This window comes from Tetrao urogallus, assembly GCF_951394365.1.
Source record: "Tetrao urogallus genome assembly, chromosome: 1".
NCBI lineage: Eukaryota > Metazoa > Chordata > Aves > Galliformes > Phasianidae > Tetrao > Tetrao urogallus.
In genome coordinates this window covers 5,883,265-5,944,293 of record NC_136813.1, presented here as the reverse complement: position 1 = coordinate 5,944,293, position 61,029 = coordinate 5,883,265, and the positions used below count along the sequence as shown (strand labels likewise).

The 61,029-nt window shown below is 41.7% G+C and overlaps 2 protein-coding genes across 4 annotated transcripts; one reads left to right on the top strand and one right to left on the bottom strand.

The window, feature by feature from the left end:
• Nucleotides 1-12,650: 12,650 nt before the first annotated feature.
• EED (embryonic ectoderm development) lies at nucleotides 12,651-28,541 on the top strand (the record flags this gene model as incomplete). Its single annotated transcript, XM_079547634.1, has 12 exons — nucleotides 12,651-12,773; nucleotides 15,656-15,808; nucleotides 20,228-20,320; nucleotides 21,147-21,212; nucleotides 21,957-22,082; nucleotides 22,199-22,280; nucleotides 23,754-23,845; nucleotides 24,731-24,864; nucleotides 25,970-26,075; nucleotides 26,932-27,090; nucleotides 27,464-27,537; nucleotides 28,415-28,541. The coding sequence occupies 12 exons, from the start codon at nucleotides 12,651-12,653 to the stop codon at nucleotides 28,539-28,541; spliced, it is 1,335 nt and encodes a 444-aa protein (XP_079403760.1).
• An 11,767-nt stretch (nucleotides 28,542-40,308) lies between these two features.
• Nucleotides 40,309-49,347, bottom strand: HIKESHI (heat shock protein nuclear import factor hikeshi; the record flags this gene model as incomplete). Of its 3 annotated transcripts, XM_079543045.1 has the most annotated exons (6): nucleotides 40,309-40,363; nucleotides 41,955-42,073; nucleotides 44,801-44,952; nucleotides 48,434-48,616; nucleotides 48,915-49,023; nucleotides 49,318-49,347. In XM_079543045.1, the coding sequence occupies 6 exons, from the start codon at nucleotides 49,345-49,347 to the stop codon at nucleotides 40,309-40,311; spliced, it is 648 nt and encodes a 215-aa protein (XP_079399171.1). The 3 variants fall into 3 exon arrangements, with proteins under 3 accessions (XP_079399171.1, XP_079399172.1, XP_079399173.1); XM_079543046.1 differs by lacking the exon at nucleotides 48,915-49,023 and having other exon boundaries at nucleotides 48,434-48,671; XM_079543047.1 differs by lacking the exon at nucleotides 48,915-49,023 and having other exon boundaries at nucleotides 41,955-42,013; nucleotides 48,434-48,671.
• Nucleotides 49,348-61,029: the final 11,682 nt, after the last annotated feature.

Below are 61,029 nucleotides of genomic sequence, written 5' to 3'. Positions count from 1 at the left end.
TCCACTATGGAAATGTTTAGGGTATGTTTTCATACTCTTTCCTTGTCAGCATCTTGTGGCAATGGTTTGGCTGGAATACTGCAGCTCCAGATGATCTGATGTCCACTGCTGCTGATCTCCCCCTTGAGGTCCACCTCTCTCTTTTCTTAACACGATGGCCTCCAATCCAGCATTCTTTGTGTCTAATTCAGATTGTACTACATAAGAAAAGAACTACAAATCAGGAGAAAGTATGCACTGGTACCAAGCGAAGGATAAATGTAAAGAAGCATTTAGTGAGATACAACAGATGCTAAATGTGAATGAAGGCTGAGTAACATGCTTTTAAAGTAGTCTTAGATCTGCAATTTTCTCAGCAAGTTATGTCAGAACCTTTCCAAGTCTCTAAAAATCTGAGCTTTTTCTTTTTTCTTTTTTCTTTTTTTCTTTTTCCTTTTTTCTTTTTTCTTTTTTCTTTTTTTTAAATTAAAATAATGAAGCAGCTCTTAAAAGACCTCTTTTCCTCAATAGAGTCCAAAGTTCATTAGTAAGGAAGTGAGCACTATTATTTCCTTCAGCTTTAAACATGGAAGTGAAAAAATGTGTTGTCCAAAGCTAGGCAGGAGCCTGTGACCGTGATCCTGCTGTCTCTATCTGAGATAAGTATCTCACAAGATCACACATATACATGTGCAGCAAAGTGCAGCACATTGACAAATAAATGATGTCAGGTGGGAGATGATAAGATAAGAAGTACTTCATGCTCAGCTTGAAATTCATCACGCAGCTGTGCAGCTGCTTTACATGCATAAACCTAGATACCTGTGTGCAATGTGAGTACAGGAATGAAACCATAATTTGGAACAGTTAGCATGTATGCCATTTATGCACTAGGCTATTCTTATAAGTTTTCTATATATAAATCAAATCTTCTTTGATTTTTTATGGGGCAAGAGCTAAAGCCTCTTGTCCCATAAATGCATATATATATATCTTCTTTTCATTGGTCTTTCATTTCTTTCATGCCCTATTATCACATCTCAGTTTTCTGTTGCTTAGGGTAAGAAGTTCTGATTCCTTCAGCTTCCCCATTGCAGGTCATGGTTTCAATCTTCTCGCTGTTCCTATTGGTTCTTCTCTGGGTACTCTCAAATTGAATCATACAGTTCTGAAACTGTAGTGCCCAAAACTGGACAAATAGTTGAGACCTTAGCTGCTATGGAAGACTTTAAATCTGCTGTAATCTCCTCAAGCTCTTCCAGACATCTGGTCCTTACTTGTGTCTTCCCTGTCCCACTCTCGTGCAGTTGAATATTTCTGCCTAAGCATGCTATCTTGAATTTGTCACCATTAAAAATCTATTTTCAGAACCTTTTAGAAATATGTAAGGAACTTTTGGAATTCTAATCCTATGTACCAGTGTGCTTTCAGTCTCTTCCCACCACTATCATTTCCATGTGGAATGGGCCCATTTTCCATTCTAGAAATAAGTTTAAATAGATTAATGGGGAGAGGCCAACTAGATTGTGCTGACATTCTAATAAATCACGGGAGCAGGGAATGGTACAAAGCAATTCTGACAGCATTACCTGAGTCTGGTACTATTCCAGCACAGAGACATACTGAATTCATCATCTCCATACCTTTGAAGTCTTTACATGGAAAAGTGGCACAAAGAAATATGGGCCATGGCTTAACACACTGTTCTTGAAAGCAACAGTACTTTAAGCAGTTTGTTCCATAGGATGCTTGTTCTATATGATCCTTGGAGGCACTCAAGGCCAGGCTGGATGTGACTCTGGGCAGCCTGTTCTGGTGGTTGGTGACCCTGCGATTAGCAGGGGGTTGAAACTCGATGATCATTGTGGCCCTTTTCAACCCAGGTCATTTTATGATTCTATGCTTGCTCATACCTCAGCACAGCCTCTTTTGTAAGGCCAACACCACCAACCATTTGTGTGGTGAAGTGATAAACCAGGTTGGAAGAAAACTAAAACAACAAAAACAGGGGCATAGTCCAAAGCTGGGTGCATGCTCTGCTAATTCACCATGTGAGCTTATGCCAACACAAGGCAGAGAGCAGAAGAGTATGTCTAGGAGTGTAAGCTCACAACAGGTTTCAGACAAACTAAGCCTGTGTTTTTGCTCACAGGACCTGTGCACTTCTATGCTCTAGTTTTCTCTCTGATGTTGGGTGTATACTTTAAAATACTGCATTCCTTTTGGCTTGGCTAGCTTTCCATCTGATGGGATCTGTGATCTGGCTGATCACATATCTAAGTGGTCTTTAATTTTGGCTCAAGACAAGTATTGGACACATGAAAAGGGTCCAAAAAAAATTAGTTTAATGACCAGCTTTCATTTACCTAGGATGAGGTTTTGGCCTCATTTATCACACCTTCCATCACCTTGGTGTGTTTCTTAGTGACACACCAGTGGTGTACTGGGGCTGTGGAATCAGTGCCTTTGCATTCTTAGCTGTCTGTACTGCTAAGGACATTCCACCTGCAATTCTGCTTTCCATCCCCAGCTCTATATCTTCTTGCCCAAGATACCCTGGCAATGTTTCCCAGAGCTTCTGAGGCAGTATATTTTTCTATGTTTTTCATGTTGTTCTCATGCTGCTACTCTCATGACCTTGCACCTGCAAACTTTGATAGTTTTCTTGGCAGATTCTGATGGGAAGTAATTGCCACCAGAGTGAGAATCACCCTTTTCCCCCACTTCCCTATCCCTTGTTTGTAGCTTCTAGTTTATATTAGAGGGGACACAAAGAGTAACAACCAACCAGTATGCACCAGCTGGATAAGTCACAGGGTTTGAGTAGGTTCTGATGAAAACTGTACAGTTACTATGAGAAAAGCACTACACTGGGTGGGGAGGAGTGTAAAAGGAGTCCAAGAGATGATATTTATCTCCCCACAATTTTTTTCCAAGCTGCCCACTTGAAAGATGTCTACATTTCTCTCTTACTCACTCTCTCTCCAGTTTATTTGCACTATTGAATTCAATCATATGTATGATGACATCAGCTACGAACATTGCTAATAAATCTCTGACCTGATAAATTCTGTGCATCCACATCCTATGCACAACAGGGGAATGGTATGCAAGGCAGCAATACCCCAGCAGCCTCTTTGCTTTAGCAGCAACACTGTCTTTTACTTGCTTTGTTCATTTTATAGGTAAGAGAGTGGGTCTTAAAGCAGTTTAATATATAATAAAAAGCAGTTTAAATGAATATAAATTAGGTTTGCCATCTCATGTAACAGACAGGAGGGAATACAGGCTAAATCAAGACCGTGGAATGATAACATATTTTTCTGTGGCAGCCTGCACCTACACTGAATTGGGGTAGGGTGAAACTGAGTGGGAAGAAAAGCCACTAATACTCAGACTCTCTTCTTGGTAAAGAGTTAACAAGAGTTTACATGAACTGGTGCAACCAGAGGAACTGTTCAGGAATAGAAAGTTTCCATGTAGATCCCTGGCTTGTGAAATGGGGCTCTTGGGAGAAGAGGGAGCCAAAGAAAAGTAATGAGTTGATAGAACATAGGTGCTGCTCCAGCAGCTGCTGCTTTGGGTTGTTGTCCGCTTAATACCGGTGGTAAATCTGTGCCTGCAGCCTGTTACAAGGTTTTGTGGTTACTTTGGAATTTTTCCAGTGTAACTACTGAAAAAATTAAATCAAAACAAGAGCTGAGAGAATAAACTATTTATTTAAATATAGATTAACCTTAGGAGTCAGACCATTTCTCCAAGCAAACAATTCCTGCACCATGCAGCTAAAGAAAGCCCGAAGTAGGAAGAATAATAAGTGCCTGTAAGGCGTTTCTAAATCGCCAGATTTTGTTGCAGCTGAGCCCTGCGCTGATATTTTAGTACCGCAGCTTCTGGAGTTGATGCCAACACAGTCATCACGGCTGAGTGTGTTTCAGTGGAAAACATTTTGGATTAAGTGTTGGGCGTGGCTATTTCAATAGAAAAATATTTAAGGGAAAGTGTATTGTCATGGTACAAATAAGGTGGGGCATGGGAAAAAAAGGCAGAAGTTACATATACTACTGGGAAAAGGCAAAAGTCACATTTTGTAAAATTTGATTCCATTGTATTTTTCACGTAAGGCACTCCTTTGTCAAGTGCTGCTTACACAGAACAGACAGCTTGGCTCAAAGCTGAGTCTGTACTGACTTCCCCAGAGACTGTCTGGGATGATAGTTAAGAGAATTCCCCAGCGTTTGTAATGGGGGTGCTTATTTAAGAGAATTCCCTGGCGTTGTGGAGTGAGCCAGGCCATAAGTACACTGCCCTAGAGGCACCAAGAGGTAATGGGGACATGGGGCTTCCACAGAGGATGGTCCTGACCTGCTGCATCAATCCCGAGCTGAGGGCAAATCTTCCAAAAAGCTCTGAAGTGTTTTTTAGAAAGATGTGGAGTAAATTCTAGGGAGGTAACTCTGCATTTTTCTGTTCTCAGTACAAGGAAAGTGAAATGCAGTTTATCAGAACATAAGTTTCTTATACTGGCCCTTCAGATTCTTTGTTGCTTTGGTGATAGATGTAGTACCACACACACTTATAGGAGCAAGTTCTTGGATGGTCAAAAGGATGGATATTAGTTCTTAGCATTCAGGATGTTTCTGATAGTTGCTGATAAAAAAATAACATGTTAAACCAGCAGCTGAATTCCTGTTGATGACAGAGGTATTATGGCTACTGGACTTTCACACAGCCAGTGTGAGGCTGCAGATCCCTCAAATTTCTTCCATAAACTGGGGTCTCAAATCGCTTTGTAAACAGGCTTCATACAGTGTAAAATGTGACTTCCTGGCTCAGTGAAAGCTTCTTCACATGCAGAACAAGTTATTCTGGAAGAAAGGTCACTATAAACTGGACAAAAGGCTCTGTTCACATAAGCTGTGCGTCCACAAGGATTTATTTGGTTACGATACTGGCTTAAGTAATCTTGGCTTTTTTCTTCCCATTTGCCTTTCTTCCCACTGATGGTTTAATGGAGTGCCACTCTCTGCACCGTGCCAGCAGAACTCTTTGTGCAGCCACATGGTGAACAAACAATCAAACTGACCAACTGCATCTAGGCAAAATGGAGAAATACTGTTTGTCTTCTTCACCCAGAATGCTTGTGATTCATTACACAACTACACAGATTGCTCAGCAGCACAGAACAGGAGGGCAGGTGGAAGTAGAAATTAGCTGGATGGGCAGAGATGGGACTGTCTGAGCACCACTGTTGCTGACTGTGGAACAACAGACTTGCATTTAGACTTTCTTGTTGGTGCTCAGTCATCATGGAAGCACAGCTGTTAAATCAGCACAAATAGTCATATACCTTGGGTCAAACTCCTTCACCTTTGAAGATGAAGCCACAAACTAGGGCTGGGATTTCAGAAGGTTGCTGATCTGTAGCTCATCACCAACACCAGGAGGTGATCTTGTGGCCATCAGAAAGTTTGCAGAAGTATGCATCCTCGTTAGCTAAGGAGAAAATACAAAGCTGCTTTGTGCTTGATCAATTTTCTTTTGGGTTAGTGAGCTGAACTGGATCATTGATAGCCTTTGAAAAGCAGAGCCCAGGAAAAAGGAGTGGTGGAAAACCAGAACTAGGAGAGAGATATCTTTCTTTTTCCAGTGTTGAGCTGTTAGATCAATCCAGCTGTCTCATCTCCTGATTCAGATGCACCTTCCACTTTCATGAAGGTTTTTAGCTTTAGCAGAGGAATGAAATATGTGACTTTTATCCATACCATCCTTAGCTTCTCCAGGAAGATTTAAATCTGTGAGCTGTTCCCTGCTTTCAGAGAATGAGTCAGCAAAACGTTTGACCCATTAATCTTTCAAAAGCAAAAGGGGGAAAAACACTGCAGCCTTTTCTGGCTGTTGTGTTTCCATTATGCAGAAGTGATGCTATGGGTTTCTGTGCCACTGGTTTTTCATTGGTTTCTAAATATGCTGTTTTCAGAAGTCAAAACCTATGGTATTAGACTTAAAAACTCAACTGGTGTTTGAAAATCCAGCTGTGTTTTCAGATTCTTAACAAAAACTAACAGTAAAACAGCCCCTGTAATTGGAGCTTAACTGATGGTGCTCTTGACAATACATGAAGTAGAACAGAATCCACCTCAGTTGCCATGGCTGTATTTTTCCATTGAGCTAACAGAATTAAAAATTTACCTTTGCCAGTTAATTCAGCAATTCTTACCAATATGCCCATGGAAAACAGTTAATATTAATAAGAAAGAACTCTTTTTATACAGCAGATGCTGTTATAGGGTAATTTAGAAGCAGAGCTCTCTCTTTCCATAAGTAAAGTATGTGCTAACTAAGACAGAGTAAAAACAGTGGCAGCACAAGGCCAGGACCCAATGTAAATACCAGAGCAATTCACATTACAGTGCAGCCCCTTCATCTTTGGGATAGCAAATTTCAGTACTAACTAGATAGCAGAGAAACTCTGAGATAACTCTGCTTAGAAGGTTAGTCTTCTTAACCCACCACAATTTCTTAGGTATTCTCTTAAGTATCTTGTACAGCCTTCTCTTGGAGAAAAAAACATATTGGGCAACCTGGACCAAATAATTGTCAAAATCACCATAAAAAGGATGCAAGAAGGTGGAGATCCTTCTGTTTTATGTAGAGGATCTGAAGCATATCAGGGAAGAAAGATGCCAGGGGAAATGTCTTGCTGGACCTGTTACAAACAAGAGCTGGTAAAAGATGTGAAGGCACAGTCTTGGCTGCAGCAAACACAAAACTGTAGAGCTGAAAATCTTGAGAGAAATGATCAAGGCAATGAGTAAAAACGCAGCCATGGACTTCATGAAAGCAGATACTGGGTTACTTGGAAATCTCCTTGGCAGGGTCCAGTGAGAGACTAATCTAGAAGAGAAGTGGCTCAGGGCAACTGGTTGATCTTCAAAGACAACCTCCTCTAAGAAAAAGAACTGTCCGCTCTGATGTGCACAGAATCAAGGAAGTATGAAAGAAGGCCAGCTTGGATGTATGAAAAAAATCCCAGCTGAGCTCCAAGATGAAAAAAAGTACGCAGAAAGTGGAAGCACAGATGGGCTGCCCAGGAGGAATACACAGACATTGCTTGAGCATTCAGGACTCATGTTAGCAAAGCCAAAACTCAGCTTAAAGTTGGAACCAGACAAGAGGTAAAGGTTAACAAGAAACGCTTCCGTAGGTATGCTGTTACCAAAGGAAAATATGGGCCAGTTTCTCAATGGAGACGATGATAAAGAATATGGAAAAGGCTGAAATGTTTTTCCACCATGGTTTTCAGATACATTCTGTGTGTAGGCATCCCAGTTCCCCAATCCAACTAGCAGAGTGTGTGGAGTGAAGCAGTATCCAGCAAAGGGAGCACCAAAGCCAACTGAACATAAGTAAGTCCACAACGGCTACTGGAGGAGCTGGCAAGTGTAATTGCAAGGCCACTCTCCATCATGTTTGAAAGGTTACCTTGATCTTGAGAGGTTCGTGATGAGTGAAGATGGTTAAAGATCACACCTTTGTGTAGGGCAAGAAAAAAAATCTGCAAAGCAAGAGGACAGTCTGCCTAACTTTAGTCCTTGGGGAGGTGATGAAGCAAAGCCTCCCAGAAGCCGTGTCCAAATGCATGAAGGAGAAGGTGGTGATTTTGAACAGCCAGCATGGATTTGCCAGGACAAAACGACTGCTTTCTACAATGAAACGACTGGCTGTGTAGACAAAGGGGGAAGCTACGGATGTTGTAGAATTTTTGCAAAGCTTTTTACATGTTTCTTTAGTATTGTTGCAGTCTAATTGGTGAAAAAATGGATGGATAAGTGGATTACAAGGTGGATGGAAAATTGGCTTGGCCACTGGCTCAATGAGTGACCAAGCAGTACAAAGTTCAACTGGCAGCAGGTTTCTAGTGGCAGCCCTCAGGCACAAATACTGGGAACAGTATCGTTCAGTGTCTTTTTATCGATGACCTGGATGATTCTTAGTTTCACCCCTGTGCTAGAGAAGATCATAGAGCAGATCCTCCTGGAGGCTATGCTAAGGCACATGAAAGAGAGTGAGGTAATATGGGATAATCAGCATGGCTTCACCAAGGTCAGGTTCTGCTTGACCAACTTTGTGGCTTTTTACAATGGCATAACTGTCAGTGGACAACAGAAGAGCCATTGGTGTTGTCTCTCTGGACTTCAGCAAGGCATTTGCCGTGGTCCCCCAGGACATCCTTCTCTCCAAATTGGGAAGATATGGATTTGATGGGTGGACTGTTCAATGGGTGAGGAAGTGGTTATGAGATCATACCCAGAAAGTGGTGGTCAATGCTTCAGTGTCCAGATGGAGATTGGTGACAAGCGTTTCCCTCAGGGATCAATACTGGGAGCAGTGCTCTTAGCATCTTCATCAATGACATCAACAACGGAATTGAGTGTACCCTCAACTGTTTGTAGATGACACTGAGCTGAACAGTGTGGTCAACATGCCTGAAGGACAGGATGCCATCCAGAGAGACCTACACAGTCTCCAGCAGTGGACCCAGGAGAACATCATGAGATTCAACAAATTCAAGTGTAAGGTCTGCACCTGGGTCATGGCAACCTCCACTATCAGTACAAGCTGGGAAATGTAAGGAGAGAGCACAGCTCTGCCGAAAAGGCCTTTGGTATACTGGTTGATGGCAAGATGAACATGAGCCAGCAATGTACCCTTGCAGTCCAGAAAGCCAACTGTATCCTGGGCTGCATCAAAAGAAACGTAGCCAGCAGTACGAGGGAGATGATCCTGCCCCTCTACTGTGTGCTCTGAGACCTCACCTGCAGTACTGCATCCAGATGCGGAGTCCTCAGTACAGGAGAGACACAGACCTGTTGGAGCGTGTTCAGAGGAGGTGAACAAAAATGATCCAAGGGATGGAACACCTCTCCTAGGAGGACAGGCTGAGAGAAATGGGCAGTTCAGTCTGGAGAAGAGAAGGCTCCAGGGAGACCTGAGAGTGGCCTTTCAGTGTTTAAAGGGGAGCTGTAAGAAAAAATGGGACAGGCTCTTTAGTAGAGTCTGCTGTGATAGGACAAAGGAAAATGGTTTCAAATTAAAAGAGAGGAGATTTAGACTGGACATAAGAAAGAAGTATTGAGGAACTGGCACAGGCTGCCCAGAGAGGCTGTGGATGCCCCTTTCCTGGAGATGTTTAAGGTTAGGCTGGATGGGGCTCCAAGCAACCTTACTGCAGATCTCCCTGTAACATTGCAGGAGTTGGACTGGATGACCTTTATGTGTCCCTTCCAACTCAAATAATTCTGTGATTCTATGGGATGGAGAGCAATCACAGCAAATTTGCAAACAATACTAAAATGTGGGTGAAAATTGATAAGCTCAAGAACAGGACTTCAATGAAGAGGATCCTAAACAAGTTGGAGAAACAGATTCACAGGATCTGTGAATATATACAAAGATATATGTGAATACATACAAAGATACACTGGTAAAATTCTCATCAGGGGAGAAATATCCTTATAGAATCATAGAATCATAGAATCACTAAGGTTGGAAAAGACCTAGAAGATCACCCAGTCCAACCGTTCACCTATTCCCAATAGCTCCTACTAAACCATGTCCCTCAACGCAACATCCAGTCTTTCCTTGAACACCCCCAGGGTCGGTGATTCCACCACCTCCCTGGGCAGTCCATTCCAGTGCCTGACCACCCTTTCTGAAAAGTAATACTTCCTCATGTCCAGCCTGAATTTCCCCTGGCGTAGCTTGAAACCATTCCCCCTGGTCCTATCACTAATGACACGAGAGAAGAGGCCGACCCCCAGCTCACTACAACCTCCCTTCAGGAAGTTATAGAGAGCAATAAGGTCTCCCCTGAGCCTCCTCTTCTCCAGGCTGAACATTCCCAGCTCCTTCAGCCTCTCCTCATATGGCCTGTGCTCCAGACCCTCACCAGCTTCGTTGCCCTTCTTTGAACACGCTCCAGGGCCTCAATATCTTTCTTGCAGTGAGGGGAACAGAAAAGGGTAAGAACCATCACAGGATCTTAGCAGGGAAAGACTTGGAGGTCCTGATGGACAGCAAGTGGCACATGAATCAGTACAGTGCTCTTAAAGATTAACCAAAAGTTGTTAATGACAGAAGTGTAGCCACCAAGTTGAGGGAAGAATTTCTTCCCCTCTTTGTGAGAAGACATCTCACATGTGTCCAGTTTTGAACTCCTCAGTACAAGAAAGATACTGATATATTAAACTGAGCCCTCTGGAGAGTCACCAAGCTGTTTAGAGCCAGGTGATCATGATGTATGAAGAGAACCTGAAATAACTGGGCCTGTTCAGTCTGTGAAGAAATGTACTTGAAAAGGATGAATGAAGGGAGTAAGTCTCACTTACTTTCACCCACATATAAAAACGTATTTCAGTGTCCCTGTATGATCCAGAAATATTTTGCAATGTTGAAAAAAAAAAAATAATCCTATCTGTTGAAGATTCAATGGATATATATATATATAAATATATATAATATTTACTTTTGGAATTCTATGAGAACTCACAATTGGCTAAATACTCCCATATATATCAAATCCAGTCCTTCAAAGCACATACTGTATGCTCATAAAATACCACCAAATCATCACTAATTGAAACAATGTAGATTTCTTACTGTTCTTCCATTTTCCTCTACATGCTGTTCCAAGGGCCCTATAACTTCTTAGTTAATCTATGCATATTCATATAATGGTACCATACTAATTAAACTAATGAATCAAAAACCATGATATTCATATTTTCTTAATCATCTCCCCTGCCAGGATGTAGGAGACACCACTTTCACAACATAGCTGAGAAACTGAGGGACAGAGAAGCTCGTAGGATTTCCAAATAGAACTTTGTCAGAGCACAAACCGAAGCTAAATCTCTGAGCTTTCAAGCCAGTACTTAACCACAAACTAATTCTTTAAATAGAAGCGGGATGAAGTGTACTATGACTGTTGGAAACTCATCTTCCCTGGTGTACTGGCCCCTCTTCTGAAATAGAAGGAAAAGCAAGTGGTTTGGACTAAGAACTAGACAGAGAGAGCAGGAAGACTGTCATGTTGTGAAAGAAGTCCTCAAGAACTCAGACAAAGGAAGGCAAAGACCAGTTTGGGCCCAGCAAGTTGATGGAGACCGAACGGTTTTACTGGCTGATTCTGGTGTGGGTGGGAAATCTTCCTGTGTGCAGGCCAAGAAGCACAGGCTGGCTGGGGCTTTCACTTTCCTTGTGTTTGGGATGAGCTAGTGAAACGTGGCAGAGCTGAGTACGTAGCTGGCCATCTGGAGGATGTCAGGTGACAGCTGCAAAATGAAGGGGAGCTGTCTTCTCTCCATTAGCTCAAGGTCACCCATGATGAGAAGTTAAAAACGCTCACTGCTGAAAACTCCATGCCTGCCCTTCATTTCTAAATCACAGTCATGATTTAGTCTTAATCAAGATGCCAATCTAAAAATATCCCGTCATATTTTAAGAACGAGCCAGTTCATTCTCCGTGTATGTCCTCACAAAGGTGTGAAATGCTTTTATCACAGCCTTGATCTTAGCGCACAAATCTGGGCAGCTGTGAGTTCCCAGAGCTTTTATTAATTGTGATCTACAGCCTTTTGGTCTATATTATACACTGCTCCAGCAGAGCCTACAGTTCTGCAGCAGAGAAGAGAGACTATTGCTAAAAATGCTACAGTACATGCACCAACTTAAGCACTTCTCCTCCTCCTTATCTCTGAAGTTCACGCCAGATTAAATTTTAGATACAGGGCAAGGTTCACCTCTGTCACTGCCCTCCAAGAAATCACTGTGCAAGACTGGAATGCCTCCTCCAGGGAGAAAAGCCTTGGTTCTGCCCCTCTGAGAGAAGCAGATAAGGCACTGTGCCTGCGGGCAGATTACTTCCTCCATTTAGCAGATTTATTTTTTATTTATTTATTTATTTTTTTCCACCGTTCATTATGATGATTCTGGGACTTGTGGTTTTAGAAAAAAAATGAAACTCATAATCTGGCAACTGCAGTATTTGATTTACAAGCGGCAATCTGCAAGTGGTAGAAACTTGCTAGGGGGCACAGGAAAACAGGTGATTTTTCTTCTCTGGCAACAGCATTTTTGAGACGAAAGGCCTTTTTTCCCTCATTCCAGCCCTGCCTGGGTGACAGGGCAGGGAACAGACACCTCACGTCCTTTGCAAATCTCTCTGCAGAGCAAGAGAACCAAAAAAGACTTCGTGGATGAGACAGAGCAGCATGAGGGTGCACAGAGGGACCTCATGGGTCACAGGCGCTGCGGTGACCACGGCCTACTTTCTGCCTCACGAACGTGCTCGACAGGGCTGGCACAAGGATACAAAGCCACTCTGTACCGTTATGCTTTATCGTTTTCATGTATCGCTAATTCAGTTACAACCAATAATTAATAAGACTTCTTAGTTCGATGGTTACGTGCAGCGCGAAGGGCGTTAGCGCACACACCCCCTCCCAGCCAGCCGCCCGCCGCTGAGGGACCGCGAGGCGCGGGAAGGCGGATTTTTCAGCAGTGTGGCAGCTGAGGCGCCGCAGGGCGCGGTGCTGCTTTACGGCAGAGCTTTGCGACGCCCCCGGTCGCGCTTTACGGCTGCGTGGCGGGGGCGGGGGGCGGGGAAGATGTCTGAGCGGGGAGAAGCGCCGGCGGCATCGGCGGGAGCGGGAGGCGAGATGCCGGCTAAGAAGCAAAAGCTGAGCAGCGATGAGAACAGCAACCCCGGGGACCTGTCTGGCGATGAGAACGTGAGGAGGAGTGGGGGTGAAGCGGGAAGGTGGGGGCGGCGGTGGCGAGGCGGGAGCGTGCGGCAGTTCTGTAGGCGAGGGGCCGCGCTTTCCCCGCGTGCGTGAGGGAGAATTGGAGGCCCTGAGATGTGAGCGCCCTTCTCTGTCACTTAAATACTCCTTTTTCTCACAGAGTAGCCAGAAAAAAAGCTACTTTTCGCGCAGCTCTGTGTCGTTTTTCATCACTGCCGCGTTGTAAAGCAGCATTCAGTATTAATTTGTGCACGCAGCACTTTGGGGAATGAAGGAATAGGGGATAATCGCAGCGTTGTAGGTGTTGGAAGGGTCCTCTGGGGATCATCCCGTCTGACCCCTCTGCTAAAGCAGCCGTAGGTTGCTGCTCATAAGCTGCTGTCAGCAGGAATTGGCTGCAAGGGTTGAGGGCTGTTTCCTCTCAACTGTGCTAAAATAGAGGCATTCAAAGCAAAGGTCATGCGATTGATTTCAAAGTAGCTTAAGAGTTGAAAGATAATCTGAGCAATCTGGTAGTCGGTTTGTGCAGTTGATGAAGTGGGGGAGTTACTGAAGTAGCAGTCAGTGAGTACTATTGGTGATAGGTAGATGGTTGGACTGGATGATCTTGAAGGTCTTTTGCAACCTTGGTGATTCTGTGATTCAGTTCCGCATGATGTCTTTCTTGGTTAGAGCATTCAGTTGAAAGTGAGGGAGCTGGATCACATTGCCCATAACCACGTCACCCATAGCCTGTGCAAGTGCTGCTGTTGATGGAACAGCTCTGAGGTGCTGTGTGCTACTGCTGCTGGGCCTTACCGAGCATTGGTGCCAGGCAGCTGGACGTGCAGACCACACGTTTGTCCTTCAACTTCTGAGAACAAGACTATGTTAGGAAATGCTGCTTCTCTGAAAGAGTGATCACGCACTGGAAAGGGCTGCCCAGGGAGGTGGTGGAGTCACCATTTCTGGAGGTGTTCAAGGAATGTTTGAACGTTGTGTTGAGGGACATGGCTTAGTGAGAACTACTGGTGACAGGTGGATGGTTGGACTGCGTGATCTTGTAGATCTTTTCCAACCCTGGTGATTTTGTGATTCTGTGACTATAGGTTCTTTAGAAGGGATAGACAAGGATGGAGTGGGCTGTGCAATAACTCTATGTTAGGGAGTGTTTAAGTGTTTGGCACAGGCTGCCGAGGGAGGTCATGGAGTCACTGTCCCTTGAAGTTTTCAAGAAGAGTAGACGTGGCACTGAGGGACACAGTTAGTGGGCATGGTGATGATGGTTGAACTAGATGATCTTAGATCATTTTTCTAACCTTAACAATTATATGATTTGTGAATCTGAGTGTAATGTGGTGACAGAAGCTCTCAGATTTGCTTTGGTGTTTGTTATAGGCCGTCTCAAAGGTGAAAAAACTCTATTTCCAAAATTTTGTTATGAACTTTGCTACTCCTAAAGGCCTAAATTGTCCTTAAAAGATGGCATAACAGTATTGATTTGCAGAAATTCTGCTTTTCATGGAATCATGGAATGGCTTAAGTAGGAAGGGGCATCAAAATCATCTTGTTCCAACCCTCCTGCCATGATCAGGGTTGCTAACCACTAAATCATGCTCTAGATCAGGCTGCCCAGGGCCCCATCCGACCTGGCCTTGTTCATCTCCAGGGATGAGTCAGCTACAGCTTCTGTGGGCAGCCTGTGCCAGCACCTCACCAGGTACTCCACAGGTATCTTGAAGGCATGTTTGTTGGCTGTGTTTTAGTTTTAGTTACCTGCTTGTATTATATTATACCAGGTACTTGGTGTTCTTGTATTGACTGCATCTGGTTAGTCCAGAGAAAGCTTCAGTTCTGTGGAGTATTATTATTCTTGACAGCGAGTGCTCTTAGGAGACCAGTGTTTGGCAGGCTCTGAAATTGCTTAGGGTAAAGGAAAAGAAATAGCTGAATGTAAAAATTGAAAAACCTGGTTATGCTTACTGGGAGAAAGGATGCAGTGTGAAGGAAATGACTGACCTTATTCCATATTCCTAGTGGAGCTTCGTGATGCAGCTTCCTGTTACACTTCATGTCTTGCAATGACAGGTTGTTTATTGTCTGTCTGCTTCTGTCTCCCCAAATTTGGATCTTGTCATCATGTGGCTGTGAAATGAGTTGTATTCCACCAGCTTTCTGCTGGAAAACGTACAGGCAAACTTGCCAGGGGGAAAATGAAGTTTGTTGATTTAACAAGCTGAACTTTCTCACATGGGTTTACTTGTTATGATGCAGGTGAAGTGTTCTTCCCCATAGCCCTCCTAATAGTTTTGTGTCCTTTTTATACTGTGGTGCCCAAAACTGGCTCGCAGTGCTGGCGATGAGAATCTGTTAGAAAGAGTAGGAGGGAGGGGTGAAACTTCCTCTTCCAGTGGCACTGCTGGCTTATTGCAAAACTGTGCCTGACACTGCTGAGGGCCTACAGAGCTATTCCAGAGATTCCTGACATGGGTAAACATGTTTTTAAACAAACATTGTCTTGATTCATTAGTTCACGAGTATTCATTTCATCTACGTCAAAATACTTTCTAGGAAGGCAATGCCTTTTATTCAGATATTTCTTAAGAGCGGCTTCCTGGATTCCAAAGAAATTTCACTGTATCGCAGTTCATGTATGACCCTTCTGGATTAGTCCTGGTGTGACTCATGTTCTGTTTCCAGAGAGAAATGCTGTTATGTTAGTAACAGATTTAAGTATGTGAATCTAAATAAAAACCAAGTCCTGAGGGATCTTTTGTTCTTATGGAGGAAGAAGGGGAAAGTGAAAAGGCTAAGTGCTGCAGTTAGCTGATGAATTTATACGTCGGTTAATTACATCTTTGTTCCATTCTGTGTAATTCAAATGTTTTCAGGATGATGCTGTTAGTATTGAAAGCGGTACTAACACCGAACGCCCCGATACCCCAACAAACACTCCTAATGCGCCGGGAAGAAAAAGCTGGGGAAAAGGAAAATGGAAGTCAAAGAAGTGCAAATATTCCTTCAAATGTGTAAATAGCCTAAAGGTAGGTATATGTAAACTTCAGCATGGGAATATGGGATACTGTTTGCTGTCAGTGATGCAAATACAGGCTGTGAGACAGTCAAGGCAATTATATACATATAATAGAATATTTAAAAATAGCTGTGTTTGGAGTTCATTTGAAGAAAGTACTTTTGTGATCTGGGACTGTCCAAGTTTTGAAGAAAAAGAATGCTAAGAAATAGGAATCAGGGTAGGCAATGCTGCAATTAGTCCAATTATTTTGCAAAGTTATGTTTGATATTTTATAATTATGAATTTTATCAAAGCTGTAGTTATTGATATGGTGGATTAACAGAATAAAAGTGGATGTGTGACAGCTTGCTGCAAAGCACAGATTCCATACAGATTCTTCTTCCTGATAAAATGTATTTAAAAAAACAATGTTGGGAATAGTTTTCTCCACACACTTTTCACATCAGTTTTTTTTGTTACCTGACCGTTGCCATTAATCAGTTGTCATGAATCACATCATGCAGTTTGATTAATTAGTCACGAGGGTTGTATTTGTACCTGATGGGGGTCATGTTCACCCAGAATACCTGCTGCTGTGAAGGGCTGTGGGTTTGTGATTTTTGACTCCCTGTTTTTGTGTTTAGGGTATTGTTTTCTTCTGTACTAAGCGCAGGACTGTGAGGAACTGAATGAGTTGTTTTCACTTTGATTCTTGCACAGCACCAGGATATTTTTTCATTCCCCACCCTCGTGTGGAATATTTATGTGTTAAAAGCTGTAAATATGCCAGTGGATTTGATTTTTGTAAGATTTCTTAAAAATGGAAAGCTTGAATCCTGAACACGATAGGAGTTGTATCAAACTTTTTGTCTGTCTAACAAGAGGTTATGTGCAGCTCCACAGAGGGTGATTTTTGCAGAATTTCTTTAACAGGTTTGTGTCATTCTCTCACACTTAACTGCTGGGTTTTGCTGATGTTGCTGTTTCTGAATTTAGGCTTCAGGCTGCCTCACTGAAATGTTAGGCTAGCTAAGTAGGAGGGGATGAGAGATTTGGATCATGAAAACCTCCTGAATGAGCTTTGCTGCAGAAGAAATTGTGATGTGAAGCTACTCTGACAAAAGTGTCTGGGGAAAGCAGTTGATCTTAATGTGTTTTCTGAGGTATAAGAGTGATCTCCGGATCTTTCAGAGCGGAGGAGTTCTTTCATTTTCACCCAGGTAGGCAGCAGTTGGTGTGGTTCACATGAATCACCCCCACAGATGGCGCTTTCTGTGGCTTCAAGTCCTGCTTAAACAGGGCTGTGGGCCTTTCAGCACCCAAACATTCAGCAGTATCTGAATTATGCTTAGCGTATTTGTTTTCTTTCCACAGACATCCCAAACTGGTTAGTGCTTTTCAAGGGTATTCTGGAATAACAGAACATCTCTCATACCTACTCTGGGGTGACCCAAAAGATCACCCTGTGTGGTTAATCCCCAACTTCAAGGACTTGGATGGGGGTTTGGGAACAGATTGCTGTGCAAGTGGAATCAAACACAGAGAGTAGATGTAGCATTTTAGCCAAGTGAGATATATTATTTCTAAGTCTTCCAGTTTCTTTTTGAATTGGTTTAAAGACAGGTTAGGTAATTCTTTTTACTTCATTTTTGAGGAAGCCTCTCTCCTTTTTTCTTATCCTTGATATTAATACTGTGAAGATAAACTGTAACAACTGAATATTGTGTGTTGGTTCAGAGAGACATTGCACTTGTTGGATATCACATTGTTCTGTCTTTGAACTGTGCTGTAAGATGGATGTACTGAAATTAATGAAAAGTCAACATGATTTAAAGACATAGAAATTTATTTTAATATCCTTTACGGATGTATAGATGTATATTTTTTTCAATTTCTTATTCTTAGTTTGCCATCTTTCATTTGCTTTAACTTCTTTCCTCCTGGAGACAATGAAATATAGCCATTGCTGACTGCTTTGAATGTCAGATGGTTATGATTCAGCCTGAAAAACACAGTGCTTGCTAAATATGCCTTTTAACCACTAGTGTGGAAGTTATTTTGGCTGAAATTTAAGCATCAGGCAAACAAATATGTAACTTGGAAAATGACAGGAAATCAAGAAGTGCTTTATTTCATTGCTTTTTACAGCACTACGTTACTGGAAGGTAGCTGAAAAAATCTTTGCTGTCCGTGGGCTGAGAGGTGACGTAGCTCATAAATGAGCAGATACAACTAACAGAAGTACATCCTCACTTCTGCATATAATTTTTTCTTCTAGATCTTCCAGCAAAGAGGAATTCTGCTTTGATGTGCTCCCTTCAGAACAATGCCACTGTTTGCCCTACCTTTCCCTCTTGTTTAGGGTGTGGTTGAGTAGTTGTTAGCTGTTGAATGTCCTATTTCAGCTTTTACTCACTGTCCCTGGACCTGGGAATTGGATTCTAGTTTGTTGTCGGGTAAGGGAGAAGTAACTAAAACCACAGCCAGTGGTGGTTTGCTTCCCTTTAGGAAACCAGGAATGCATGTGTGGTCAGTTTGTGCCTCGTTAGCAGCGTGGGTGATGGCATTTTAAAATGTGCTCATGCACTTGCAGGTGATTATTTTGCGTGTGCGTTGGCTTAGTGTTTATTTCTGCCTTCTGTCTAAAAACAGGTCTAACCTTATTTTGTCTGTCTGAAGCTGAGTTGCTATTTAGTGAGTGAGGGCAGAACCAACTGCTGATTATCTTTTTACTTTTGTAGTAACTGTAGGATCTGTTTCTTTGCCTTCTTTCTGGTGCACGAAGAACCCAAGTATTTTGAGCCTCTGCTCTTTATTTATACCAGAGTCAAGGTGGCTTTTCACCATTCTACTCTTGAACCAATATTTGAGTCAAACTGTCTATAAAACCAAGAGTCAGGTTGTTGTGACAGATTCAGCCTCTCAGGATAACTGTAACGTGCAGCACCTAACAGTGTAATGTTTTGAAAACCTGGTTAGCAGCAGGAACAAAGATTAAAACAGATAAGTGTTATCAAAATAGCATGTGCTCTTTCTGACCAGTGAGGATGATGGTAGTTTAAATGAGGTAAGTGTAACTTCAGACAGATACCTGGGTGTTTTCCCAATTCTACATCACTCAATTTAATTTTAATGCTTTACTGTTGCTGAATACCTCCTTTTTTTTCTTCTGTACTGGGGTTACTAATAACCTTGCTACTTTTCCCACGTTCCCCATCAAACAGCTACCCTGTTCTTTAATGTTACAGTGGCTAATGCTTAGAGTTCAACTTCAGACATGCTTTTCTTAATCTGTATTCAGTTTCGAAAATTGTACCTCTCCTTACAAGATGCAGGAGGGCCTTCACTCCAAGATTTTTTTTCGCCTAGCTCTTCTAGCTGTCCCTGTTGAGGTAATAACAGATTCTGCCTTTCCCAGTAAATATGGCCTACTTTAAATTCTTCCAGACTTTCTTTTTAGCAAGCTTTTTTTTTTTTTTTTTTTTTTTTGAGCAGAATTGAATTCCTCACCCATACCCCCTCCTCAAATTTGTTCTGTGGTTCCTGTATGGTTTAGATCTGCCAGGTCTAATATTTCTCATGTTGTCTCTGAAGCACTGCCATTTGAAGGCTGCTTAACAGCCATCATGAGACACTTCCTTCCTGCCTGTACTGTCCCAGACAGTCCCCTGTGGGGAGGCACTTTAATGAACATTATTCTTACTGAAAACATCCTGTCAGGACAGGCCAAAATACTGTTATCAATTAATAACAAGCACCACCATATTCATTGTGATTTATAAACATATCTGCTTCTTTTTTTTTTCCTCTTAAACTGATGTAAAATGTTTAAAAATAATACTTGACATTCTTCTGATAACTGTTTGTGAAGGAGATCTGAAAACACTTTGTAGACATGAACTTAGCAGCAGCTTTGTGACGTGTTGGAGTTAATTCATTGTGCCTGTGATGGAGTTGCAAGACTTAACTGTGCTTTAATAGTTAAATGTAACCCTTCTCCACCCTTACACCAGTATAATTCTTCTCAATCCTAACAGGTCTCCTTTGTGATGTTGTAAATCCTTGTGTGAAAGTAACTATAGCAATATAAAGTGCTTATAGACGTGACCTTAGGAGGTTTCCTTGTTGAAAGATGCAAAGCAAAGTAAGCAGCAGTTGGGACAACTTCAGGCCTCAGCTGTGAGACAGCAGTTCTTCCTTTTGAATTTAAAACTTTGTTGAAAGGAAAGAAATGTTTTATCCTCTGTGAAGACAGCCAAATTCAAGTGTGATGTTACAAAACTGTTCTTTTTAGCTGTTCGCTATCTGAAATTATATTGGGTGTGAATCTAGTAGTTCAGGGAGGAAAACATAACAATTTAACTGTTTTCCATTACAGCTAAATTTCACAGAAATAATGTTTTGTGGCCTTTTTTTTTTTCTTTCTGATCTTGCTTTACATCTGCAGGAGGACCATGGTCAGCCTTTGTTTGGAGTCCAGTTTAACTGGCACAGTAAAGAAGGTGATCCTCTTGTTTTTGCCACTGTAGGCAGCAACAGAGTGAGTAAGCTGTTTGTAACAATAAGCCCTCCTGGGTGGTTTTCTTTGCTTTTTTTTTTTTTTTTTTTTTTTTTTTTTTTTTTTTTTTTTTTCAATGAAACCCTTCACCTGCATGTAGTACTGACACATGGTAACTTCACACAGAAAGCTATATTCTGAGGCATGTACTGTCTGTTATCTTGGAGATGTACTGCCTCTGAGTAACTGCATGTTGTCATGCCATCCCTGCTTGGGAAATAGCCTCTGTAGTAAAGAAAATTTTTGCTAGTAACATGAAAGTAAAGAAGACAGGTGCATAGATGTATCTTCTCACTGAAATTACCCTTCTTAGACGTTATGGGTTCTAGAAGGCTAAATTAACGGCCTATGTGAGGTGACTTCATATGCTTCTTCTGAACAAGATTCTATGTTGTTTTATCTTGAAGTTCCTTCAATGGAAGTGTTGTAAATAAACAAGAAGCCTCTCATTGCCAGGTTTGTCCAGCCTGACAAAAGTGCTAAACTGAGATTGCCTCTGTATCAAATGCTCACCTAAAGACTGGGTCTGGTTAGAGGCGATTGAATTAACTAGTTATAAGTAGAGAATATTCAATAGTATCATTTAGTATTTGGGAAGGACTGCTAACCTTGGAATGCTGCTTTACTAAAACTCTGCTGTGCCTGTTGTTTTATCAAACCATTTTGATAGAAACAAACAGGTGAGATGAGAGCTAAACCGTAGAAGCATATTGCCACTCCATGAGAAGCTCAGTGCATAGGTGTATTTGATTTCCTCTTGAACTATCACAAGTAAGTCATGATCTTGCCCGCTTCTTTCTTTCCCCAGGTTACTTTATATGAATGCCACTCCCAAGGAGAAATACGTCTGTTACAGTCCTACGTAGATGCTGATGTATCCTTCTAAGTAAAAATACACTTGTTTGATTCCTCTTTATCGTAATTGTGGAGGCTTTGTAGGAAAAAAAAAACGCAGAGGCTTTTCTGTGATTTAATACCCTGCTCATATGGCACATTCCTCCTGTTAGGTCTTAGCCTTCTTTCTTCTTTCCCACATCCTCGAGTCTCTCATATTGAAATAATATTGGAAATGCAGACTCATGGAACATGCTGCATTAAAGTATTTGAAAACTGATTCTCTGTCAGTTTGGTCTTCCCAACACAAATATTTGTGCAGTATTTCACATTCAGTGTTTTACAGTGGTCTCAGCTCTTTGAACTGGAACTGAATTTCAAGGCTAAGAATTATGTTTCATACTCTGAAGTGGTAATAACTTCTGTTGATCCGTTGCAGTTCACAAGTTACTGACTTATGACTGGGTCTTGATTCATTCTCATTTTTATTCCCAGTCTTTGGATATTTTGGAGAAAGATTGAAAAGCAATGCCAAGAGAGAGGAGTTCTTAGTGTTTTATGAAACAGAAGTGAGGAAATCTGCAGAAAAGTCAGTGTTGATGATTATTTGCAGATGTCTGATCAAATACTCATCTTTTTATTGTTGGATCCAGCAGAGATTCATGGCCACGTGGACAACAAGTTTGCTTGAAAAAGCAATTTAAAAATATATATTTAAAGTTAAGTTTGCTTGAAACCAAAACAAAACTCCAGTCTCTTCTGTGTTCCTTAACATGAGATGTAGGCAGATGAAAACTTCTATACCTGTGCATGGACATACGATAGCAATACAAGCCATCCTCTTCTTGCCGTGGCAGGGTCCAGGGGTATTATTAGGATAATTAATCCTATTACAATGCAGTGCATAAAGGTAAGTGTTTAGAACTTTGAAATGAAGCTTATGTTTCAGTAATGCATGAAACATGTCTTCTAAGTACATGTAAACATGAGGGGAGATGATAACTTGGTCTCTGAATTCTATCCCAGCACTACGTGGGTCATGGAAATGCAATCAATGAACTGAAATTCCATCCAAGAGATCCAAATCTCCTTTTATCTGTAAGCAAAGGTGAGGAAAAAAAAAAAACCTCTTGTGTTGTTGAATAAATCAGGATACTTTGGATTGGATTTTTGATCTTGAAAATGGCCAAAATCTCTCAAGTCTTTGAAAATTTTATTAGTGGGACTGAACAAGTTTACCTTGGAAGTCTAGAGCAAATCTTGTTCTTCTTGGATATATATTAGATACATATTAAATCCATGGCCTACAATAAAAATACCTGTGGTGCAGAGGGATTGTGAACACCACTGCTTTTTCAGGAAAGAAGTGTGAGCACCTGAGTTGCTTTTTCCTATCTCAATTATTTGGTTTCAATTTCTTTCGATTGTTGAAGCGTGGTGCCATCTAGTGGGGGTATTTTAATGTTGCAGGTGGCATTCACCACTGCGAAGGGAAAACTGATTCTGTCTCTGAAGAGCAGCTCTGACTTTCTTAGGACTTCTGAGTGAAAAGGGTATCAGTGAAGGAAGAAGCAAGTTTATGCTATGGTGTCTCATGGACTTGTCCAGTCTAAACAGTCATAGCTTCCTAATCTGGACTGTTCTGTTAAGTAAGGGGGTACTTGATGTGCCTCAGGAGCAAACCTTCAGGAGTGCAGAGCTGGTAACATAAGAGGACTTCCGACTTACATGTAATCAGTGTCACTGATTAAACTACGTGAGAATTATGTTGGGAACTTCTCTGATTCTTCCCACTGTCACGTTTGTGCTGTGGGCCTACTTTTGAATTTCAAGACTTCTGTGTATTTTGTCTTTTTGATACCATCTTGACATCAGCCAATAGATTTATGAGGTTTAATCTGGATACTGCATATCATTGGGCATAAAGCAGGAGAGTACTGGATTCTCTCTGATTGACTGAGAGATTGAATAGAAAAAGTGGAAAATATTTGGGACTGAGTGGCCTCCAGTTGGTATCACCATAATTCAGTGTAGTGTGTGTTGTAGAATCCAAATGGGAAATTCATTAGAGGTTCCCATTTCTACATGGGAAATACAGTACAAGTCCTTAATTAGCAATTGTCAAAATTGTCTTTAAATGAGCAGGCTCATCTGACTGACTTGGGAATATATACTGTTTATTGAAACAGTTCCTCCCATCCCTACAGTCTGTGGCTCATAAAGAATAGCAGTTAAAAGAAAAAAAAATTAAAAAAAAAAAAAAAAAAAAAAAAAAAAAACAAGAAAACAAAAAAACAAAAAAACCTTATTGAATGCTGTTGGAAGAGTGGCTAAAAGGAATTTTAACACTTCAAGATCAGACTCTTACTCACTTTTCAGATGATCTAAAGACCTTAATATGTTTGGTTTAGTTGTAATGGCAATTTAGTTAATGCAGTTCCATTGTTTCTAACAACTGAAGAAGAATGAAGTGCCTTTTAAATGTTTACGTCAACACCTGTTATTGAAAGTGGTGAAGCTGAAATATATTATTCATATGTACATATAAAAAGCAGCATGTAATTTTATTTGTTCTTTATAGATCATGCATTGAGACTGTGGAACATCCAGACAGACACGCTGGTTGCAATATTTGGAGGAGTAGAAGGGCACAGGGATGAGGTGTTAAGTGCAGTAAGTGGAAGACTGTGGGGCAGTGATTTAGATTTACAAAGGGTAGTAAGCCTATAGCATGCAACTTTTTATCCTCCTGTGCACTGTTTTGATATTTTACCTGCTTTAAAAGAAAAGTGCATAAATAAAGTTTAGATGTAGTGGTTTCATTGATCTGGCCACCTCTCCATAGTCAGGACAGGTGTTCACTTTCTGTTTCTGTTTCAGTAGCTAGTTTTCTCACGATGCAGCCTAGAACAAAATAAAACACTGTTCAGTGGGGCTAGAAAAAGTAAAAAGTTCATTATAGTCCCACTTGTGAAGTTCTCATGGTCTTATCAAACCAAAGCAACAGATCTTTTAGAGGCATGGTAGTGAAGGAAAGAAGCTCTTTCAGGTAAGTTATGCTGCTTTTCAGTGGCTACAAACAGATGCTGGTACCCAGTAAATACTGACCAGAATAGCTGACTTTTGAATACACTCTTCATAACAGTTGTTTCTTTTTCTGTTGTGGGATTTGAAAGGTGAGATATATATCTATTCAAGACCTGATGCTGTATTCTCTTGTAGTCATATCCATGCAGAAGGCCTGGAGTTGTGTCAGGATTCCTCTATAAAATGAAACCTTAGGAACTGACTGAGAGGGAGCACTAGCAGTACATTTGTTGTTTGTCAGTGCTGCTGAGTGTGCCTCTTTCTTGACGGGGAGTAAAAGCGGTTATTAAGATACTGTGTTTCTTTGTAGTTAGTAAGATTAAGTTGTTAGTATTTTTCTCAGTGAAATATGCAGTTTTTATTACATTCTTTACACAGAAAAAGCTGTTTTGATGGAAATGTTTGAATAAAATCTGAGTTGATATAATGCAGCTTAGGCTGGGGGTGCTCAAAATTATTTTATATACATAGGATTATGATCTTCTTGGTGAAAAAATCATGTCTTGTGGAATGGATCACTCTCTCAAACTCTGGAGAATTAATTCCAAGAGAATGATAAATGCCATCAAAGAGTCTTATGAGTACAATCCAAATAAAACAAACAGGTATGCAGTCTTCATCTTCTTGTCTTTGTGGTTTTTTTTTTTTTTTTTTTTTTTTTTTTTTTTTTTTTTTTTTGTTTTCAAATGAAAACTCTCATCAATGGCCCAGATCAATCCCTTTGGAAGTTCTTGGAGACATTGGAAGTTCTTGGAGATAGTGACCTGGGAACTGTGCTGGAGATTGAATTCTTAACACTTTTATTTTTAAATATCTCAATTACTACTTAACTATTTATTTGACTAGGGAATGCCTGGGATTCTCATCTTTATCATTCTTAAAGCTTGTATTACATCATGGTTTAGTGGCTTTTCTTCCCCCCCACTTCCAAATTTCTAGGAGGAAATCAAATTGTTAAATGTAGTAAACAATTTAGTTTTATATTGTGTAGTTTTCTCCCATTATTGTATTTGTTATCTGTTCTGGGGCTGGAAAAAAACAACTGCTTATGTAGTAATAACTTTAATTTTGATCATTCTCTTATCTCACTCCAGATACATGTAAATTGTTGATTAAACATAGTGATTTGTTATATGATAGATAAATTTCTCCCTATGAAGTTCATCAACTCTTTAATCTTCCAGTTAAACCATTGAGAGAACTGAAGTCTAAACCACACTGAACATGTTCAGCAATGAGACTAGCTGTGAAAGTGCTCTCACTTTTTTTGGTAATGTTACCAAATATTAAATGATGCTTTAAAAAAGAGAAGTAAAAATATGTTTGTTTGGGGTTTTTTTTAGTGTGCTTTTCTATTTTACAGTCTAGGTGTTGCAGAATAAGCATCCGGAAAGTGGAGCTTAAATTAGTTCTTAAGGTACTTAGCAATGGGAGCTGTGTGGAGCTTCTGAAGGTGTGGTTTTGCTTTGTGCAGCCTTTTATAGTAAAGCATTTTGGGAAATAAGTTATTTTAGTAGGAATGAGATGAAAATGCACAATTCCCATTTTATTAAAAAAAAAAGTACAAAATCTACTTTGCAGCAGAACTGTTAAAAGAAGAAAAAAGACAGACCTGTCCTTTTAACATGGAGATACATGAAAACTGGCCATTGAAAATTGGGCTTGTATTTCAGTGTTTCTCTGAACCTCACACGGCTGTTTTTTCTGTAGGCCTTTTATTTCCCAGAAAATCCACTTTCCTGACTTTTCTACAAGAGACATACATAGAAACTATGTTGACTGCGTACGATGGTTGGGTGACCTAATTCTTTCCAAGGTATGGTGCAAGCTTTTTCATCCACCTTGCTTTTACTGGCTTTTTTAGGCTCTTAAACAGTAGTAGTTTCACTAGAATACGAATTGCAGGTTAACCTACTATGCTGCATGACATGATTTAATATTACCGATTTTGGCGACGTGTAGATAAGCAACTTTTACTTCAAAAGTAAAATGATTACAGCAGTCATAACTGTGCTAAAAGTAGCAGGATATCAACTACCCGTGTTCTCCACGAGAAGTGCAGAAAGAGAATGAATGCATAGTTACACGTGTGGGATCCTGCAGCTAAATGGAGAAACGAGGATTCGCACAGTGGAGTTCCTTGGATTTGTGTGATAACTTGCTTGTAGACATTAAACTACATTGGGCCAGAAATTGGTGCGTGTGTGTTCTCCTAATTGTTAAAAGGTCTAAAACATCCTTGAATCTAGGCTATTTCAAACCATGGTTGAGCACATGTGGTTGATTTCTTCTGAAGTGGGTGAGGGAGAGCTCCTGCAATCCTGTGAGCTGGCAGACCTGTGAGGGCAGCAGTACCCAGCAGGGGGTTGTGATGTTGGTGATGTGGCTGTGATCTGAGGACAGAGATGAGATTCTCAGTTTTACTTTTTTAACATAGGATGGTTTGGGTTGGAGGGGAGTTTTAAGATCATCTATTTCCAATCCCCTGCTATGGGTAAGTACACTTCCCATTAGACCAGGTTGCTCGCAGCCCCATCCAGCCTGGGAACACTGTTAATGAGATGAAATGTTAGCTTATAATTAAACAGAATGTTGTACAGTATAAACTGTAGTGCTTTTTTTGTGTGTGTGTGTGTGACTTTTTTTTGTTATTCACTGCTTTTTCCCCCTAGTCTTGTGAAAATGCCATTGTGTGCTGGAAACCTGGTAAAATGGAAGATGATATAGATAAAATCAAGCCAAGTGAGTCGAATGTGACCATACTTGGGAGATTCGATTACAGCCAATGTGACATATGGTACATGAGGTTTTCAATGGATTTCTGGCAAAAGGTATGTGTGAGCTTGGACCTTGCTGTACCTAGGGGTGCATAGCTCTTCATTCATTACATATTTCTGTGTATGGGAAGAGTTTTGGTACCTGTGATGTGGTGTCTGAGAAGCAGAATGGTCTGCTACAAGGGGCTTTATGTGAAACTGTTATATTTATTGGTATCTTCCTCCTCTATCTGCAGAGATAATAATAATATGGGAGAAAGGAAGCAAATTATTTAGAATTTCCAACCACTTCATCAAACTTGTTAAGCAATTAATGTTCAAACATTTAAGCACAACTGAACAGTCTTCATAAAAATTTGAGTTTTATGAGTTTCATATCTTTTGAATAATACAGTAAGACTTCTCTATCCTCTGCTTTCTTTTTAAGATGCTTGCTCTTGGCAATCAGGTTGGCAAACTTTACGTTTGGGATTTGGAAATAGAGGATCCTCATAAAGCCAAGTGAGTGCTTAATGCTCAATTTTCTTTTTGTTGAGACAGGAATCTGGGGAACTTTCCTCTTTCTTTTACTGACAACTACTGATATTCTTAAACAGTGGTAGCCACTCTAACTACTAAGTAAATACATGTTCTGAGCCCCTGGAGGTTATTTATTTATTTTGCTGTTCTATTATTTACATCAAATAATATTATTCTATTAATAGAATAAAAGTAGTGCCAAGAGGTACCAATCAAATTGTGTTGAGTGGTGTATGAAGATAAAGTGAAAGAAAGTATCCTCCTCCAATTGCTTGCAAACTGATTAGGTAGAAGATTTATGGAGCAATTAGGAGAAATAGATGGAAGGACTAGAGTAATGAGGGTACAGAGGTTAGCTCTGAGCACAACCTGAAGAAAACAATATGGCTTTTCAGTTTCATGCCTGTGTGGCCAGGTGATTTCATTGCATGTTTGAACACATGTACAATGTATTTGTGAATGTCCAGTAATGTGTATGTATGCCTGTGTAAAAATACAGGCGTGCATATACTAACTTGCTGAAAAATGCTGCAGTACTGAATTGCCCCATGGCCATATTTTATTCCTAACAACTGGAAAAGAACATTGATTACAAGGTCCTAAATAACGTGATTCAATAAGATTTTAATCAATGCTTCGGTGAAATTTGGGTGGATGAGAAATGGCAGTGGGTGAACCAGAAATCAGTGCTTTCCCAAGTCCAAATTTGGAATACAAAATACACTGTGATATAATCCTGCTACCTTCTGAATTCCTCCTAAGTCACATAAGTAAGAAAGTGGTGGAACAGCACTCCATAATGTAGTAGCAGCAAGTGCAGGTTGAACATTGCAGCTGAATGATTTTCTTTTGTTTATAGGTGTACGACTCTTACTCATCCTAAATGTGTTGCTGCCATTCGACAAACCAGTTTTAGCAGGGACAGTAGTATCCTTATAGCTGTGTGTGATGATGCCAGTATCTGGCGCTGGGACAGACTACGATAAGTAATTTTTTTCTTAATTCAAAGTAGAAAATATATTTTCAAATTATAATATAGTCTGTTAACCTGCTAGCACGGTAGATGCGTTTAGCTTAGACTTCCTCGAAGGTTCAGCAGGCTGGAGCTGAACTTAGTGATGTTTACATTCTGTGTATTGTTCTGCTTGAACTTTTGCTGCTTTTAATAAAAAGAAATATTTTTGTAAAGTTTTCTGAACTGTCCATTTTAATTATTTACCACAATAAGCTTTCAGTTATGACTCATGGAATTGCTTTATGTATAGCTAGTGCATAAATACATAGGAATTTACTTGATGCTGTATTCATCCTTTTTTATGCTGACTAGAAACATAATGAAGCTATTGAATATTATCCAGGGATAAAACATTTCTGTGTGTATAATTGAAATGTTAGTGCTTGTATTCTTTGTAAGTGTTCTAAGACATGGCAGAATAGCTGTGTGTACCTGTGTGAACAATGGAATTGTTAATAATATTTAGTAAAGATTAACCATTTAGGGCTCTTTTTTCCTACTGTTCTCTTATCCTTTACCCCAACTTGAATACGTTACGTATTATGTACATGCCAGCACAGTCTTTGCCAACATATCAGTGAATTTTTGTTACTGAATTAAGGAGATGGTCCTGTCTCCCACTGACTTTTCAAGTATACGCCTGGCTTTCATCTTCCATGATATTGCATTTGCCTCTTTGTTCCAGTTTGGGAAGCTCATAAATTCTCTGTTTAGGTGGCCTACCTGTTCAGCTTGAAATGGTATTGACTAAGCCAGTTCTATTAGTTTGTACTTAGAAATTTGCAAAACAATGAGATCTGGAGCTGGCAAGTAGTTTGCAAGTGTTAGTCTGTAACATACAATTACCCCCCTTTATAGAAAAAAAATACATATATTCTTATTCCTGGAGAACAGCCATAATACCTTTGTAGCAAAATAAGCTGAGAAGGGGAAAGATGAGAAGTGGGGCTGGAGGGTTTTAACCTCTAGTTCAACTGAACTGCCAGCACAGCATGAGCTAGCGTTTAGGTGGCAGCAGCAGTGGGCCTGTGTACTTCATGCATGTGGGGCTGGTAGAGTGAAAAAGCATGGGGATGGAACTGTGGAAGTAAGTTGGAGAGTACTCCAAAAAGCCTGTGGGAACGCTCAGGAGTTCTTCAGATGAGCTAAACCCTATTTAGAACGTAGAGGTTGGAGGCTGATAGCACTGAGTGTTTGCAAACATTGAAAGTGAAATAGGACACAGAAGCAGTTGTGACTTCCAGTCACAGTTGTCTGTTATATTGTAAGTTGTATGTTCTTACCACTAAGCTGTTTCTGAGAGGAAGGAAGGGTGGTACTTAAATAAAGGCCTAAATACAATTGGGGTGGCTTCAGCTTTTTCAACTCATAATGTTCTGACAACTGTTCTCTTAAAATGCAGGAAAATATTCCAAGAGGTTTCCTTTGAAATGCGATTTAGGGTTGGGTCCCATTTGGTGGGGACTCTCTGTTCTTTGAAGTGCAGTGTCAGTGCTGTTGTGTATTTACCATTTCTTCCCTGCAGTGGGACTGCTCACGGTTTACGGTTTCTTTCAGAGTCATAGAGCTCCTCACTCTTGGGACACAGCAAACAAATGTTGGAGCTAATAAAAACTTTGTAAACCTCACCTCTGAAGTACAGGTGATTATTGTATGCAGTGTCTGTCTCAGCTTTAGGCTTCTGCTATGAATGGCGTTGGTCAGATTTATCTGCTTGTCACACAAATACTAAAGACTTTCAATATGTCTTAGGACAGAGCTACCTGGAACAGAACATGAGTGAAGTAGGGAAAAAAAAAAACAGCAGTTACTGAAGCACTTAAGGTTAAATGTGCAAAAAATATTAAAGAACAGTTGCTCTCGTCCAGGGAGATGAGTTAAAATACAGAGTAGGAGACTGCTTACCCAACTGGAGATATGCACAGTATAGGGACAGTACATATCAGTCAGAATAGGAGGGGTACTTCTGAATGATGGTGAAACTAGTTCTTGGGCATGTCACACAACTCAGCAGTAGCAGCTTCTCTCTGTGTGTGCAGCTTGGGATGAATGAGGTGTAGATGCTTGCAGCATAAATGACTGCAGTTGGTCTCGAGCATCTTGACTGTCTTTTAAAGAGCTTGTCCAGCTGACTGTTCAGAGTTGGGTTACACAGGACTTTGAGCACCTAGAAACATCTTAAGTTAAATTTCCATAGATAAACTAAATGCCTGTTTCCCTAAGCATCTCGCAGTGATCACATTTCAAATCCTGCACAGCCAGTGAAATTCAGTAACCTACCAAAATCAGTATTCCTTACAGGAGAGCAAGAAAAAACACGCTTAAGCAGCACAGCAGTCCAAGTGAGTAATCCACAGTTGTTTTGAAAGATATTTATCTGATACAATGTGAAGGGAGATGGAGTCTTACTTCTGCAAGTTTCTGTTCTGCAAGCTCAGCCACAGTATGTTGGAAAGAAGAGGAAGGTAGTTTACAATGATGTTCTCAAGCACATGCCCTAATGACTAAGCTTAGAGAGACAGGATCTGGCTGTACCTACAAGGGCTAGTGCACTAGGAGACATTTTTAAGCACATTTCAGCACACTGCTGAATTAAAACACATATGATTACATATGTTCATTTACAGCCTTCAAGACTGGAGCCTAGGCACCAGGAGTGTACTTGAAAATAGCAGCCACAAAGCTTATGATGGGGAGACTTAACAATCCCACCCACTTGATGTAGTCTGGTTTTCTAAAACCCAAGCAATAAAAAGCTCAGGGTTATAGAATAACATGAAGGCAGTATTGACCTAGTCAGAACAGAAGCAGCTTGTTACTATAGCTGTAAAAGAGAAGGCAGAGCTGCAGAGCAACTTCCTCTGCTGGCACAAACTGCCAAAATGAGGCTGTTGCAGAAAACTGAAACTCAGTTTTCATCAAGCCATATAGGAAGACTACAGAAAAATGCAAGAAGGAACACATGGATTACAGCGTACAGGAAGGCTCCAGACAATCACTCAAGGAAACTCAAGATAATAACCCCCCTCCCCCCCCCCCCCCTTGTTTTTTCTTCTATTCTTTCATTTTTAATTAAAAATATCCTTGCTCCTTTATTAATTGTCTGACTCAAAGAGGCCATTAGGTTACGCTGACATGCAGCTCTTAATTAGTGAGGCCTCCAGAGGCCTACGAGGTATTAATTATTTTACTTCCACAGCAGGCAGGCATTTGCACAGTAGTGTGAAAACCTGAGAAATCGTGACCACACTGCTTTCAGTACTGTGTCACAACAACTTTTACTCCACTTTCCATTTGTCTCCTCCATCTTCTTCCAATACCACCCATGATGTCAGCTATATGTGGTATCTGCCATCTGCGTAACAAGATCTGCCAAATTCTGCAGGAGGATTTGATGGGTCACGCAGAATTGCTATGATCCATTCCAGCACTTCACTCTGGGCCTCACTGACTGCCTTCATTGCTGCTTCTCCACAAATGGACATCTTAGAGAAAAGCAAGTCTTCATCTGAGCTGGAGCCTGAGGGTTTGGGTCTCTCCCAAGGCTTCTGGAAAACAACTCAGGGCTGTGCTAGGTTACTTGGGATGTGCTACACGTTGATCCAAAAAGATACAATTGAATACAGCAGTGAAGACAGTTGAATTTGCTAAGGATCAACAGGATCTTATTGTTTGTACAATTAAAGTTGTCATTATAAACGCAGAACTCAATAGAGTTTACTGCTGTTGCTTTGATATAGTGGTCAGGACCGTGGAACTCAGTTCTGGGTTCTGCTTGAAGTGTTGTTTACCATCCAGTTCCTCACAGGATCTTCCCTCATCTTCATACAGCCTCTTAAAGATCCATACCAGGAGCATTTCGAGTACAGTTAAGACAAGTTTGCTTACAGCTGATGTTCACAGCAGAAAGCCTGCCTCAGGTACACACGGAGGATCTGCAGAACTAAGTGCTGTCTCTTGCCTCTCTCCAACAAAAAGCGAAGGCAGAAGACCTGAGCTGTGCAATGCTGGTTTCAAGCTCCGAGGTCAAGAGGCCTTATTGATATTGATGTTACCTCTCTAAAAGAAGCCAGTTGTGGTTCTGGGGAGCACAGACTGACTGGAATTATGTTTTACCCCTTAAGCAACACGTTTTCAACTAGAGCAAGATTGCTCTTTCATTAGTCACCTCTGAACTCTGCTGGTGTCTGGGAAGAGTCCAAAGTCTTGAACAAAGCTGAGACATGCTGATACCATCAGGAAGCGGTTCAGAGGGCAGTGAGACTATCCTACTTCTCATAAAGTATTGTTAGACTCTGAACATTACTCTCACAAGACAAAAGGAGCAGGCTCGTTCCCATAAAAGAGAATAGGAAAATAATCCTTTACTTCTGGAACAATTCTCCCCACTCAGTTACTAAACAGAATGGAAGACTGGAAGACAACTCAAGTAAAAGGAAGTGGATCCAAAAGGTCTAAGTAAGTTTGCTACTCACATCCTAGGCTATTCCTTGTGAGCCATAGTCTTTCAGATTTCACACATGCATCCAAAGGAAACATCCTGCTCACACATGTGCAAAGGCACAGTATTACCCTCCACCATTTCCTGCACAGACTCACCTAACAGGGAGTTCTTTTCTCTTGAATTTCTCCCTTGACTGTTCTTTCCACTCAACAGCCCTGACTTTCACAGGACCGCTGTGAGGAGGAGCTGAAAGAACCCCTTTGGGTGCAAAACAACATCACCATTGGAACAGGACCTTGGTGAGGTTTCACATGAGAATGACACACAGACGCTCTTAGGTCATAAATACCACTGACTGAGACTGTTAATTCCCCATCTCCCCTAGTTGTTGGGGGCTTTTGATCACTGGCACTTTGTCCAATGCTTTCCTTCAGTATGACTCATAGCAACATTTTTTTTTCCCCATTCCTTCATCGTTTCCTTTGTGTGAAAGGTTGGTTGGGAGATGGCAGAGACCTGGGACTCTCTCGGAGAAGCAGCGCTACTTCACAGAGTCTGGGTGCTTTGTATTGGCCCCATCTACACATCCAACCCACAGACATTGTGGGAAGTTCACTATCAGTTGAAAAAAGTGAAGTTCCATTTTGGTACAGATAAGGAGCCTTTTCTACAACCATTTCCAGATGGTGTTTCTCCTCAGAACAAAACAAGTGGGTTCTGTGAGAACCAGCCTCTTCTCCCTGGTGACAGGACGAGGGGAAATGGCCTCAAGTTGCACTGGGGTAAGTTGAGGTTGCATATCAGGAAAAACTTTACAGAAGGGGTTGTGAAGCACTGGAATAGGCTCCCTAGCGAGGTGGTTGAGTCACCATCCTGGATGTGCTTAAAACTGTTTGGATGTGGTGCTCAGGGACGTGATTTAGCAGAGGATTGTTAGTTAGGATAGTATGGTTAGGTTGTGGTTGGACTTTAAGTTCTTTTCCAACCTGAGCAATTCTGTGATTCTATGATTCTAAACACCAACACTACAGCCAGTTTAAGGAAGAACTCATTACTCAGAAATGTGAGAGAATCTTCTAATTTTTTTCCCCCTGGTACATGAAGAAACTTATAAAAGGAATAGAACAGTTTGCAGCTGGGATTCACCAAGAATAGAGCTGTGCCTTTTAGCATTCACATGAAGCACCTGAAATCAGGACAAAAGGAGAACACACTGAGTGCTACCAGGAGTCTGCTCCGACATTACCTCTTCTGTTAATCTTTTCCTTAAAGATGTCTTTTGTCTTCCTCTCCTGCAGTGGTTTGGTAGGTCTTTCACGGAGGGATTCAAGGAGGAATTTTCCATGTTCGGTCTTAAACTGCAGGCTGCAAACAAGAAGGCAACACCTGTACATGCATGAAGGGCACACTCCCTCTGCAGCTTTCATGAGTGACCTCGTCCTGATGCAGAGATATCTTACAAGTTCTTTGCAGTCTACCACTTAAACTGAAATGCCCTCAGAGGCTTTAGTAGGAAATGAAGTCACATGGAAAGGGACTCCAGTGCCTGGAGAATAAAAGACTGTCCACGCATCCTAAAGATCTCACTAGACTCAGCCTGCTAACAGTGAAGATTAATGCAAAACCTCCTTGCCCCATTTGGTGACCATCCCTCATCCTGAGTGTACCTGAAGAACACGCAGGTCTCCTGTTGTCCAATATACCCATGGCATTTTAAGTTTTAGTTTCAGCCCCTCATTCACTTGGGTATCCTTTCTGACTAACTGCATTGCTTGGGTCACAAACAGAGCTACTTTGCAGCATTAGACGTCAGACCTGCCCCACGATAAAGCTTCCTATTGGCCAAGAAATATCTTCTCAACTCCTGAAGAAGGTATTTAGGATGCACTTTGATTACTTAATTCCCACAAAGTCATGGGAATTTCACAAACATATGACATACATGGTTCCAACAGGTAGAATTTGGTGTGAAGTCCAACACAGAAACATTTCTTAATTGTCCTGTAATTTTCCTTTCCTTTTGCAGTCTCATCAAAAGGAAAGAAAAAAATAACAGGTGAAAATTGAAGTTGCCAGTATTTGCCTGCCTTCTCTTCTATGCTTCACAAATTCTGTCTAATGAATAAATGATGTTTATTTTGCATGATTTATGACAACATATGAGAAATCACTTCTCTGTATTATTTCAAGCAAAGACGTACATCATTCAGTGCAAGGAACATTAAGCATGGAGCGCACTGTGAATGAACCTTTCCAGTAAATGCATGAGCAGCAGGAAACCCCCAGTAACGTGCTGCCCAACACGAGGTGAGAGGCTGCTCATATCATATGTGAATGGTAACAGAAACAGCCTCACCTGGGAAACAGGATGTCAGGCTCAGTACAGACATCAGAAACTCCAGTTTCTCCCTGGGAAATGACCCAGTTCATCGTCCCTTTTTTCCTCTATAACAGAGACAGAGAGAGGCAAGATGATTTCAAGGCAATTAACATTTGCTAACCAAGGTTGCAAACAAAGCTGATAATAAAAGCAGCAACTGCCTCCAGCAATGCTCTCCAGCAAAGTCCTCTTCATTAACTTTAGCCTCTCAGGACAACAACCAGAGATACAACTTCAGGGAATTGATTCTAGGAACTTAAACTGCCAGGCTTCCTGTGTGAGTGACACCCAATGGATTCAACCAGAAAACAAATCTCTTGACTACTGGAGAAGTCAGTGGAGGTGAGCACAGGCTGGTTCTTCCCTCAGCCTTCAGGGACAGAATGCTGGATCCCTCAGCCCAGTGATCAGTATGTAACAGCTACCAGGACATGGTCCTTAGCCACTTGGTCTAAGTGGCCTTGCTTGAGCAAGGGACTTGGACAAGATGATATCCAGAGGTCCATTCCAATCTCAGCTGTTCTGTGATCCTTGGTTTGATCCAACACAGGTGTCTTACATTTCAGCAAGACAACCAACTATACGAGGAGGAATCCAGAGAGCAACTCCTCTGTTGTACTTTGCATCTAAACCAAGTGGCCAGTCAAGTCATGGCACACCAGGAGGCACCAATTCAACCGGCCCTTGAGATTCAGCTGGAAATCCTCTACGTTGTACTGTGTAAAACTTACATTGATAATAATTTCCTTCAAGTTTCCCACTGTGTCCAGGCTGAGAAGAAAGTTTTCGTAAAACCTCATTTTGACTTTCTTTTGCCTGATAAGAAGGACACCCATGTCCCTGAGAACAAAGTCAACATTCAGTCCGTTTGAGACACAGCAAGAGAGATACATCACGGTCTCCTTCACACAGTTCTCCATGGCATCCAGGGGATGAGATGCCTCCAGGGCAATTGTGGTGTAGTCCAATAGGACAGCTAGTGTAGAACCTATTAACACCAGAGGAGCACAGTGACACATAACTAAGGTATTAATTGCAATCGGCTTTCAGCAGTCTTCAGGCCTTGAGACAATTACACTTTACAGAATGGGCTTCTTGAGTCCAGGTAATATAAGGCCATTGGAACTACCCCCACTCAGTGTGCAGGCACGGAGGGATTGAGTGATGCAGCATGCTCTGACAACCTCCTACAATTAAGGAAAACAGAGAAGCTGCTCAGACCCTCTGAGAAATGTTCAGATAGATTTATGGGCCAATGTGGCAAATTTTAGGCCCAGCAACCATTGCTAGACACCAGCCAGACATGCCAAATGTTTCAAAGGAACATCCTGGTTTCAGCTGGGATGTTATGATGCTATGTTTTCATTCCAGGAGAAAAACAGTGTTGTGGTTTAACCCTGTAAGTGTTATCAACAGCAAATACAGTTTTATTTCATCTTCTCACCAGGCAGAATTCTTTTAGCATAGTTAAGATCAAAAATTCTTCTGATAATGTTGGACATTTGAAATACAGGTCTGTGAATGATTAAGCAATCATTTCTTCCTATATGTAGCTCTTGTGTATGAACAGCAAAAGTCCCCAGTCCAACTATTTCAATGCTCTAGAAGGAATAAAAGGAGAAAGGAAATTGGGTAAAGAAAAATTAACACAATTAGAAGGTTTCTTAAATCTCTAATGCATCCTGGAAGGATCAGGTGATCTGGGTGATCTACTCTGGCAGTGTGGAATGGAAACTGAAAGGATCAATCATTTGAGTATACCAAATCTTATTTTTTTTCCGTAAATGCTCAGAAAAATCTATTTTGTGGCACACTTGTAAACTGCATTTTAAAGCAGAAAAAAAAATAAATAGCAAAGGAAGAGAAGTACAGTTGGATACATTGATCTACATTAAGCTACCAGAGTATGAGAGGAAACACAAGGCACAATGATTACCCTGCTCAGTGCCAACTGCCGCCGAACATCAAGAGACACCTGATCCCAAATCTGCACGATCTCTGCAGAGCAAGACAGAAGACATGGCATGCTCAGCGTCCCCGAGCTTACTGCCATGCAGCACATTGCTAAACCAATTATTGTACTTAGAATCACAGAATATCCCAGGTTGGAAGGGAACCACCAGGATCATCGCGTTCAACTCCAAGTTCTGCACAGCACTGCCCAAAAGGCAAACCCTATGTCTGAGAGTGGTGTCCCAATGCTCCTTGTGCTCTGGGAGTTCAGGGCTGTGCCCACTGCCCTCTGGGTCAGTAACCTCCCACCTCCCCTGAAACAGCTCCATGCCATTCCCTCAGGCCCTGTTGCTCCCCACACATCTTCCCCTCCAAAACCTCACCTCACCTCTTTTCAATGCTCTCTAATAGCTTGATCATAGAACGGCTTAGGAATGAAGGGACCTCAAAGATTGTCAAGCTCCAAGCCCCCTGCCACAGGCAGGGCCAGCAACCTCCATATCTGATACTAGATGTCCTTTATTGTAGCACCCAAAATCGCACACAGTACTTGAACTGCACCAGCACTGAGCAGGACAATCCTTTCTCACAACTGAATAGAGAGTATCATGAAAAAGCTCCGGATGCTCTTACCTTTGGTTGTGAGAGACATCAGTGTTGGAAACAAGGCTCTTTCAGATGCTTTCCAGTCACCTTTCCGTGGCCAGAAAAAGGAAGTCATGGCTGTCATTACTCACCCTTTAGGTAAACCCCTGGACCTGAAAGTTCAAAGATGTTTCTCTCTTGCACTGTTATAAACACCCTCATCTGGATGTCAGAGGAGCCATCCAGTGCTCTCCTACTGCCTCTCTTCTCCTTCACACAGCAAAGCAGCACAAGAGAAAAGCAGACACGAGAGCAGCAGGCATTGGGAACAGAGCTGGGCAGCACCAACCCCTAGGTCACAACTGACTCCACTTGCGGGCCAGAAGAGGGCTGCTTCCTTTCCCTGCAAGGAGCTTCACCTTGAACTGACCATTTTGGGCAATACCTCATCCCCAAAGTCCCAAAGTCCCCTTAGGCTACGGGCTGAAGTGAACCACAACCTACTTGGCTACAACATCTGGTAGTGAATGAGCACGTTTTATCTTTCTCCTGAATAAAAGAACAAATGAGAAGGTTTGTGTGATGGCAGGAAATGAGTAGAGTGCTGTTTAGTATTCCCTTCTTCATAGCCTGGAGAAAGCAAACTGCTTAATGGGCAGAGAGGTTACCTCTCACATGCAGGGGTTTTACGTCCATTCACCATCAGTATCAACGCAGACTGTTATGCAAGTCCACAGTGAAAATCCACCTCCAAATGGACTCACAGTAAGGGAGAAACCTAAAACAGCATATTGGAAAATTAACTTCCACACCTCTGCACTACAGTATTTCCACACTGTTAACCACTTGCGTTTTGTAGGATACAAAACTCATCATGCCTGGAACAAGGTGGTGAGCTCCAGCCCAGCACCACTGCCTGCTTCCCCAGAGCGAGCTTTAGAGTGGCTTCTCCTTGAGGCAATGGAACATGACAGCTGCAGAGAATGGGATGACAGACAGAAAGTCCATAACACCTGGAAGCCTCTTCAAAGAATTAGGAATATCCCCAACCACCACCGTTTGCACCCAAGCATTTTTAATGCATTCAGACACCAGCATCTCCATCACACATTGACATGGGGTGGAGGAAGCATCAGAAAGCTGTTCTGCTTTGTCACTGATTCCTTCTTATATGGCTGCTCCAATATTACATGTAGGAAAACAGAGTGTAGTGGTGGTGGGCCTGCTTGAAACATCACACAAACTTCTACAACAGACCAGGGTGCTTAAAAACAAACCTTTTTCTTCATTGCAGTAGTGCTATGGACATTGTGCTGTCTGGAACATTAAATATTTGATAATATTGAAGAGAAGATGCTCTCTCTACTAAACAAAGGACACCAGCTTCACCCAACGTGACTCCTCCTACCCTCAGCATCACACAAAAAACATTCTTTACGCTCTAAGTTCTGAGAACAGAAAAGTTCCACGGAGAGGCTCATAGGATCAAGACAACCTTCTGTTCACATCAATGTTTCTCTACATAGACACCAATAATTTCCCCTCAAACACTGCAAAGGTACCTCACAGATCTTGAAGCGACTTAAAAACATCTTGATGTAACCTATTATTCTAATTTTCTCTATAGAAAAAAACCTCTACATACCAAGAAGCATTTTTCTCCCTCTCCTCACTCCTCATGCCTTAAACAGAGAAAGCTGAATGGAGACAAAACTCACCAAGTACCTCCACTGTCAATAACCTGTCACCTCACAGCTCTAGGCTGCAAAATACAAATCTATTAATCCAAGTATGCCCCTAAGAGCTGTTTCAAAGGTATTTATTGGGCCAGCAGGGAAAAAGTCCCAGAGACTACTCAAGACAGATACTTGGGATCAAGCTCCATTGCATCTTCTAAAGAGAGGGAGATGTACTATCTATACAAGCTGGGGACAGCAATCTTAGCTGTCCACGAATTAAAAGCATTTACAGAGCAAGGACCAGCAAGAAAAACATCAGCATACTCTCAGTTTCCCCATCTCCTGCACAATGAGACTAAGTTAACTTCACTTACAATTAAACACCACCTCAGAACTTCACACAAGCATGAAACTGCTTTGTCATTTCTTATTTTGTTATTCCTTCCATTTTAAATACAGGTTCAAAAGAGTCTTTCTACACGTGCATACTGACTTTTGCTGTAGTCAAGCATTTCCATCAAAGAAACACACAGACAAGCAGTTTTCACAGATTTTAATTTTAAATAATTTGAGAAATATAAAAGTTACAAGGTGGTCTATTCAGACTAATCGTTTTTTTTCTGCCTCAGAGTTCTTCAGTGAAGTTATCTGCTGTATATTTCAGATCAGAGAGCACTTCAAATGACATGATTCAAGCTTATGTTTTCCAGAAGAGAGGGTTCTGTGTCAGGCGTCTCTGGAAGTTCTCATACCTACAAAAAATAAGTAAATAAACAAACTCTAATAGAAATCCTGAGGAATTAGTCCCCGTTATTTTTTTCCTCTTAGCAAATAATTCTAACTTCTACATTTATTATCCACAGTAACATTTTAGCAAAATATAATAATTAACAGAGTGGAATGAAGCATGCAAACATGTCATCCTAATTTCACTTTTCTAACCAGCAAAGATGTGCAGACAATGTTGGAATTCACTACAGATCCAGAATAGTAGGAAAAAAACCCCAAAAAACAACCAAAACCGGAGGAAGAACAATTTCCCTGGCTTTCTCAACTTGCAGACTCTGAGCTACAAGAGCCTGGACAGCCCTTCAAACCACCACAAACACAAGCTGTAAGGTAACACAAGCTACTACTGCTGAAACAAAGACAACAAAAACCTCTACATCTGGAAATTTCTAAGCCAATTCCAATTAGAGAAGAAATTCTGGAAGGTTTTATTATCATCCCACTCATATTAAAAGAGAAGGGCTTTTAATTAATGGCATTCTAAGCATTAGTGCATTTCCATTGCAGCTAGCCCACTGCAGAGACCTCAGATATATACTCAGATACTCTGTTTTACAAGCTATAATTAAATACGTTACAATGACTCACAAACAGATGAAACTTTTTTTTTTTTAAAAAAAATCTCTTTTGGCTGTAATCAATTTAACAGATTTACATACACAAACATGTTTGCTTTATTGGAGTTATGCCTCACTTCACTTTACTGTTCAGAACAAAGGCAAATTCAGCATTACTCAGGGAGCAGCCAGCCATTACCCTGCTTTTCCAGCCTGCCTTCCCTTTGGTTTCTCACTGGAGACTCCCCACATGTGGGATGCTTACAGTTACCTCCTATTTAGGAAGAAATCTGCATCAAATTACATTTCCAAAGGAAACATATTGCTTATGTTAACTGCTCACATACTCATGCTGACCCATGCTGATGACTCAACTATCCAGAAAGCCCAAAATACTATTTTAAGAAGGCTTATGTCAATAAATATTGAGGAAAAAAAAAAAAAAAAAAAAAAAAGGCTACACTTATAAACTGTAGGAAAGAATTTTTAAGACATTCAGAAGCACTGCCCACAGTTTACCTCCAGAGAATCACCATCCCTGCTAGGAAACCTCTTTTAAGCCAGCTGCTGGAAAACAACTCTCAGGGAGACTGTCTCATGCTGGTGGCAGAACCACGTAAACTTGGAACGTGATTTCTCCATCCCTCCCACCTTCTTAAGCAACAAAACCCTGATGGCTACAAGCATAAAAACAACTCGTAACAACAAACTGACAGGCATCAGTGTTCCATGTTCCCATTACTCAAAAACCTGCAGCCAGCAACACACTGCAAATCAACGTGTATGAAGGGTGACATTTCCAGTGCAACAAAATGCACAGGCTATAAAAATTACATGAAAATGGTGACAAGTTTAAAACCAGTAGAAAGAGCATCTCAGCTTCACAACAGCATTTCTGCATCATCTTGCTGGAACAGCATGACAGTAATACTTAGAAAAGAGCTGTTTTGATGCCGAGGAAAAATATACAATAGTTACTAAAGATAGTTTCCATTACCATTTCAGAACTACATTTGCAGGAATGAAAGCCTCAGAGGGGTTTGGTGTCATCTGTGCCTGAGTAACAGCAAATGAGGATGCAAAATTATAGAAGTTATCCAACATTTTCTGGGTGAACTGAAATAAAAGAAAGATACTAAGTAAGTACTTTGTTAAATACAGTTTGTTGTGCAACATGTCAGCAGATACACAACTCCTATGCGAAATAAAAACAGCACTGTTATCTAGAATCCTGTGGGAAAGTAGAAACATTAGAGCAAGAGAAGTCAGTTTAAAAAGAGATCAAAATATGATAACTCTTAATTTCGCCCTCAGATCCACCTACTGTTTAGAAAACATTCTCAGATCTTCACTTGTGGCCTCCTTGGCCAATGTCATCCAACTGGATAAAGAGCTCCAGGAAGAAATTTTCTTTGTGACAAACAAGTGATTCAGTCACAAACCATCAGGTGAACAGCAGGCCAAGTTAAAGCTGAGAAGCCCAACTCACAGCAAAACAGCAATTGTTCAACCAGCAGAAAAGTCTCCAGCAATCTGCCTCATGAGCAATAGGACTAGAGGGAACGGCCTCAACTTGTGCCAGGGGAGGTTCAGGTTGGGTATTAGTAAAAACTTCTCTGAAGGAGTGGTCAGGTGCTGGAACTGGCTGCCCAGGGAGGCAGTGGAGTCACCATCTCTGGAGGTGCTCAAGAAATGTTCAGATGTTGTACTTAGGGATGTGGTTTAGTGGGGAAATATTGCTGGTAGGTAGACAGCTGGACTGGATGATATTGGAGGTCTTTTCCAACCTTGATTCTATGATTACAACTCACTGCCAGACTCCAGCAACAGGGAAACTTCCTTCAGCTATGTAGTCTGTAATATTTTCTTCTTTCCCCTACTTGCTGTAGGAGAAAAATAAATGTGTTGTTTTGGTGGGAGAACAAATTATTTTCAGAGACAGTAAAATGATAGAGTAAAACAGAATCTGGAGCAATATACAGAATCATACAGTAGTTGGAAGGAACCTCTGAAGATCACCTACTGCAATGCCTGTGCCATGGGCACAGATGTCTTCCATGAGCTCTAGCTGCTCCAAGTCCTGTCCAACCCAACTCTGAACATTTCCAATCATAGGTTGCCCACAGAAGCTGTGGATGCCTTATCTCATCACTCCCATCATGAAGAACTTCTTCCTAATTTCTGATCTAAACCTACCCTCTTTCAGTTTAAAACCATTGCACTTGCCTTTCAAAAAGACTCTTAAAAACTCATTTGATGTACTGAACGGCCACGATAAGGCCCATGCAAAGTCTTCTGTTCTGCTGAACAAACCCAGCTGTCTTCACAGGAGAGGTGCTCCAGCTCTCTATCATTTTTCATGGCCCTCCTCTGGATTTCTCATGCTGACGCCCCAGAACTGGATGTAACTGCTCCAAAGCTCCCCTCCACCTGCTCTGACACAAATGGATCGGAAGAGCTGATGTCTGAGAATGAGTAGCCCTCCCTCAGCCTCATCCCTCTCACACTACTGTCTCACTTCTTTCTATTTACTTTCTTAATATGATAATTTTCTCTAGCTACAAAACCACATATAAATATAAGATAAAGCTTCATAAACCTTTCCAAAAATGTAGTGGAAGAACAATGCCACAGTTTAGCTTAAAAATCAGTTTAACATTCCGCTCCCTTTTAAAAAGGAAAACCCACCTAATTGGAGAAACATTTGTTGCTAATGTTATGCAGTAATGAATTGTTTTTCTTCTTTAAATATTGTTGCCAGAAAAATCCACCAGTGGAAATGCAAAACAACCTGAAATATACCTTATTAACCTATGACTTTATTATAGGAACTAATGGAATCAAAAATATTACTTAGATGTCATTAGCCCCTAACTTCCCCAACCCCAAAAATCTCTGTTAGCTCTTATATACAAAAATAGCTGTAATCAACTACTAACTTTCTCCGAAAGAGACATTTACCTATGTGAAGATACTATTTGTATAAACTGTCAGAGGACATCAGCTTCATGATCAGGATTACTGTTCAATTACCAGTCTACTTCAGCAAGTATCTGTAGGAAAAGTGAGCAAGAAAAAGCCTCAAGAAAAGCCTCTTCAGCTCCTGAAATTTTAAAAGGTAACGCCAGAGCCATCAGTTTTAGAGAAAAGACTTGCTATTCAGATCAAGTTCGCCCTGAACTATTGTTAGAGTGTGATCTAACTGCTTGCGCTGGCTGAGGATTTCCAGAGGTTGAGACTAACAGACAGGATAGGTAAAAATTGGCCAGTACTGCAGGTTTCACGCAAAAAGAAAAAATCCTGTTCCACAGGATGAAGAAACAACAAAACACGTTTCTGTGGGAGAAGGCATGATTTTATAATTCTGCAGAACTACATCAGAAGGATTTCTCAGGAGTCAGTGGTACACCTAGATATCTATATTAATCCAGCCCATGTATACCTTGAGTAATTTTTGACCATCGTTGCAGAATGCTGTGCACTTAAACTGCAGCATCTAAAATCAGCATAGATCCACTGTCTCACGTGCATTTCACTGCAGTTGCTCCTATAGGGAAGTCTCGCCTACTTTTTCTAACAGTGACATGGGTATGACAGAATGCATTGGCTGAATACAGAAATACAAAATCTGATCATTTACAGGAGACAGCCTTCTAGTGTAAGAAAAAGTCATTGCAAATTTTCAAACTATCCATCCAAACGATCTGGTGACAACTAGGTTGGTTACACCCCTAAAAGCACCCACAAAGGCTTCGTTTTGTATTTTGAATTAATTCTTCAGAGCCCATGCTTTTAAAACTTCAGAACTGCAGAGGATTTCTGAGAACAGGATGTTAGTAATACCTCCGTGAACGAATCTACCGATGACACAGCAGCATTTGCCACAGGAGTCTGCTGTGCCAGGTTCTCCAGCAGCTCCACCGAGATGCCGATCTGGGCCACCGTTGGTGTCTGCGGGAGGTTCATGGCACCAAAGGGGTGCTGGCTTCCCTTCCCTGAAAGCACCACAAACAGCACGTTAGACCTGATACACACTTGAAGACAGTGCTACTGGCATTCCAGTGTTTCTTCTGTACGAGGTCCCTGGTGGGAGGTGTGGAACACATCATCCCTATCACAGAAATCAGACAGCACAGTCCAAACACAGGTACATGTACGCACAGGCACACACACTACAGAAAAACAGGAAACACACAGCACTGCTGCACAACAGCTTGACTCATTCAAACGTGGTGCTTTTGAACCTGTTTATGCATGAAAAAACAGACAACGTTCCTTCAAGATCACCCTGACTTGAAGCTACCCCTGAGCAGGGCTGCACGGCCCCGCATTTCATCAAACAGCTCGAAACCACCAAGGGTCAAAGAAATAACCATGGAGCAGAAAGGCCTCTGGCTTTGCAGAAGCCATGAACAGAACAATGCATTAAGCAGAAAAACACCCCCAGGTTGCATATTGCTCTTGCAGGCATCATCCCAGTCCCTGTCATCACCTGTGACTCAGTATTAACCAGCAAATCCTGCCTAAGCTTTAGCTAGAAGCTCTGCACACAGTGACAAACACCGAGAGACAAGTGGCTTTAATCACACAACCCTCTTTAGGGGACCGCGGTGCTACTGGGATGATTTTTTTTTCCTAAATAAATTCAAATAAATGCAATGAAAGAAGTACTGATGCTTCAGTAGCCCTCTCTGCTGTCTTACTAGCAGCAGGGAGCAAAGCCAATGAATAGCTATCCTGCAGACCTATAAATACTATATGGAGCTGCAAAAAAGTGCTAACTGAAATCTAAAGTACCTTCTGACTCAGTTCCACTACATTTCCAAGCACTGTTCTATGGACACTTTAACACAGCTTTTTAAAAAGTATTAAAAGTTAGGAGAAACAACTGAGAAGTCTGCTTTTAGACTTCACAAGTTTCTACCAAGACTACTGAGAAGTACGGTCTGACTAACTTCTCACAGCTCTACAGGAGCTCTACAGGAATCTTTTTGATGGTACCATGGCATTCTTCTGAGACACCTTCAGAACCTGATCTGGAAATCTCTTATTCAAAAAAAGATTACCTGAGTAATAACACCTGTAATCAAGAAAAAGAGTCTGAGTTAATGATTCAGTGTCCACTCCACAAATGAATTCTTCATATTCAAGTGCACTTCCTAAAAGCAATTTCCCCTTTAGTTCAGCACTGATAAACTACTTGTACCAAACTTGGAAACACATTCACCAGCACTGGCCTTCCTAAGTGAGCAGAAGGATAAGCAAACTAAAAATCCTGGGGCAACACAAATTTCCTTGACCCTCACTGTCCAGAGTGCCTAACACTCCTAACAGCGCAGCCACTCCTTAAGATGTCCAACACAGGCAACTTACATTGCAAAACCAGCACATTCCAGACACTGAACAAACTGAAGAGCTATAAATTGTGCAATTAACCTTTCCCAAAGCTGCTGTATTCAAATCCTGAGCCACTTCAGCTGACTACTTATAGCCACAGAAGTAGCACAAGCTGGCCTTTATCACACAGTAGGAAAGAAACTGCTACAATCACTGCTTCACAGGGAACTGACAAACAGTATGGAACAGAAATTTGTTCCAATCACACTTAACAACGGAATAAGCTCAAGACAACACAGCACACCACAGAGCAGCTGTTAATACAGCTATATAACATCACCAGCAACAAGCTGATGTCACAAAATATACTTCTAGTGATATTACTAAAATTACACAACAGTAATTTGAGTTTTATCATTTTAAATGCACACTTTCCTAACATACCCTAATAAAAAGCTGACATTGTGGCTACTTCTCCATGCTACACAACTGTTCCAGCTCATAAACAGAGCAGGCAGCCTCTTTGTTCTATTAGAAGTTGCAAAGCCACACATTAACTTTGTTGTGCTATTTGTTGTCCAAGCTAGCCCTTACCATCTTTGCTTTAGCATGCACTCAGGAGGTCAGAAACATCTGCCCAACCTGCATGTTTCTTACAAGCCTGGGTACAGGCTAGCTTGCTTCTCCTAACCCCAACCATCTAAGTGACAACATTAGAAACACCTGGACAATGGAGCTACCTCTTTCTTTAATCTCTTTACAGAACAGCACTGCCACCTACTAGCTAGGGAAAAAAAAAAAAAAGGCACTCTGAAGCAGGATACATCCTGGCACCCCACTGGTTTGCTGAAGGGTGTATCATTGGAATTTATCCTCTTCTTCCATTTCACAGATTCATATCAGCAGCAGGCTCCAGCAGTTAGCCTGAGACAGTCAAACAGATTTTAGAAGACAGTAATGCCTCTCCAATTCCTTTCTCCATAACCACTCACTTTTGCTTCCCCTTTTCAGTCTCAGTCTTCCTCACTGAACATCCTCACGAACTTAACTTCCTTGTTATCACAGCAACAGCTCATTCTGACTCCAATTCTGAAATAAGCAGTATACAACAGAAACAGCTGATCAGAGCAAGCACAGCACTGCCACCTGGCATGGAAGCTCATCCTCAAGCACAATCCCTTGCACACTGATGCGACCAAAATGTTGAGACAGAAGAAAACGTAGTTCAGAACAAAGTTAAGATTTCTCCCTTGAAAAATATGGTTAAAGGTACTGTTCTGCAAAAGCATCTGAAGTTACCTTCACCTACAAAGCTCTCTGAAAATACATACAAATAAGGAAGTCTTAGGAGTGTGATGAGCATGCTGCAGAAGTGACAGAAAAAACAGATGATATACACTTTGTTCTTTATTACTGAAATGCTTTAAAGCTGCTTGATGGACATACCTTCCCTTAGGAGCAGAAAGCTGTGTCTCGGGGGTGGTTTGTCATTTTTACAACATGCATAACAAAAAATGCCCACATAATTATGTATTAACAGAAAAAATATATACACACACACACACACACTGTTCAGGTAGCATCAGCCTTCTCTCAGTCAGCTCAAAACCACCAAAAATATTTGGAAGACTGATTTCCACTGACAATACTCCTTATTGGACAATTATGCAGTGCACACTACCAGAGGCAGTGAGCTTTCTGAAGTCACCATGCTACACTTTGCCCATTGCAAAACCTTTCTCTGTGCTACAAAGAATACAACAGCTAAACAGCTGGAGCAAGAGGAAATAGTGCAGCACTCTCTAGCTGAACGCATGAAAACCACACCAAGGAAAATACAGACTCATTCCTAATCAGATTCTGTGGAAGCACTGGAAAACACGTCAAACTTGTTGAGCTGAATTTCCAGATTTACACTGCATACAAGATAAGAGTGGGAAATTTCATTAGGAACACATACACACAGACTTTCACAAAACTGACTGAATGCTTTTAGTTACTTATCTGCTAGGGACTACCTGAATACAGAGAACCACCTATACAAAAAAAACACTTAATAAAAACACCTTCTGACATTCAGTTTCTCATACATACAGTAACACATCCATTATGCCGACTGCTATGTTGTTCTACACTTACCAGATTTCAAACCAGAAATTTTAAAGATTGCACTTGGCTTCTCGTTAGTAACAAACCCCAGCAGCTGCCACACTGCCATCCCACTCTGGTCCGGGTAACAAAAGTAGACAGATCCTCCCATTCCTTCAGGAAATGGTACAGTTCCCAGCATGAAGACCACTACGTGGTTGATGTTTTCATAGTCTGGTAAGTCAAACACAAATTTGTCTTCGGCCACTTGCTGGGGAGCTGCTTGTACCTACAGAGAACAAAGCCTTCGTTAATGTTTTCCATTTCTGGCTAACTACAAATAGCCCTTTACAGAAACATACCTATGGTGAGACGTAACTAAAAGTGAGGCACGTACTAACCTAAACAGCACATAGCCAGATGAAAGTCAAACAAAGCAGAACAACTGCCACAAAAGTATCACTGGAAAGGCACAACAATGTTCTACCTACACTGGAAGTATATCCTACCCAGCACTACGAGAGCAGAATACCTTCACTCCCCACGTGCGTAGGAGGGAAATAAGGTGCAGAAGAGGTTGCCAAGTCTATAAGCAGTGGCTGTTGACCACCTGGCTGGCACAACCCCCGGAGCACGGCAACCTGTTCACACAGGAAATACAATAAACCTTCAGACAGGCGGCACAGGGACGCCAGAGACAGATAACATCCTCCTCTTCACCCCAGCTGCCACAACCCTGCGGCCAAGGCACGCTATAGCGTTAAAATGGCTCTTTTAAGCTCCCGCCTCGCCTCTGAAGAGCCCAAGCCTGCTCGTCAGCAGAAAGGACAGGATCCACAACGGAGCTGCCCCGTGGGGACTGGAGGCAGGAGCCGGCCAAGGCGCGGCCCCTCGGCAGTCCCACCCGCCCCGAGCGGGCTGAGGGCCCCGCTCACCAGCCTGCCCGCCACCAGGCAGCCGAACATGGCGGCGGCAGCCACCGAACCCCCCTCAACCGCTCCGCTGCTGCCGAGCCTCCTCCATCAGCGGCGGCTGCCGGAACTGGCTGTGCCGCCGTCAGGCCGCGTGCCGCCATCACTTCCGGTTCGCGCGCAGACTACAACTCCCATGGTGCACCGCGCGTCCCCTGCCCCGGGAGGCGGCGCGCGGCGCTGCGTTTATTGCGTTTTTTGCGTTTATTGCGTTTGTGTTCCTTGCCCCGAGTGAATTTGTTGACTCAGTAGAAGCGGCGCCCGTGTGGCCGTGAGGGCCAATGGTATCATGTGTTGCGTTACAAAGTGCGTGGCCAACAGGGCGAGGGAGGTTATCCAAGTCTTTCCTTGTGCTGCCCTGTTGCACGTGTCCCGTTCTGGGCACCTCTCCAGCAAAAGGCCACAGGATTTGGGCCCAGAGAATCTCCTGTGTGAGGAAAGGCTGAGGGACCTGGGGCTGCTTGGTCTGAAGAAAAGCCGACTGAGAGGGGATCTTCTCAGTGCTTATTGGGTGGAAGGCAGGCGGAGGAGACAGGCTCTTCTCAGTGGTGCCCGGTGGCAGAACAAGGGGCAATGGGAACAAAAGGGAACACAGCAAGTACCATACGAACACAGTCAAAAACCTTACTGTGAGGGTGACAGAGCCTTGGAACAGGCTGCCCTGAGACATGGTGGAGTCTCCTTCTCTGGAGATACTCAGAACTCATCTGAATGCTTTCCTGTGCAACCTGCTGTAGGGTACCTGGTTTGGCAGGGGGTTGATGGGCTCGATGATCTCCAGAGGTCCCTTCCAACCGCTGTGGTTCTGTTATTCTCTAAAATGATGTATTTCTTCACATGGCACAGATGCTGCCAGTCATACATACGGGAATTTTATGTATGCTCAAAAAACGTTGCATGTGTTCAAAGAAAAATACAACTTGACTTACAGTTTTAAACTGTAATTGGGGAGATTTAGATTAGATATAGGAGGAAATTCTTTACTCAGAGGGCAGTGAGGCCGTGGCACAGGCTGCCTGGGGAAGCTGTGAGTGCCCCATCCTTGGAGGTCCTCAAGGCCAGGTTGGATGGGCCCAGGGCTGCCTGAGTTGCTGGGTGGCAGCCAGCCCATGGCAGGGAATTTGGGACTGGATGGGCTTTAAGGTCTCTTCCAACCCAAACCATTCTGTGATTCTATGATTATATGAATGGTACTACAGTTGCTTTAACCACAGAGGATGCAACTCCAAACCAAACTGCTTTTACCTTGTGCTTTTACTCTTATGTATAATTTCTGCAGGCTGGAGATGAGGCACTAGGATTTCATCAAGGCAGCCATTCCTATCTCTGAGTTAGGATATGGCTGATGAGCTCTGCTTAGTGAAGTGCAGAGGGAATTTTGTATCTTGGGTCTGTATCTAGAAATTGAAGTTGATGTTGAAAGATGAGATCCAAAGTGTTTAAATTCAGATACATTTGGCCAAAGAAATTAGAAGCAAATAAAATCTGCATTTAGAAAACTAAAAAAATCAAAAAATAAAGCTTAATTAAAAAACAAAAGAAAACAATCTGATTAAACATGCTGACATGCTGTAAAAGTACACTGAGAGAATACTGACTTGACAGTATACAGTAATGCATTAACATGAAACAGAATTTGTCTTCACAGATATAGTGCAGAAGCTGGCAGCTTCTACTGGTGAGATTTTCGAGCCTGCATCAAACCTTCCACAGGCAGTCTCATGCCATGGTTAACATCATGCACCATCTCGGTGGACCTGATAGGAACAGTTCTCGTTCTCTGTGGGCAAGCTCCAGAATGATCTTTGCTGTGCCATCGCTCCTTGCTGCCAGTGCCTCTCAACATCTTCCAACTTTTTGTAAAAATAGGGAAAGATTGTGACAGCAATAGGATAAAGTTCAATGCAGAATGTCACTAGAAGGGGACAGGGACCCTTTTGCTTTCATTTCACAGACATTTATACATCTCAGAGAAGATAAGGAACAGAGCTGGAGCCCTGTGCCAGATTAAGAGGGAGAATATTCTGGTGGCTGAAAATGTTTGCTCTCTCTTTGGGCTATGGGTTGAAATTAGCGTGTGGTAATTTCCCACCTTTCTCTAACATGCCTAAAAAATACTTAACATTTAACATCTCTCTTAATTCCTCGGTGCTCTAGAGAATATCCACCTATAGACCAATGGCAAAATGGCATAGCTATGGCAAGCGACTTAAATTACATATGAACAAGACTAAAGAAAAGAATATCATGAGACACCAGAGACCAAAGACATTCTTTGTAGAAGCCATTCTTTTAAATCTTGTTCTGCTATTTTTTTATGGTATATATTCAGATATTTTCATTCATGCTTTAATCTTAATCACACTCTTATTTTAGCATTTTTGTTGCAAGTCAATTTTAATCATAGAAATGGAACATGCCAAGTTGGAAGGGATCATCAAGTCCAACCCCAGGCTCCACACAGAACCATTCAACATCCAAACCCTACATCTGAGAGCAGCGTCCAAACCTTGAACTCCAGCAGCATAGTGCCATGCCCACTGCCCTGGTGAGCCTGTTCCTTGGCCATTACCCTCTGGTGGAGAGCCTTTCTCTAATCCCAATCCAACCTTCCCCTTATATGGCTTAGATTCTGGACAGGTTCTGCTCTTAGGCTGGCCTTCAGCTGTCCACCAGAATCATCCTCTGTGAAGGAGGATCCTGCACACATCCCTGCCCACTTTGCAGCATTAGAGTTCTTGCAAAGGGTGGTGTTGCCTTTCAGAATTCTGAAAACATAAAAAATGCAAAATATAAAAATCCCCGATGCCTGCTACCAGATGGAGTGACCAACCTGTGCACCTGTGCATTGCAGTGTGTTTTTGCATGGGAATAATGAAAGCAAAATCTAGTAAAAATCATGGTGCTGGCCCACTGTTTTTATTATTATTATTATTATTATTATTATTATTATTATTATTATTATTATTATTATTATTGGGGGAAGGGGGAGAGGGGAGAGAACATAATGGAATAAATATTTGCTTGATTCACCTCTTAGATTTAGCAAGAAGCCAGGTGTGAGAATTGTTAAGGCACTGGTGCAGAACTGCCCCAGTCCCAGGTCTCATTTTGAATCTGAACTTCTGCAAGTGAATTCTTCCACTTGGCAGGTGCTCTTCCAGCTGGCCCTGCTGATCTGGAAAGAAAAAAGGAAAATGCTTTAAAGCTTGAGATGTTGCAAATTAGTGGAATTTGGCCAAGCTGTCTCTGGTGTACATTCACTGAGGCACAAGGAGAAATCTGCTAATTAGGCAAGAGCTCATTTCACATTGCCAATTTACTATAGACCTCTGAGATTAAACCATGTCTAAAAGCCACAGGGCAACTCTATCTTGTATCTTGTAGGCTTGAGCTCAGTAGGACTCTCATGTGCTCTTGCTGAGGCAGGTGTTTTCTTTTTTCTTTTTTCCCCAGCTGAATTCTGGGGAGTTTATTCTGCTCCCCATCTCAGACTTCCAGACCAGGAGATAGAGTACCCTGAGGACAGTCAGTCTGACTTTTAAAGACAGATGTAAAGAAGACATTGAGAACCTCAGACTTTTCCTTATTCTCAGTGGTCACATTCCCTGCTGCATCCAGTAAAGGATGGAGATTCTCCTTAGCCCTCCTTTTGCTGTTAATATATTTGTATAAAAGTTTTTTGTTCTCTTTTACTCCAGCAGCCAAGTTGAATTCAAGCTGGGCTTTTGCTCTTCTTATTTTCTCCCTGCATATCCTAACAACTTATTTGTTCTCTCCCTGAGTTGCCCGTCCCTTCTTCTACAGGAGGTAGATTCTCTTTTTCTTCAAGAGTTTCAGGAAAAGTTCCTGTTCATCCACACTGATCCTCTTCCCCACCAGCACATCTTACAGCACAGGGAACAGCCTGCTTCTGCACTTTCAGGACTTCCTTCCTGAGGAGTGATCAGCCTTCCTGGGCCTCTTTACCCTTCAGGATTGAATCCCAAAGGACCCTTGCTTACCAGGGTCCTGAACACTTCAATCTGCCCTCCAGAAGTCCAAGGCAGCAGTTTTGCTGCCCCCCTCCTTCACCAAGAATCTAGAGCTCTACCGTTTTGGGGTTGCTCTGCTCTGGATAGCTTTCAACCTCCATGTTTCCCCCCAGTCCTTCTCTATTTGTAAACAGCAGGTCTAGCCGGGCATCTCCCCGGTAGGCTCTCTTTCCAGCTGCATCAGGAAGTTATCTTCCATACACTCTAGAAATCTCCTAGACTGTTTCTCCTGTGCTGTGTTGTATTTCCAGCATGTATCAGGGAAGTTGAAGTCCCCCGTGAGAACAACAGTTGGCAATCACACAACTTCTGCCAGCTGCTCCTAGCTCATCCATCTCTGGTTAAGTGGTCTACAACAGACCTCCACTGGAATGTCCAACTTGTTGGCCCTTCCCTGATCCTGACCCATAGAGGCTTAATCTTATAAATCAAAATGCTCTCTAACATAGAGAGCCACGCCATCGCCCCTCCTTCCTTACCTCTCCCTTCTGAATAGCATATAGCCGTCCATTGCAGCACTCCAGTCATGGGAGCAATCCCACCATGTTTCTGTAATGGCAACTAAGTCATAGTTTGCTTGCTGCAAAACAGCTTCCAGCTTCACAGAAACAAAGAATCACAGAATCACAGAATGGCCAGGGTTGGAAGGGACCTCAAGGATCATGAATCTCCAACCCCCCTGCCACATGCAGGGCCACCAACCTCCACGTTTAATGCTAAACCAGGCTGCCCAGGGCCCCATCCAACCTGACCTTGAACACCTCCAAGGACAGGGCATCCACAACCTCTCTGGGCAGCCTGTTCCAGCATCTCACCACTCTCTGGGTAAAGAATTTCCCCCTGCTGTCCGAAAGGTTCTCCGATTTCTAGCCTATCCTGCATTCATTGGTGTAGATGCACTTCAGCTGAGCTTCTTGCCTCACCCCCAAACCCACCATTGTTTCAATAGACTCATCTCTAGCAAGCCTGGTTTCATCCTTTGCTGCAGCCCTCCACTATATGGTGATCTGCACAAGGTCTTTGCTTTCTGTGAAGGATCCCTTGGTGCAAGTCTCTGCTATTCAGCTGATCTGTACAAATTTTTACTGAAACATGTTGAATACCATTCAGATAAAGGAATTACTGCTGTATTACTTCAGTAAGACTAATTCTTGCACATACTGTTTTCTGGCTGTTGACTCAAGGCAGGGCATAAAATCCTCTTAGAAGTGTAGAAACACCAATGGAGTCATTTACCTCTCTGAATTGCCTAAGGAGCTTGGAGATGAGCTCCAGGCTCCACATCACTGGTGGACCACATGCTTTCTACCTAGGCATTTTAACTGGGCCAGCTACCTCACTAGCTGCCTCTTAGTTGAGCACCAAACCAAGAGGGAGTATCAGGCCTTCCCACCTAAATTAACAACCTGAAAGAAGTATGCAAATTAATAGCATAGTTTATTTCTCAACTAGTGGCTCATCTAAGACAGAATTGATCTTTCTAATTGAAATGAGCTTTCTAATTGAGGAGCCACAGTTATGGTGGAAGTGGGATGAATACAGGCAATTCTCCACTCTCGCTGCTGATGTTTAGTTGTGAGAGGAGGTATAAAAGGGAAAAAGAAGTAATGACGAGACTGGAATGAAGCCATAAGGACATCAGGTTGTATCAAGGGGCAGAAAGGAGGGAGAATATAATTTACTTCCTAGTAATGCATTGGAAAGGGTGCTGCATTTTTTCAGCTTTGAGGAACAGTTTTATGACCCTCTGAGCAATTGAGAGAAAGGATCACTAGTCTGATAGCTGGCTTCTTACCCTCTTTTTTTTCCTTTTTTTTTTTTCTTCATTTTTCTTTTTCTCAGTATCTGCACTGGGATATTTTTTTTCACTTGTCAACAACCTTGAAGCTTTCGTTGTGACGGTGATATCTGACAGCACCTGAGTACGTATCCCTAACAGATTTAACAATGATAAATGGATTAGTTGTAGGAGAGTACAGGAGATCTTGTAACTTCTGTCCCTTAGATGAATCTTTGGGATGTGAGTTCCATGGAGGTCTTACTAGTCTGTGCTGCCTTTAAAAGCTTTGAATCTTTATAGACAGGTATGTAATATTTTGTCTATGAAGTCAAAAGTTTTAAAGCTGAAATTAAATTTATATTTTTAAGTGAATTATGTCTTGTCTCCAGCAGATGGTGATAAAATACCAGGATTTGGCTTACTGGATACCACATGACAAAAACTGAGATTGGCTCTTACTGTGTCTCAGGGAGAAACTGATCAGCTCAAATAGTTTGCACCACAGTTGCGATGTAGTAGTTCATAAATGTATTAATGAGATGTAATTAATTGGCAACCAGTCAACTATGCTCTCAAGATCAAACTGGTAATACAACAGATAAACGACAGTGCCAGACCTTTACAGGATGTTATCAATGCTCCATCTGCCTTTCCGAACTAATCCCTAGAAGTCTGAGTCCCACTCATGCCACACGCACAGTTACCAGGGTTCTAAAGTTGCACTGCTTCTTTCCCATATAAATGAATAAAAAGAAACTGACATACAGCTGTGTAAGGAAAAAAAATTGAACTCATTTATGGAGTAAGCAAGACATTCATTCTCTGGACTTTTTTGATGGATAACAATCAAAACTATTGTCTAAATGTAATTTTTGAGGTCCAACTGTGCTGAGCCTTAGTTGTTCGTCACTCCTCCTCAAAGCTTTTTGCTTCTTCAGGTTGCTTTCCATGTGTTTCCTTAGCAGTTTTGGGCAAAATAAACTGGGTTAGTTCAAACAGATTAAATACTACGTGCCTGTTAAGTGGTCACATTGAGAATGAGACATACAAGTTGATAAAAGGAACACTGGACAACATGGCATGGCAGCTTAAGTTACTGCTCTCCTGTTAATTGTTCATCCACAGCTCTGTCATGTACAGCTCTTTACATGCCATTACTTAACTAGTTATGTCTAGGCCATGAGCCTCCTGTGACAGGAGTATTCACAAAAGCCAGCACATCTTGGATATCTAAGAACTGCAGATGTACAAGGGCACAGCATGGCTCTTTCTCAGTAGATGAAACTTCTCTAGGAGCTGTGTTCTTCTAACTTATGTGCTGTCGGTGCTCCTTTTCACTGGGCAGAGTTACCCCACTTTTCTTGATGGTCAGAAATGTCTGAATAGAAAATTAAACACCAAGGTGACTGCGTTTGGTGTTGGAGACAGGAGGAACATGTGACTTCTTGAAGGTGAGGTGTGAAATGTTCCCAAGGTTTTGTTCACAATATTGCAAGAGGTTGAGCTGGTCTGTCTTGACATGACGACATCATAGCTGACCACTTTCGAACTCATTCTATCCCAATTCAGATGGTGAACTACATGTTTCTTGCTTTACAGCATCCAGTTGCATCAGCTCTAACAGTCACATCTCTGCTGACACGTGCCAGGTCTTTGGCTTGCTATGTATGGAGTGGTGTAACCCTTGTCAATGTGCAGTTAATACTTAACCTCATAGGTTCTTAATTCCTGCTCTTAGAAACCGTAGCTTGCTGTTTACGTATGTAGAAATCCCTCCTTGAAGTGCAGACACTAAAAGCAATAAACTCAGTATCATTCTAATAAATTGTTACACAGTACGTGTACTACTCCTTTTGCAAGCTGAAATGCAATGTAAGGAGCTGAATCCAAGGCCCTCATGTACGAGAAGTTGGTGAGAAGCAAATGATGCCTTTAAGAGCAGTCAGTGGGATTCTCCATGTAGTAGAATCAGTTTCTGATATGGAGACTGTAGACCATAATGTCTGAACTTTTGGCTTGCCTGGGCCACATTAGGAGAACAGGAATTGCCTTTGGTGGCATGCACAAAGGTCATTCCGAAAGTAATGCCTCTTACGTCTCATGGAACTACAACTGATACAAAGAACACAAGTAACACTATTTGATAGAGCAAAATCTCAGCTACAAAATGCTATTTTTCAACAGAGTCACCACCATTAGCTGTGCATTTCCACCAGTGATGAACAAGAAATCTGCACCAGCAGAGGTGACCCACTACCACTATCTGCTGAAGTGCACCACCCACTGCATCACTGTGCTCACATCCACTGTTTGGTCTCATTATACATTCAGCAAATATCAGTGAATGTCAATGGGTGCCATTTTTTTGTCACGTGGAGGGATTCAGTTCCACACCTTTGCTTCTATACACTTCCACGTCAGATGCTATTTGTCACCATCCCTGGAGGTCTTCAAGAACAGGGCAGATGTCAACCTCAGTGATATGATTTAGTGGCAGTGGTGTTGATGAGTTGATGGTTGAAATAAATGATCTTGGAGATCTTTTGAAACCTTAGCAATTCTATGATTCTATAATTCTGTGATTCCATAATTCTAAGATTCCATGATTCCATGACCTAGTCTCTGCATATCTGCCAAATAAGAACATGGATCAAGAATGCAGTCAGCCTTCTTGGCTTCCAGGATTTGGACTGAGATATGGGGCTAATCCTGAGATGTGCTGAATTTCTTCAATTCCTGATCAAAGATCAAAGGCTGTTGTGAAGGCTCCTCTCAACTTGTCTAGAAAAATCAGGGGAAAAAGAAATCCTTTCTTTGGGGAACCTTACCTCCATTCAAGACAGGACAAGATATAAGTGGCTGCTAGAAAACAGCAGCTCACCAAGTAGATGGTGTATTAGCAGCTTGAGCAGACCAATACTTCCTACCCAGTGCTGGAGAAAGGACAGAAGGCTGAAGGATGGTTAGGAAGTGCTAGCAGTCTCTAGACATTTAATTCAGTGAAGTATACCATTTTCCATCAGAGGAGGTTATTATTGTCCATGCGTTCCCAAATGTCCTTCAAAAAATCAGCACTTGTGCTTCCAGGGAGATTTATTATTTACAGTCTCTAATGTTAGAGTGCTTATAAAATGATTATGGCTGGTATTTGTGTACCAGAAAAGCAGCAGTCCAAGTTCAGAATTGCTTTCTGTTTTGCAGCCAAATTGTGTATCTCTCCCATGAAGACACTTTCCACTTCTTTTTGCTTGTACTCCAGTCAGTTCTGCTGAGCAATCCCTCACAGAGCTCACTGTAACTTAGCCCTGTTTTAAATTCCTTTTAAACTCTGTGTCTTTATTTCAAATGCAACTAATATTATTCAAGCATTCGCATGCATGGAAGGATGGACACAACCACCCAGCATTTATAAGCTCCCTCAGGGAGAAGTGATGATTTTTCCTCCTCATCTGACAAATCCCTGTCATGTCAGAGACGTTGTAATTGATCTTTGTCATTAAATTCAATAATGTCCAAATTTACAGATCTACCTCATTTCAGGCTAATGTAGATAAATGAGGTTCATGGTAAAATATTGACTTTTACTTGGCACCTATGCACCTCAGCACTTTATGCGTTTGATTAACATACAAGCAAGGCAGTAAAATCAAATAAATGAATACAAGGAGTAATGTTTTATTCTCCTTAAATGATATATGGGGCTCAGCTATTTATAGCAAGGAGTTGGGAGAGAAATGTAAAGCTAAGCCAATTCTAAGAATGCTGATACAGGAGATTCAGTGAAAAATTGATATTCGTATGAGGAAACTCATAGGGAAAGTGAGAATACCATGCAGTGGTGTAAAGCTAATTCGTTTGTGCCTTGATCATGGTCCCTACATAATGCACTCAAGCATTGAGTAAGAAGAATTTGGGGGAAATAAGACACGTGTTTTTAATTATTAGCTACTGGAATACCATGCTAGGGTCTGTGTTAGGTTATCTGTATGTCTTTAAAGCAAGAGTTTATTTATCTCTGTAGGCATTGCAGGCTTAATGACATAATAAAGAAACTTCTTCAGGAGATGATCATTATGCAGGAGCCCAGGCTGGGTGATCGTGCTGATCTGTGCGTGGATGTGAATGGACATTTGAATCAGAGAAGGTTTATGTTAATGCATTGATGTGGTGAGCTATTAAAAATGAACAGAAAAAAAATAAGATTCACTCAAAGACATGATTCCCTTGAAAGAGTGTTTATCAATTGCAGGAAGAATTGCTCATATCTCATGGGTCCACAGCCAAGGGAGTTTTTAAAGTACCTCACGTGAGTGCAGGAAAAATCCTGAGTCATTTCGGACTTTTTCTTTCACTGTTTTTGACCTGTGCAAAATGAAAAATGGCAGATGCTTAGATGGTGCAAATTCTTAAAGTTCCATTGGCATCAAGGGAAAATCTTTAAGAAATGCAGAGGATGCTGTATCTCTGAGCAGACTGTGTTTGAACTGTTCTCCACAAATAATGAAAGCAAGTACAAAAATATGAAAAATGTGACCAGTAAAATCACAGATCCTTTGTCTGTTTCCTTTGCAGCAATCAGAGAATCCTTTTCAAATTTCATGTTAAGGGGGAAGGGGGATGCACACAGACCCAATGGCAAATGGCTGAGTGAGGTACCTCAGCAAGACAGTTCTCCCACAGAAATAATCCTGGAGGGGATACTGTGGGGATACTCCTCTTTCAGATTGAAATGATTTCATTTCAGACACTTAGTTTGCTTCCAAAACACGCTCAATTTTCAGGAATAGTGATTCTTTCTTTGGAGTAGCAAGTCCTACTGATATTTGCTATATACCACAAAGTCCCTGTCTCTTTCCACTGCCACAAAAGAAACAGAAGATGACTAGCTGACGTATAAACATCTACACAGTAGACTTTTAGAGGTAAGTGAATTAGGATGAAACCTTAACGTCATTTAGTATCTTTTAAAAATGGAACCTATACCTTTTATTTGTATAAATTAAATAAAAATAAATAAATAAATAAGGGTGTGAAGAAGGATCACATGTTCCCCTGGATGGGATCACGTGTTGTTCCCATATTGTTTCAAGGTCATCAGAAATTAAATTTGGTGACCCGCAGACTAGGTTGTCTATGTCCAATAAATTATGGCAGGTAATTAAGCTGTTCATTTTAACATCTCTGCTTCACTCCAATGTCCTTGTTGGTCTGCTACTTTGAGTGTTTTCTTTGCAGTAAAAGATCTGGTAGGTAGTTCCCCTGTGTTTTGATGAGTGGTGGTGGTGGAATGGCTCATCAAGGCTACAATACCAAGACATGCATTAATTTCAGCTGGTGCATTGCTTCTGCCCTGCTTGTGTCCCTAGCTGCAGTAACACCCACAAACAGGACAGGACTCTAGCTTCACAGGGCAATGTGGAAGGGCAGATACCTGCCTGAGACTGGCTTTGTAGAGCATAGGCTCCTACTGCTGGGCCTGTTTGTTCCCCTCCTTCTTCTGTTCCCACACGCTTCGCTCTTATCCACCTTTTCCCCTTTCTTTCCCCACCCTTCATTTCTCCTGTAAGCATCCCATGATAAGTTTTGTACCTTTCAGAGTCCCTTTAAAATGTTCCATAACAGATTATACGCAGTCCTCAGATTTTCTCTGTTCCAGTCCCAAGCCTCCCATAGTAAGTCCGGCCCCTCTCTGGCAACATCTGCTTTCATTTTGCTCACAGAAGCAGGTGATTCAGTGCTCTAAGCTACTGGGACTCTTCCAAGTCCCATTGTTCCTCTCATCCTCCCCAGATCTTTATTTAATGCAATTAACTGTTAGTCAGATAACCTAACAGATACATTAATTACATTTTTCTGAAAGCA